The following is a 72,089-nucleotide window of genomic DNA, read 5'->3' on the forward strand; positions in this document are numbered from 1 at the left end:
GATGATGATGATCAATACGTGCCTGACCTGGATGGCAAAGGTGACAGCGATGATTATGTCACAGTAAATTGCAATGGAAATTCCAACAGAGATGACAGAGAAGAAGAAAGGCGAGAATGTCGGAAAAGCCCGAGGATGGGTAAGCCCTGTGGGTTCTCGTGTAGGAAGAGGTGTACCACGCAAATATCTGAAGATCGGCGTGAGCAAGTGTTTTCATCCTACAACAAAATGAGTAACACGGACAAACGTGCATTTGTTTTTTATCATGTGACACAACGCAACCCCAAAAGGCCGACGACATCAGGTCCTACTCGACGAGGCAAGTCCCTAAAGTACACCTTCACAGATGACTCTGGTGTGGAAGAAGAAGTGTGTAAAACCTTTTTTTAACCACCCTGGGTTATCACCCAAAAAACGACAGATTTATAACAACAGTAATTGGCAAAAGCACCTCCTCCATCCAGATACCCCCCAAAGACAAAAGAGGAAAACACGAGCCCCATAATAAATTAAATCTGGCCCCAATCCATGAGCACATAGAGTCCTTCAATCCCACCATCAGCCACTACCGGAGAGATCACGCCCCCCTCCGCCGGTATCTCCCAAGTGACGTCACCATCAAAACAATGTACAGTGCTTATCAAACAAGTCACTGCAGTGAAAAGTGCTCATATGACACTTACAGGAGGGAAGTGAAGCGAAAAAATATCAGTTTTACCAAACTGGGAGAGGAGCAATGTGAGCACTGCCTGCTCCATGATGCTCATGTAAAGGCAGAACATCTCTCCAACCAGGAAGGCCCTGCTGGCACAGAGTGTCTTCTCTGTGCCACGTGGAGGGAGCACAAGGAACGTGCAGACACAGCCAGGCAGCACTACAGAAGCGATGCAGCGAGGGAGCCAACGGAGGAAACAACGATCCGAAGTGTTGACCTTCAAAAGGTCATCATGCTCCCTCGCATGCCTGGGGTTAAGACAGCTGTCTTTACCAGACGGATCACTGTCTTTCACGAGACCTTCGCCACTGTTGGCAAGAAGTGTGCAGCAAAGAAAAAAAATATCTCTGTGATTTGGCATGAGGGAATAGGCAGCAGGAAAGCAGAGGAGGTGGCGTCGGCATATGTAGCTGCGCTGATGAAGGAGCGGGATGTCCCTCATGTAATTTATTGGATGGACAATTGCACAGCACAGAACAAGAATTGGTGCCTATTCACAACACTGACCTCTGTCATCAATGATGATGCAACTGCCATAAAAGATGTGACCCTGAAATATTTCGAGCCAGGGCACACTTTCATGAGCGCCGATAGTGTCCACCACGGGGTGGAGCAGCAAATGAAAAGGCAGCCAGAAGGTGTTGTCTATGACTTCCAGGATTTCAAGTCTGTTGTTTGCTCCTCCAACTCAGGAAAGGTGGATGTGGTGGAGATGAAAAACAAGGATATCCTGAGATGGCAAAGTGGACACAGTGTGGCCAAGCTAAAGTCAGCACCACACCTGGCCAGGATGGTGTAGTATATTATACTCCTTAATGTTCTTAGTTTTCATATCTTGCTATTACCATTATGTATACTTCTTTGTATGTGTGCCTTGTTTGGAACTGAAGGAATGTCTGGATAGATGCTCTACTTCATGGGTTCCATAAGGGGATAGGCATGGTCCAAGACGACTGAATGACCCGGTTGTCTTCTCTAATGGGATACAGGACATGGGGTTATTCGCTAGCCTAAAAGTTAAAGGGTCAGGTCAAAGGTCATTGGACATCTGGACGGGAGGTTTCTCTCTGTCCGGAGAAGGTGGAGTGTTGGAGATAAGCCAACATATAAAAAGGGAAGGCTTTTGGGTTGAGGGAGAGAGATCTCATTTTGGACAGAGATGCTCCAGGATTCGGCATTTTTGTACACTGATCTTCTTCTTGTTAATAAACTTCTTTTTTGAATACAAGCGAAGACGTGTCAGCGGTGATCCCTTCTTTTCATCAACACATCAATATACCACAATGGCACAAATCCAGTTCCGGAGGGGCTCGAGGGAAATGTGGGTGAAGATGAGCCATGACCAGGAAGAATTCATGTCACTGGATTTCCTGAAGAAAAAAATTTTCTTCAGGAAACATACATTCATACATTCATACAATAATATTTTCAATAAACATGTCCGAAATAAATAAATAAAATATATTATATAGTAGGACATTGTGCTATTCATATTACTGCATTGTTGTTACAGTTCACTTCACTATATTGCTTCTGCACCTTTTCCACATGAGTCCTGGTGATCAGTGATTATTTTGACTTTTTAATGCATACATCACCTTTCACTTATGTTGTGTGTACGTCCATGTTTCCTGTATACAGGGAGAGCAAATGCTGACCCTGACCACCCAGACTTTGCACCTTTGCCTTTTCTGGGCCCAGAAGTGTGCAGTGACCGAGCAGATCCACCAGGAAAGAGAGGAACTGAAAATGTGGAGAGATATAGCCGGGCCTGCAAGAGGAGATCATTGGACAGTGCTGCAGGACAAGAGTCAAGAGTCAGGACAGTCACAGCTTTCTCTGAGACTGAGAACAGTACAGAGCAGGACAGGAAGAAGAAGGCAAAACAATTCACCTTTTACACAGGACTGCCGAGCATAGCTGTTTTTTTCTGGATTTTAAATTTGGTGACCAAATTCATTACAGAGAGAAGAGTCATTACAAAGGCAGACCAGCTCTTTTTAACTCTAGTTAAACTACGTCAGGGACTGACCAACATAGATTTAGAGTACCGTTTTGGAGTATCTGCCACATGTGTCTCATGTGTTATAAATGAATTGATGCCAGTGCTTGCTTAACGTTTACGGTTTCTCATCTCCTGGCCATCCTCTCAATTGCTTGCTAAAAATAGGCCACTGAAATTTAAAAGAAGTTTTAAAAAAATGTGTTGTAATTATTGACTGTACTGAGTTCTTCATTGAGAGACCATTTAACCTAAGAGCAAGGGCACAGAGCTGGAGTAACTACAAGCACCACAACACGCTTTTTTATTTGATATCTGTATTGCTTGATTGTATCTCGTTCTGGGCTGTGGGCACCGATCAGTGAATGAGACCCGGGTGAAGTGCAAGAGAACCTGTTTCATGTTTAAATGTTTGTTAAACATTTATGTTTTTTTTGTGGTTCCCAAACTTTTTGGCCCGCACCCTTTTAAATTTCTGACTGAGCTGGCGCACCCCCAATGCCCAGCACATGGAAAAGAAGAAGAAAAAAAAGGGCAAAAGCCAGTCAGAGGCTGGCTGTATGTTGTATGTGGTGACGTCTTTCCACATATGATTATTGCACATGGTATGGAAGTATTAGCAGTGAAGAAAAGAGTTAAGTATTAGAAATGAAGAAAAAACACAAAATCAAACTTGTTTTTTTTTTGTTTAGTGGGTTTTGATTTGACATTTGAAATGGTAATCTATACATGTTGAGAATCAACCTAGTAATTTTCTGAACCTAGGGCTCTGGATTTACGAAAAAAACAAAAACAGACACAAAAAATAGAAAAATAGTCCAAAAGTGAACTCTAGGCAAAAAAGTACAAACCCAATCATGTGTATCAAGTGAAAAAGTGAAAAACCAAACTATACAAATGTAAAGTGTCAAGTCAAACAGAAAAACTATAACTTCATAACAACTACAATATAAATCTACAGTCCATTCTCAATATGGAACTCCCTGTAGCAGTTCCTGTCTGGTTGGAGACACAGCGCTACATTGCAAAGTCCACACATCCAGCTGGTGCACCTCTTGCAAACTTTGCATGTCCGCCGCCCCATGGTGGACCGCTGGGACGCTGGATTCCCGCTGCTTGTGGGGACAGGGCAGTGGTCGGGGGCTGGCGACGGAGGCCCATCGCAGACTTGGAGAGGCGTTCCGAGCAGGTGCGCGATCAGCTCTTCTCGGAATTGCTGCCGGGTCATGTGTGCATGCTGCCGGCTGGCGCACACCTCCTTGTGGATCACGTAGCTGTTGGCCACGCAGATGTCCACCAGGTGCTGGAACACCGTGATGGTCCACCTCTTTGTTCTGCGGTGGACTGCGTCAGCGCCAAGCGTTTGGCCGGACGTGTCGACTCCTCCCATGTACTTGTTGTACTCCGTCACCGCTGTGGGTCTGGGTACGGAGACCCTCCGGTGTTGCTCAGCCGTCTTTTGCCAGCGCTGCACCGTGTCCCCGCTGTAGACCGGGTGGACGCTTGAGCAGATGGAGACCGCCTGGACGTCATTCCATTTAATGTACAAAAGGTCACCATCTCTTATCCAGCGGATGCTGCCCCTTGGCGACCTTTGGTCCAGTGTCTCTTTGGTTTTTGGCACGCCGGTTCTCCCATCCCGGTATGTGCCACAAACACCAAATCCCTGCTGGATGAGGTGGCGGAAGAGCAGGGGGCTGGTGTAGAAGCTGTCTGTGTAGATGATGTAGCCAGTCCCCAAGTACTCTTTCTTCACCAGCTCCACAGCTACCTCAAAGGAAAGCCCCTTCCTTGAGCCAGATGAGGTGGCCTTTCCAGTGGAGAGGATGTAGTCCACCGTGTATCCATTCACATCGGCCAACACAAACAGCCTCACCCCCCGTTTAGTCGGCTTGGCCTTCGTGTATTGTCTAATGCCTGGTCTGGCCTTGGTGGCGACCATCCTGTCATCCACCGTCAAGTGTTGTTTGGGGTGGTAAAAAGCCAGGCAGCGGCTGCGGACCATGTCCAGGAGTGGTCTGACCCGATGAATGGGGTCATAATTTTGCGTCACTTTCTTGGCGTCATTCTCTGCATCAGCCTTCGGGTCACTCGCGTGGAGGTTACTAAGAATGAGCCGGAAGCGGTCGCAGGGCATGACAGTTGTAGGGAAATTCACGCGAAAAATCGTCGCTTGGCACCAATAGTCACTTACCTGTGGGAGTTGGACCACAGACATATACAACAGCACACCCATGAACTGTTTCAGCTCATCAGCGTCAACCGGCGTCCAACTAAATTTCTTCCCTTTCTCCAGGTTAGACGCTGCTTTTTGGTTGGTGGACTCGACCAGGAGTTGGAGAACCTCCGCATCGAAAAAGTGAGAGAAGATCTCAGCTGGTTGAGGGTTCCCCACGTTCAAAGGGGATTGGACACCGGGGGCCCGTTTTGGGGAAAATTTGGGGGGAGTAGGGGCCACCTCATCTGGGTCGTCCACTGATTTCCAACGCTGATGCGGGGGTGAGTGGTGAGCAGGATCTGCGCGACCGCGGCCCTTGCATCTCCCACTCTCACGCCGTGGGATGCCGCCAGCTTGGCTGCAGGGTGGCTGCTCATCACCAGAAAGAAGACTGAAAGTAATGGAAAAATTGAAAGAATTACAGATCAGTCCCACACTTGAACATACATAATCCAAAAACATTCAGGTGCATATGTGCAGTTTAAAGGGATACTTCACCCAAAATCGATAATTCACCAATTTTCTACTCACCGTTAGAGGTAAGATCGGGCCTAAAAAATCCAGACCGACCCGACCCAGGCCCGCGGGATTAAAGCCCGACCCGGCCCAAACCCGAGCAATTAACTTGATTTGCAGGCCCGAGCCCGAACCAAACCCGAAATTTCATATTTTATTTGTGAGGACTCAGAGTACGTCCTTAAGAATCTAGCGCGGCACTTTAAGAGAGAGAGAGAGAGAGAGAGCGCAGAGAGAGAGACGGGGAGAGGGAGAGAGAGAGAGCGCAGAGAGAGAGACGGGGAGAGGGAGAGAGAGAGAGCGCGCAGAGAGACAAAGAAGAGCAATGACGGGGTGGATAATAGATTGTCTGGAATAAAGGGGCAGATTATATAAGATTATTCTTTTTTCTGCTCCCTTTTGTTGAGATTTGGGAGGTTTTTGCCTGATTTATTGCCCGATGCCATGTATCTCGCTTTCTTTCCCCCTCCCTCCGCCCGTTGTCACTTTGTTGTCGCTCCACAGAGCGCACATGGCTAATTAATATGCACGTGCTGACCATATATGGTTGTGTAGGCATTCCGGGGACGGAGGTGTGTTCACGTGCGCAACTGCGCACCATTCTTGGATCCAGTTATCAAAGTTGAGGTGCAGAGTTGTGCACGCACAGTTTGATAGATCTGAAAAAGGTGTAAATATTTTGGGTGTCTTTTCACCGTAGGCCTAAGCAAAACATTTAGTAGCAGCAGTTTTACACTGCTAACTTACAGTTTTGATAAATGAGGCCCCAGGCCATAAGCCCAGAGCCCAGACGCTCACAGCTGCAGCTCCGCGGCTCATCCGCGGCGCTGTCCGTGGTGCTGAAGGTGACAGGTTAACTTGACAAACAAACTGCAGCATAGTTCTGTTTGTTTATCATATGTGTCAGTTTTGTTTGCGACTTGATAGTTGAGTTGTTGAGATTAAGAACATCACTCCCTCATCAAACCAGTGATAGGCATGCTGAAAAGAAAAGAAAAGAGAGAGAGAGACGCGCCTGGGTATCGCAGCTGTAAAAAAGAAAAAGAAAAAAAAGAATAGCGGTATCAAAAAGTGTCGGACTACCGGCATGTCTAGATAGAGGGATGTCGTAATAGCGGGATGTCTAAATAGTGACATGTCGGAGTAGCGGGATGTCTGAATAGCGGGCGGACCCCGGATAAATAGACAGACTTGGGTTTAAGATCTTACCTCTCTAAGACAGAGACAGGAAGGAGTTCTTTGAATTGTCATTGCAAGAGTTTAGTACAGTACGTGTTGTTGTGATGAGGCGACTTCTGTTTTTTTGTGGACCACGGTGTCTCGTGGCCAAACTACTCAGTCAGGTCCTCGAAACGCATCAAAGTCGGCGCACTGTGATGTTAGTGTAGCAACATCACAGTGAGTTGTGACAAGATTACTGATTTAATCTCGGTGTTTCCTACACATCATGGCCCACGCCACTAACTCGGCTCTGCCTCTGACACTAACAGGGCATTTTGCAGCACTCCACACATCGTTTATACATTTCTATAAACATATATTTAAAAAAAAAAAAAAAAAAAAAAAAGTCAGCGAGAGAGAAGCCCGGCCCGACCCGACCCGAACGTAATGATTGACATTTTATACCCGACCCGACCCGAAATTCGGGTCGGGTCGGGCTCGGGCTCGGGCTCGGGCTTAAGATCTTACCTCTACTCACCGTCACGCCAAGGAAGGGTTTTGAGAACTTTCAGAGTTATCAAAATGCTCTTGGAGTCAGTCCCTCCAGGATTTAGCAGGCTTTTTTTGTGATTGTTGCGGCCTAAAATGCCTGATTTTGCGGCCACATTTTGAAAAAATTGCGGTGCATGTTGCGATGTTTTAAGTGCTTTTGTTGCGATTAAATTGCGGGAGACAGCGAAAGTTGCAAAAAAAAAGTTGCGGTTTTGTTCTGAATAATTAAAAATCAAAGGAAAATTGAAAATTTTGAAATGTCACAAAATAATGTGAGGTCCTGTACCAGCAATTTTCCACTTGTTCAGAAAGGCACAGGAAAATAACATATAGTTGAAAGTTGTTTTACTTTTAACTCATTGAGTGCCGCGCTCATTTCCAAAGTTTTAGTCAAGTGTACCGGCAATTTAGACCATTTTTGACTTTTTGTGTAGAGCCATAGTGTATTCTATATTATTGCCACCAACACATACTGTAGCTCAATTGAAAGGTTTAACTTTATGCTTCAAATGACCACAAACCGTTTGTTTCTACGTGCCTCCGTTCCTGAGAAAAGTCAAGCTAAACATGGCTGGGTTTCACCAAAATCCCTCCTTTTTTTCTAGAAAAGGAGATAGAGCGTCTTTTATGAAAGGTGCTCTGTTTGTGCCTGTCGCTCTTCTGACACTCGCATTTCTGGATCAAAGGGCTCGTATAAGATAAATATATACAACAATTGTTGTTCTATTCACAAAACCACCATCGGGGGCGGGGGGGGCGCCACTAAACAACAATAACACAGACGCGCCGTGCCGTGTCACAGCCTCTAGCCGCGGAACGTGAGGGTCAGTCGGCCACCGCGGCTCGGGAAGACCGGTCCCGCCGGTGGTCGCGGTCCTTCTGTGGTACGGGTCGGTGGTGCCGGTCTGCTTTGGCCCAGAGACCATCAGATTTTACCGCGGGGGGACTTTGGGGAGGACACGGTGTTGCTCCAGATGAAGACCGGGCGGGACAGTCGGCTGAGAGCTTCCTGTTTCTGCTCCGAGCTGCTGCAGCCTCGCAGGTGAGAGCAGAGCAGCTGCGCTGCATCTGCATGCAGAACTCCGTTTGCAAAAGCCGAGTTATGATAAAAACTTCCAGATCATGAGCTGTCATGTGACTTTGATCGTCATCTATTTCAGTTCTCCTCGTCGTAGAGTCCCCAAATTTACATATAATGTGTATTAAAGTGTCTATTTTCATAATTTAAAAAAAAAGCAAAAAACGAAAAATCTCGTTTTTGGCACTCAACGCATGGGAACGAAAAACGAGAAATTACGTGGTTGGCACTCAATGAGTTAATTAAAATGTCTGTTTAAAAATCGTGGTAAAACAACTATTATAAAATGCCATTAAAACAGTCCAGTCTTTGAATAAAAAGGGGAGGGTGGCTACTCAAGTCCAGGGCCAGGGCCTCACAGGATGGGGGAAGGGGCACCTGGCCGCCGGCTGCTCCGCTCCGGCCCTGCAGTGGCGCACTCACTGGATTCCCCCTCGGCTGAGTGCTGCGGGGGAGACACAGGCTCGGGCGGTCAACCAGGAGGACAGCTCACACACTCAGCTCGCGTTCCTTTACTTATCACTTTGTGCACGTTGTATCAAGTTTCTTGCCGTCAGCCCAGCCACGCCGTTCCTCCGTGGACTCACTTTCAACCACCGCTCCGTCCAGACCCACACTCTCTGCTGTGTAACTCGCGGAAAGCACCGACGATTGGGCCAATTTGCGGAAAAGTTGCGGTGATTGTACAAAATTGCAAGATCGCAAAAATGTGCGGGGATTGGTTGAATTTGCGTTAATTGTTGCGATCGCAACATCGCGAATTCCTGGTGGGACTGTGGAGTTACAGGGGGGGTCCGGCTGGCAACGGATTTTCATATAATGGCGGCGGATAAAACACACGTCAAATTATTTTTTTCCAAACAACTTTTTCATGTCGCAGCTTCAGTACGGACGAGCAGTATCCAGTATGTTTCATAGTGTAGTTGGGACGATTCAAAAGTGAGCACTATCCACCACGATTATGAAAATCTGTTGCCAGCTGGACCCCCCCTGGAACTCCAAAAGTGTTTTGATAACTCTAAAAAGTTATCCAAACCCTTCCTTGGCATGACGGTGAGTAGAAAATTGGTGAATTATTGATTTTGGGTGAAGTATCCCTTTAAGTGTTTTTGAATTTCCCTCAGGGACAAATAAAGGTTTTTCAATTACAAATGCTGTCAATTTTCCACAGGAAAATCCACTATACAAAATAAATCATGTTACAAGGTACAGTGTCAATACTGTCACTGGAGGACTCTTCGTCAGAAGGGTGAAGAAGACTGAAAGAAATATGGATACAATATGTTTGTTGCCAAAATTATTGTTTGGTGCTAAAAATGGGAGAATTTCGTTAGTTCAAGTACTACAAATAATATGTGACATTATGACACACACACTATGATAAATAGGCGAATAATGATTTCATTTGTGCTGTTGACGTGTGTCTCATTCACATAATTTACCTCAGCTCAGAAGAAGCGTCCTCCATGTCACTCTCCTCTTCGCTGTGTCCTGCCGGCCGTGTTATGGCCCTTGTATCCGACATCACTGACAGACGGACAGACAGACAGATAGACTCACTCACTTACTCTGTATCTCACACGCTTAAGTTTGTTTTCTTTTTCAAAACACCGCGGGATCACACCATGTGCTCTTCTCTGTATCTTTCACTTTTCCACTCTACATCCATCCGTTTACCCTACTTCCACAGCGACTTCGCGGGCATTGCGGTAATATATGTAATACACATGATACAGACAGAAAGCACAGCCCCCCAGCTCTCCGTCAGCGTTGGGATTTTTCAGATTGGCCAAAAACTCGAGGAGCTACGGTACTGAGAAACCGTGCAGCGCTCTCGTGCGTTACTTCCGGTGTTTTGCTCCGCGGGGTTACGTCACATGCTCGAAATTACCGTAATGAACCGTATATCACTGGGAAGCGCAAATTCCTAGTTTGACTTGATGCCGTTTGAATTTTTCTGATTGGACTTTGACAGAGTTACGGTAATAATACTCCACAATCAGAAAAAGGACTTTGTTTAGTCTGAGGTATTTTCTCTGTAGCCTACTAAAGCTGTATAGGCCTACTCCTTTCCTTTGTCGCTTACTGTAATACTCCAGGGAGGGGTCAAAAAGGAATAAAATGAAATCATAGCTGGTCTGGCCCTGGCAATTTAACACCAATGTAGGCAATTCTGACAAAGACAAAGAGACAGAGACAAAATAGGAAGAGAACAAGAACAATGGTATAACATTGTCCTTTTTTTGATAGCTGACTTGAGCTGTCAAGACATCTGATAAAACATATTGCATCTTGACAGCATGGAAATGTTGGTCACTTGTTTTAAACAATAAGTGTTTTGTTCCATAATCTAATTACATTGACTGCAGATGTTGAGAGCAGAATTCAAAATATTTTCAAAAATTCCGTTTTTGAGATAAAATTCTGGTATTTGCCCAACTCCATATATGACTGTCAATTTTTGTTCAGGAAGATTGAAAATGTAATACATATCTATATGTTTACAGTCAAACATTTTCATGCACTGTAGGCTCAATTTTTCCAAGTATCAAAAAGCCGGGTGGTATTTTTTGTTGTAGTGATGCAGTGTAGCAAATTGTGAGAGGAGAAAGGTTTAATAGGTTTTACAGTTTTTGAAGAAAATAAATAAACAGCACTGGATTTAATTGTACAAAAGTCTCTTAAGTCTTGGGGCTAGAGCTACTTTGGTGAAAGTTGCAAAACTGTTGACTTTTTTTACATTTAGATTTAGTTTGGTGATTTTTCATGTATGGGAGGTAGAATTTCCAGAATCCCTGAGCAGCCTGCTGCTCCGCTCCGCCATTCTAAAAATAGCTACACCGATAATTAAAGGTAACGAACCTACTGCTATGACTATAGCGATTATGGCAATGGGCCAATTTGCTAAAATGTTGAACTACCCCTTTAAAATTTAAATCAGCATCAACATACTCCATTCTCTTGAGCTGCTGAGGATGTGAAGTGAAAACACTGATGGATGTAATGAGCCTGGAGTCAATCACACAGCGTCACATTTCAGATTTTTATTAGAAAAAAACAAACAGTTATTGACCCTCAAATTTTCTTCTCTCCAATAATATAATCACATCCCAAAATAACACAAGACCCCCCCCACCCCCCACCTCTCTCAAGTCAACACACTGCTTCCTGTCCACCTCCCTACAGCGGGGTCCTCAGGTCTGAGCGGTCCCCGCCGCATGTATTGCTTCCTGGATCATTATACGGCAGGTTGGCAGCAACAATCAAATGACACAGAGCAGTTTATGGCAGCAACAAAACGTCCTTCTGGAGGGGAATGACACAGCTGGGCTCATGTTTTCTCAAATCCTCTGCTAAGTTTTCCTTGAATCCCGATTCTTCCTCTCACCGTCTGTCTGACAGGGGAGGTAAACTAAGGCCTCGTCCTTTTATTGTGCAATTTGTGACAAACACGGATTCTACAAAGTCATTTACAGCTCGACTGAAGTCAGACGTCGGAGCTCTGCTGTGTTTGAGATGCAAAGAACTAAAAGCCTTACATTCTTCCCTAGCAAACATACACTTGATCTCATCTTCTCACAAACAGATATAATATAAACTTGTATATTTCTATTCTGCCCCCATTGTTTGGTTTGAGATTTTTAACCTGACACCACAGCATGTAAAAAGCCTGTTAAAAAATATCAGAGGAAAAGAAACAGACATGCTGAGGGTGGTGCTGATGAAATGAAACAACGCCTCCTGACCGTTAGTTCTCACAGTTCTGCATCCATTTGTAAATAGTTTAGAGTGCACCCAGGACTCCTGAGAGCAGGGAGGTTCCCGACATAGAAAGTCTAATAATTCTGTACAGCAACTTCCCACCTCTGAGTCGTTGAGAGTGCACTATTAAAACAAGATAGCTATTACTGATTTAGAGCACTGTACAATATTATATTATGTAAATGTAGTCAAGCAGGGCTGTGCCAGTGAGTGAACAACCTTCCATCTGATCGACATGGAACAAACAGTGATGAATGAAAGATGAAACCTACATGATGATGTCTTAGACAAAAAATTACTTTTACTACCTCATAATGTAAATCAAGAGCTTTGAAAAAAACAAACATACAAGACAATTAAATTACAAACAGACAGGATATCATAGGAAGAGTTTACACTGACATGAATCCGTTCACTAGAGTATTTTACTGCCAAAACACAGCAGAATAATAATAACATGGTGAGAATGACCAAGACTCAGCTTGTCATTCGAGACTGACGCCCTCCCCCGCCCCGTCCACCCCCTGAGCCCAACAGTCCTCCGTCGTCACGGGAACCTTGTGACGGCCAAGTGCAAAGGTCTACTGCTGGCCTTCCTTCTTCTCTCCCTCCGATGAGCCCGAGCTGCCGCTGCTGCTGCCACTGCTGCCGCTGCTGCCGCTGCTGCCTTCCCGCTCTGCCGCCATCTGCAGGACAGAAGGAGGAAGTCAACGGGTCAGTCATGTCTGCAGCCAGTCAAATGTTCTTTATACATGTCCAGGATTATTTTCTGACGCTCTTTTTGAGAAACAACTATGTTTTTACTATATATAAAAAAAGGTCAGTGTAGAACCTGTACATTCTATTCATTACACACAATTCCTCATGTAAGAATCAGTGGATTCATCGGTTGACAAAACAAATAAAATCCAACAGTTAAAAATAATTTCTCTCTCTATTTTTTTTTTGAACACATCCACTTGTTACAGTTTCCACATAAGGATTTAGTAAACTGAAAACAGTTTGGTCAGACAAAAGTTTTAGTGGGTTGAAGAAAACATGACATCACTATCCTGACCAAAAGATTAATCAACAATATCTATACACTATAATGCTGCCTACACAGTAAAACAAAGTAATTAAAAATAAGTTGTTTCTGATAACTTTCTTTTTTTTAAATCTAAATATTTTATAGTCTAAACTTGCAGTTAAAGGTTCAGTGTGTAATATTTGTCAAGGTTTATTGGCAAAATCTGTACATACTAGCAATGAATATATTTGTGTGTGTATAATCGCTATAAAATAAATCCATTTGGTTTTCATAGCCTTCTTTTATATCTATATATAGCAAGGGTCTTGCTTAGATAATTATTTAATAGATAAATAACAGAATCAGAATGCTAGATGTCACTGTTTGCCTCTCATTTTACACACTGGACCTTTAATTGGTGAAATTCATATAATCTTCATTGTTTTGGACACGTGGTAAAACATGACCAAGGTATTCTCAGTCTGTAATGGCCACACCCTTTCTTGCTGTACATCACTATAATAACTGAGTTTGTAGGAAACATCTCCACAGACTAAAGCCCTATTCACACGGGATTAGTATTACCTGGGGACCTCTGGTAATTTGTAATAATTGCAGAGGACGTCTGTGATCTTAATCCCATGCGAATGCGCCATGTCAGTAATTTGTTAAGTAAAAATTACCTACTATATTTCACCAAAGACCGATGTCCCGTGGTAAAACTAGTCCCGTGCGAATCTGCATCTCAGTAATTGAGGGGCATTTTTTGTTTTTGTTGTTTTTATTGTGCGCCTTTTCTACTTCTTCCTCGGTTGAAACCATACTGTACGGGTTGAACCATGGAGGCTGCGGTGGAAATTATGAGCTGCAATTTTGACACCATTTTAGGTGCAAATACAGTCTCGTCTCGGTGCTGGAGAACCATTTGAATAAACAGCTCAGATCCATAGAAAGAGCGTAATTTAGGAGGATATTGAGATGGATGACATGCGGCTTTCAACAGGCTTAATGCAAATGCCATGATCGCCCGTTATAGTGACAACAACTGTTGCGCAGTCACGTTGCTGCTTTGACATTTTATTTACATTTGCTTCGCACATGATGTGACAGCAGCTGATGTTACGACGTGCACAGCTCTGACGTCATATCGGAGCCTTAATGTCAGTAAATTCGAGTAGAAATACAGACTTCACTTACCCCGTGCGAATGCACCACAAGAAACACAGACGTGGGGGGGTAATTTACAAATTACCAGACGTCCCCAGGTAATACTAATCCCGTGTGAATAGGGCTCAAGGTATTCTCAGTCTGTACTGGCCACACCACTTTTTTTTTTTTTGCTGTACATCACTATAATAACTGTGAGTTTGTAGGAAACATTTCCACAGACTAAGAGTTGCAACATGAAGCGTAGTGAGGACGTGCTTCCTACCTTCTTGTAGGCCATCTCGAAGAGTTTGAGTGACGCCTGCTGCAGGTTGGTGGCTGCCTGCTTGATGTTCTCTCCTGTTTCTGAGTCCTTGTTGGCCAGAAGATTCCTGACCTTTGAGATCTCCTCCTTCAGCTTGGTGCACTGTGAGTGGACAGATCAGAGGACAGAAAAGGCGTGAGTGTGTGGACACGGGCAGTGCGCTTGTCCTTCTAACCCACAGTGCCTGGATCACTGGCCACCAAGGGTAAAAGCTTCTGTCCAGCTGAATGGGACAAACTCAATAACTCCTACATTACAATGCTTAAATTCCTGTTATGTCTCATGCTGTATACACTGGTTCAGACAAATCATGTTGAAGACAGTGTTGAACATCAATATTATAAGTTCCCGCCATGTCACATCAGCAGGCCCCTCCCTCCCTCATACTCTACCTCATCAGCAGGAAGCTGGTCCTTGAACTCCTCCATCTTGGATTCTGTGTCGTGGATGATTCCCTCAGCTGTGTTGACGGCCTCCACGCGGTCCTACACAATAAAACAGAGACGGCCGTTAGCGGTGCTGCAGCAGGAGCCTGAGCTGAGCTCAACCTCTCAGCTTTCATCAACCAAAGAACTGAGCTCAGATTCGAAGCTCTGTCGTCGTTACCTTCCTCCTCCTGTCCTCCTCTGCGTACTTCTCGGCGTTCTTGATCATGTTCTCGATGTCGTCTTTGCTGAGGCCTCCGGAGGACTGGATCACGACTGGGGGGGAGGGAGGGGGGGGGGAGAGGGGACAGCAGCAGTCAGACACGGTGACCACATGAAGAACCTACTATGCTGGCGCTCTGTGGCCGTCGGCCCTCACTCACTCTGCTGCTCGCGGCCTGTGCCCTTGTCCTTGGCGGAGACGTGGACGATGCCGTTGGCGTCGATGTCGAAGGTGACCTCGATCTGGGGGACGCCGCGCGGGGCCGGGGGGACGCCCACCAGGGTGAACTGACCCAGCACCTTGTTGTCGGCCGCCATCTCTCTCTCGCCCTGGCACACCTTGATCTCCACCTGCGTCTGGCCGTCGGCTGCTGTGGAGAACACCTGGGTGGGGGCAGAGGGGCAGAGGGGGGGCTTTTAGGTCGAGCTGTACGTTTATGGTGACGGCGTCGGGTGGGCGGCGGCGGTGTTTCTCCACCTACCTGGCTCTTCTTGGTGGGGATTGTGGTGTTCCTGTTGATGAGCTTGGTGAAGACTCCGCCCAGGGTCTCGATTCCCAGCGACAGAGGAGTCACGTCCAGCAGCAGCACGTCGGTCACGTCGCCGGCCAGCACGCCGCCCTGGATGGCCGCTCCTATGGCGACGGCCTCGTCGGGGTTGACGGACTTGCTGGGGGCCCGGCCGAACAGATCCTGAACCGTCTGCTGAACCTATGGGACAGGTACAAGTAGTATTCTTGAAACTTTTTCCACAGAAATAAAATCCATATTACTACTTATTTACAAATGTCTCCTCCTTTTTTAATTTATCTGTTTTTTTTTCTTCTTCTGCCAAGTTTAGTTTGGTGTGTTGTTTGTAGTTGCTGTTGCTTTATTAACACATGACCCATTTGGCTTGCTTGGTTCAGGATAATTGTCTTTGTTAAATATTTGAACATGTATGCAATTATGTGCATATTTATATGTATATGTGTATATCCAGATTTAGTATACAAACTTTTTAAATTTTTAATATTGTAACTGTGGAGCCCAGAAAGAATAGTCACTACTGAGGCAGTGACTAATGGGGATCTAGAATAAACTAACATCACACCAACGTCAGTGGAAATGAACAAGACTCTGAAGGCAAAACTAACATGTGTTACCACCACTGATCTGTGTTGTGTTGATTTGTATGCCCCTGCACTCACACCAAGGAAGTGCTTGGATTTGTTGTGTTATCCTTGACAGTTTTGTAGCCATGTGTGATTTAATGTCTCCTTTCTTATGGTGTTAAACAAAGTAGGATGGAAACTTTTTTAGAGCTTTTCTCCTCAGGAATGATATTTATATCTATTCTGTTCTATTCTTCTTTTATTTGGGTTGACTATTTATTTGGGATTATAACGGTTTCACTTTATGACTATAAAATGTTGTGAATGCTCCAACGTTACCTTGTTGTTTTATAACAATGACGATAAACTATTAAATAAATTTGAACTGAAAGAGTCATACATAATTTGATTATAATTTAGTTCCATAACATTGTTATTGAACACGATTCTTGTACTATATAAGCTGGATCAACACTAGTACTTGCTTTATCTTTCTATGTAGTTAGATTGTTGTTGTAGTGTTTACCTTGGGCATGCGGCTCATGCCTCCGACCAGCAGCACCTCTCCGATGTCTCCCTTGGACACCTCGGCGTCCTGCATGGCCTTCTGGCAGGGGGCCACGGTGCGGCGGATCAAGTCGGCCACGATGCCCTCGAACTGTGCGCGGGTCAGCTTCATGTTGAGATGTTTGGGTCCGGAGGCGTCCATGGTGAGGTAGGGCAGGTTGATGTCGGTCTGGGGGGGAGAGCAGACGTCATGTCACCGCTTCAAACTATCAATGTCACAGATGACGGTTAGAAATGTTCAATAGTTCAGTTTAGTTTCTGGTCTCAGCACGGCTGTACGTGTCTTGGGATGACATGTCCACATGAAGGTGTAGGACTAAAAAGCTCTTGGAGCTACCCATAATTCAGTGTTGATGCGTGATGATACATGAAAACAAACAGCATCATCATCATCTAGAGATTCAGTGGGTTTACTGGGTTGGGTTGTTGGAGACGTGATTATGAGGGAAACCAATTGATGTAGCAATGCACAAATTAATCCCTCCTCTAAAAAGAAGAAAAAACTATCTAGATGTCTGTGTGGCCCTGTCCTGCAGCAGCTCAGCAGCAGCATGCTCTAAACGCATGCTGTGACACACTCACACAGCACTGTAACACTGAGCCACACACAAAGACACAAAGTCCAGACAGCTGACTGAGAACTGGACAACAACACACAGCCTCATGGCTGACAAAACTTTTCACCGTTACATTCTAAACACAGCGTATTACAGCTCTCTGGACATTGAAAATCTTAAATACACCAAATTTACCAAAATTGTTAAAAAAAAGAAAGATGTTTTTTTTTTCCTTTTTGTTTATTAAAGGCCCCATGCTGTGCACTTTTCTCTGGGTTTATTTACCTGCTGATATCCCTAACAAGATGTATCATTTGTATTGAGTACCTGTGATCTGCTTAATATCGTTTCTACTGCCCCTTTCTGTTGCCTCTTTCTGGAGTTCTAGCAGGCACAGGTCATTTGGCCAATCAGAAGAGAGAATGAGAACCTCTCCTATGATTGGCTGACTGTTTTTGAGTGGCATGTGGTCGGGCCAATCACAGGCAAGTAACTGAAACCTAAGCTGCATTCATAAAAATTGGAAAAAAAACAACTGGTCACGGTGGGCGGAGTTACCATGTGTGTGACATCACAGAAAGGAGGAAGTGCTATCTGCTCGTCTTAAAGAGACAGTTCCTACAAATGGGCGGTGTGTGTTTCTCCGTTTATGACCAGTTTGATGCACGGGGCAGTATATACGTGGCCCAGAGACCTCCACAAGCACCAAAAAATAACCAAAATCACATTTTTCATGGCATGGGGCCTTTAAGGAAACACATTGCTTCAGTTTCCATAGTTGAGTCAATTGCTGCTGATGCCCAAACAAATTATACTTTGTAATCCAAGTCTGGTTGTTAAGTCCTTGATCTGTTATATGACCTTCTTTTTAATATCATGGAGGACCTTTGTGTGTTATGATAGCATGTGATGCTAGATGCTGTTATTCTTCAAAAATAGATTTTTCGCCTCGCAGCAGATTCTCACACTTTCATAACAGGAAAGAAATAAAAAAGCCCTTGATCCGAGTGAACCCAATTTCACCACTGGTCATGAAGGTGCATCCACCATGGTGTGCGTACGTACCTGCAGCGAGGAGGACAGCTCACACTTGGCCTTCTCCGCCGCCTCTCTGACCCTCTGGAGAGCCATGTTGTCTTTGGTCAGGTCCACGCCGGACTGGAACGACAAGAGGCAACAACCAGGCATGAAAAGAAGGAACCACAGACGGAGCTACAGATCACAGGCCGGTCTGCAGACGGACACTTGAACCGCACCTCTCTCTTGAACTCTTTGACGATGTGTTGGAGGAGGTGCTGGTCAAAGTCCTCTCCTCCCAGGAAGGTGTCACCGTTGGTCGACTTGACTTCAAAGACTCCTTTCTGGATCTCCAGGACCGAGATGTCGAACGTACCGCCGCCGAGATCGTACACGGCAATGCTGAAAACAGACATGAGGGGCTGTAAATACACAGGTGCAGCTAGATAGGATCATTACTTTGCCGTTTCATCATGTGCTTCCACACTTCAGTCAGAGCTGAGTGTCATGGAGCGTCATCTCCACTCACATCTTGTCCTGGGTCTTGTCCAGGCCGTAGGCCAGAGCGGCGGCGGTCGGCTCATTGATCACACGCAGGACGTTGAGTCCAGAGATCTGCCCTGCATCTTTAGTGGCCTGGGAATCAAACACAAACATCAGAAAACGGATACATGTTGCGGGGGGGGCTGGTTTTCTATCAACTCATCCACTCCAGAAAAAACTGTCACAGAACAAACTGCAGTTTTGATCAGATGTGACAGTCAACGAGACCTGACAAAATTAATTTTAATATTTGTTACACCATTGTAGAATTTATTGGATGTCTGATTTATACAATTATGATTTGGGATCATTTAAAGGGATGGTTCAACATTTTGGCAAATTGGCCCATTGCCATAATCCCTATAGTTTTAGGAGTAGGTTCGTTACCTTTAATTGTCGGGGCAAGCCATTTTTAGAATGGCGGAGCAGAGGCTATGGAATTTCTAGGTTTCCCTCATAAAACTCATCAAATACACAATCCAACAACTCCAAAACGCTCTCGTGGACAAGTTGTGACCTGCACATTCACCACGCTATGAGATAACAGAACGTTACCTGACAGAGTTGTTTTAGAGGTAAATGCAAATCTGTAAAGAGACTGCTTGCCGAAAAACTGCCCCCGATGGAAACGCGCATCACCGGTTTTGCATTGAATGCAATGCAATTAATATACCTCGAAAACAAACTCTGTCTTGTTACATTCCGTTATTTTCTCTGAGTATTTGATGAGGAGAATGATGGATAATCCACTGAACCAGCAATTCCAGTGTGTAAACTCAACAAGTAACACAACACTTACATTGTTTACTTGACTCTCAACTCTGATTCTTTCAACACTCTTTACAAATTGCTGGAAACTCTCCTCAGACTCTGGTGCAATGTTGACATGACCGCATCACATCGTTTCTACAGAATGATCCTTAAAGACTTGACCTTATTCTGTAAAGTCCCTTCAGAGAATTATGAGAGTGAAAAGATAATCTTTTTCACCTTTTTTAAGATCCCTAATTGTTTCCATCTGTACAACAGCTAAAAGTTTGTTTGAGTCAGTATTTGCTTGTTGTTGCAGTTCTCATTTCTGCGTGTGTGTGCGTACCTGTCTCTGAGAATCATTGAAGTATGCCGGTACAGTGACGACAGCGTTCTTCACTTTAGTTCCCAGGAAGTTCTCTGCAGCACGAAAAACAAAACTATCACCACAACTGACACTGATGTGTGGACGGTGCAGGTTTGAGAGAAACACTACTGATATTCATTCAGAGCAGTTTGAGACGTACCTGCAGTTTCCTTCATCTTCATGAGGACAAAAGCTCCGGCCTGGCTGGGGGAGTACATTTTCCCATGAGCCTCTACCCAGGCGTCGCCGTTAGACGCACGCACAATTTTGTAGGGCAAATTCTTCCTGTGAATGACAGGACAGTTTTCATTTAGACGGTGATCCTCTACACAGCTGATTGTATGTTGATGGTGTTAGTCTAACCAACATGGAAATGAGCTCAAGTCTTTCAACTGTACAATAATGATCAAACAAGACTTTATATGTGGAGCAACAAGGCCACATCAGAACTCACATGTCTTTCTGGACCTCGGCGTCGTCGAAGCGACGGCCGATCAGCCTCTTGGTGGCGTACAGAGTGTTCTGGGGGTTGGTGACGGCCTGGCGCTTGGCGGGCATGCCCACCAGTCGCTCCCCGTCGGCTGTGAAGGCGATGACTGATGGAGTGGTCCTGGCTCCCTCTGCGTTCTCCAACACCTACAAGACAAAGACAGGAACTTATTTTGGTTCAGAGCATCAGCAGTCTCCTTCTACTGCTCACTCATAACTGTCAAGCTACTGTCCTTCATCTACATAACACTTCTTCTTCATTTTGGTGACGAGTATTCAAAGTCAAAGTCAGCTTTATTGTCAATTCCACAGTATGTACGGGACATAAGAGAATCGAAATTGTGTTACTCTCAGACCCTCGGTGCAAACAGTAGACAGACAGACAATTAACATTTTAAAAAACAATAAAGCAATATGTGAATCTAAAATAAATATGAATAAAAAACTAAGCCAAACATTATATATTCACATCAATCATATGGTTTTTACAAATCAGCTTTGTTTTTATTCCATAGGATACCAACGTTTGATTGGACCTTATGGGATGGCACGAGTAGGGCTGGGCGATATGGCAAAAAAAACTTTATCACTATATATGTTTTCCATATTGACCGATTCTCAATGTATTTTTTGCTGATGCTGATGCAGTAATGAAGGTAGATGAATTAACAACTCAAAGTGTGTGTATATGAAAGAACCAAGGGAAGAAGACATTAAAGACAACTGTGAAGACAAGTTCAAGATCAACTGTCTTTATATCCAGTTGAAGAAATCAATGGATAGGAAAAGTATTAACAAACCACCTTAAGATAAACTGTAGTTTGCGTGGCCTCACAGTCAGGTGTCTCATTGTTAAAGCTGGTCCACCAGTCTTTTACTGTTTTGTCTTTATCATGCAAACTATGTGCCCGAGGAAAAACAGGGTATTCTTAATAAAACTCCCTCTTTGTTTAGTGACAAGTTTTTTTATTTAGTCAGTCAGAAATCCTTTGAAATTCTGGTCTAAGTGTGAGTTTGTTGTTGGTGTCCAGTCATGAGACTGGCAGATGTGCCAACATGAGCTGCTCTCCTTACTAGACCTTTTGGTCATCAACAGAAACTATTTTCAATCAAATATGCATTTGTTCCAGTACACACTACAAAATCTGAGTTGGAGACGTTAGACATGTCTACTCATCCTCACCTTGGCCTGTTTCCCCTCCATGACAGCGACACATGAGTTGGTGGTTCCCAGGTCAATGCCAATGACAGCTCCTTTGACGGCTTCTGACCTGCAACACAAAACATACCAACACTTAAATTACAAATATATCAAACAGGTTTGGAAGAGAAATCTAAACTTGTGTTTACTTGTCTTTCCCGCAAATTTTACTTCGTACCTAAATAAACCTAATCAATAACTAACGTGCTTCCCTTAAAACTATTCTACGAGTTACTACTACTCTACTAGTGTGGAGACAATTACTAGAACTAAGTAGAATATGTTTTAGAATTCCCCACTTTCATCTTATACAGTATAGTATTACAAATACATTTTACCCTCTGCTACTACTTCCCTGGTGGTATTTTCAAATTGACACTTGAAAGTAGCAAAAAAAAAAGAAAGAAAAGTTTATGCTGTTACTTACGCATAGTTTCTCCTGGACAGGGCTCTGAGAGCATCTGTTTGGAAGCCACTCCAACATGCCTACAAACACATCAGAGGACAAAACCAGCTGTTAATGAGGCTTTTAGTGTTATAATAACATGAACTCTATCATACATGAACATTTCCCATTGTAACACCACTAATAAATAATGTAACCTGTGGACAAAAAGCCTTTATCACAGCAGTATTAAAGTAAGTGTAGACATGTAGAAACCCTACTAACATAATATCTACCATCATCATGCATGTCCAAAAAAAAAAGCCAAAACACATTTAAACTCTACAGGCAGTAAAACGTTGTGGCCAAACTGTTATACGTCCATCGGATCACTCACAAGATACCACCATTCATTCAAGTTATTGAGATAGAAAACGGTAACTGCTGACAATCAAAGAGCTGTGAGTACTAAGACAATTTGGGGACATGTGAGAAACATTGCAGCATGCTGGGGGTGGGGAAACATCACTGAAGGTCACTGATCATCCAATCTGCTCCAGCCCCAACCTAATTAACGACCACCTCACTTCACATATAACTGAATTACATATTTAAAATGAATGGTACTCTTATATAAAATGCCTCATCATGACATAAATCAAGCATGTGAGCCAATAAAGTGACAGCTGAGCCGTCAAAACCAGGGATGACACAGGTTAGCTTAGCCGCTAGCACGTCACAGTCGTCCAGACAAAGCAAAGCAACGACGCACACACGCACATTGTGACATTATTTGACATAACACCACTCAATGACTATGTGCATCATGCCGGCTTAATAACAGACATGTAGAGAGTCACGGTTAGGTAAGCCGGCCTCACGCTAACTCTGTTAGCATGCTAAGCTAGCCGGACTTCGACACAAAACCGTATTTATCAGTCTTTACGACAACACACGACTTTGGAAGAGTGTTTAAATGTGAACACGAGTGTGTTTGAACTCACCTTCTTGACCAGAGAGGACACACCTCTGGTGCAGGTGCTTGTCGGGAGAGTCCTTGAGACGTTTCTGGCGACACTCAACATTTTGACTATTCGGCTCTCGGTAAGTCAAGTGAATAGAAGAAAAAAACGTCCGCAGCGTTTAATGTCAGCGCAGAGTCTGGACCTGGCGAGGAGGAGCGAGGAAGCTGTGAGCTCTGCGGGTGTCTTCAGACGTCCAGGGGGGAGGACAGTGTCCAGCTGAGGTCCGGTGGAGCCGCTTGTCTTTGGAGTTGAACAGCGAAGAGACTACGAAGCTTCTTCTGGAATTATCCAACACATGTTGCACCATGCAACGCCGGAGGACCCCAAAATCGGGCTGTCTCTGTCCTGCCTGAATTAAATTAAAACTGAAAACAAATATGATACGTTGTTTTAGAATTTTATTGAACGTGTTTTACTCTCAGTATGACATTAAAGTGATACCACTAGTCGCCTATATAAAATGATCGCTACATTTCCTATGTTTCATTATAATTTATTCGCGTTCTGATCAGGCAGAGAAGCGGGCAGCTATACGTAGTGGGCATGTGAAGGTCATGATGTAACAAGGGGTACGCAGGAGTTTCACGTGTGTTACGTCGTACGGTTACATCAGGAATGTTGAATGATCATACCGGCTATACTATGAAGTTTTACTGTAGAAACTATAAGCAAAACATGCAGTGATATGTGTAAAATATAATAATTACACATGCGTGTCTGTGATCACTGCTGATGCATGCGCCTAACCAGTTCTCCTGGATGAGGAAGTGGGGATCATTTTTATACTCCCAACACATGAGAAATTATGTGTAACAGACTTATATACAACAGAGCTGATGGAAACGTTATTTTAAAGTGGAAGAAATTCTTCCTATATAGGTCTTTACAGAGAGCTCTGTAGGCAAATCTTCAATATCCTTTATTTAACCAGGTAAAACTCATTGAGATTTAAAACCTCTTTTCCAAGAGTGACCTGGCCAAGACGGCAGCACTAGCACAAGTTACACAACACACAAATAAAATACAATCACACATCTTAGCAAACCACTATTCTGTTAAATAATTGTAAAAGAGGTACAGAGAATGCATTGATGATGAGTCTGTAGGTCAGACTCATGTTTCAGTATATCCTATAGCATTATTTTTAAAGGCCATCATCAGTGATGGCAGAGTATGGATGCAACAAATATCGTTTTGTTACCAATTTATTCACATTAATTTGTAATATTGTATTATGATGATGAGAATTTTCCTCCACAGCTCAAAATGTTTCTTCCTTTTTTTCATCTTCTTTTTATTTGAGGGCTACAGTAGCCTACACGGTGGTTACACTGTCACTTCAAGGATCAGTCCCTGTGGGACATTCTCTCCCTGTCTACATGGGTTGGTCGACTGGAGACTCTAAATTGCCCGTAGGTGTTTCTGAGTGTGTGGAGCGTATTGGTCTCCTGATGTCAGCCCCTGATAGACTGCTGTCCTGTAGGATATAGCTACCACCTCCTCGCCATAGCTGGGACTGGCTCCAACCCTCCCATGACCATCATAAGCAATATAGACAATGGATGTTTTATCTAACCAAAAATATGTATAAAACAATATGAAGTGTTTTTAATTGAATAATTAATTACTCACATGCTCAACTGTTTATCACAATATCTGTGGGTGACTTGTTGATCTCTGTATAAGTTTCACTTCAGTTGTCAGCACCTCCTTGCTTTGGAGATGATATAGAGTTAAAATCAGTGAACAAGTCAACACTAATATCATCATAACTACTGATACACTACAGCAGTACTGATGAATAGGACTACATTTCACTCAGCAGTCCAGTTCTCAAACATCCCCAGAAAAGCAAATGATGTGAGTTTCAAATTGTCCACTGGGTGGCAGTAATGAGTGATTATAGAAGTCAATGTGCAACATCTGTTTACATCATCCATGACAAAACCTGGACCAAGACACCTACTCACCTAATTCTTTTGTTTATATAGTGACTTTCAAAAAAAGGTTATATGTGCTTTTCATATCTTTTTTGATAAATTATTTGTGTGTGTGTTTATCCAGTGTTTGTCTATTGTTTCTAATCAGTTCATTGTGAAATGTCATTTCATATTTCCACACCTGTGATTCAAGCTGTGATTGAAACAAGAGAGAGAACACAATGTGACATTTACTAGATGTACAGACATGAATCTATGGAGCCTTGTGTCCTATCAGTGTCTTCTTCCATTTAAAGCAGTAAGTTGTTTCATACTGTAAGTGTTAATGGATATAAACAGATTAAAGTAGTAATAAACGTGTCCAGCAAAGCCCAGGACACATTGGTTGTGGGTTTAAAAACTGGCTGGCAAACAGGAAGTCTGTCATTCAACAACAACCTCCTCTTCAGCTGTGACAACAAACCCAAACACAGTGGACTGACTCTTTCATTTGTCTTTAGTGACATTTGTTTCTGTCAGACTCAGTAACACATTGTGATGGAAATCTTGTGAGCTGGTTACCTTTCTTCAGGAGAACCAGGCGTCTTCAGCAGGAGCCTTCACTGTAACTCAGTGTGCTGAGGATGAGTAATACAAGATGACACCAGTTGTAAGGCCACCCAACTCTAAAGGTCAGCATCCCAGCAGGACCTATTTAACCAGGATATTCTACATTGACCTAAACTACTGAGCCTGTGTTAAGATTGTATTGTGTATAAACGTACATATAGCCTGGGCTGTTAACATAAAACAGATTGGATCCATTGATTACAAGACACTATAGGCAAAAATACAGTTTTTTCATGCACTGATCAATTTTGAGATTTTGGACTATTTTCATTCCTTAAAGGCCCCATGCTGTGCACTTTTCTCTGGGTTTATTTACCTGCTGATATCCCTAACAAGATGTATCATTGGTTTTGAGTACCTGTGATCTGCTTAATATCGTTCATACTGCCCCTTTCTGTTGCCTCTTTCTGGAGCTCTAGCAGGCACAGGTCATTTGGCCAATCAGAAGAGAGAATGAGAACCTCTCCTCTGATTGGCTGACTGTTTTTGAGTGGCGTGTGGTCGGGCCAATCACAGGCAAGTAACTGAAACCTAAGCTGCATTCATAAAAATTGAAAAAAAAAAAAAACTGGTCACGGTGGGCGGAGTTACCTTGTGTGTGACATCACAGAAAGGAGGAAGTGCTATCTGCTCGTCTTAAAGAGAATGTTCCTACAAATGGGTGGTGTGTGTTTCTCTGTTTATGAGCAGTTTGATGCATGGGGCAGTATATACGTGGCCCAGAGACCTCCCCAAGCATGAAAAAATAACCAAAATCACATTTTTCATGCCATGGGGCCTTTAACATGTATTATTTCAGGAAAGTTGAAAGAAATGGTAAGGTGGTTATTTTACGTCACTTTCTCCTAAATTCACCAAAAGTTAACATGCTACTCTGACCCGTCAGGTTTCATTGTAAAGCTCTCTCTCCTGAACAATTATGTAGGCTTGAAAAATTGTCATTTCCTCTGTATCTGCAACCAATCACAAAAGTATGATTTGCATTAACAATCTATGGAATTTTACAGTACAATTCTTGAAAGGCCTTTTCCTCAGACTCTGAGCCCCAAATCTCCACTTCAGCAGCACTTACATACACCAGACCTTCCAGTTTTATTCCTGTCTATATTCTGAAGGTTTGTACAGAGGGGGTTGTTGATATATAATTTAAAGCCTGATTTATAAAACATTTTATGCCTAAAAACATGGCAAAATTTGATTTTTTTTAAAGGGCCGGTGACAGTATTTTCTCATTTACAAAGTGATAAAAAGAGATATCCAAAATCCCCTCTGTAAAAACTTCTGACTCTAATATGTCAACAAAATAAAACAAACAATTTTGAAAGGGACTTTATCCATTTTTCAGATTTCGGTTCTGGAAATATGCAAATTAGTGCATATTTCATTAGATATTGCCTTCTTTACATATTTAAACATAGAATTTGGCAAAACTTGTAATACAAAAAATATTTGTCTTAATGTAAGTGATAAACTTGAGAAGTATCATGGTGATATCTGTTAGTTTAAACTTTTACCCTATTCACCTGTAGTGTCCACCGTTAAAGACAAAAGAGAAGGTGGTAGTGATAGTGTTCAAGCATTAATCAACAACTGAAGCAGCCCCAACAGTGCAGGCTCTACCACAACCCAGGGGGGTTTCATCATATTTGATTATTCTAAAGAAAATACTTCTTATCATTTTATATGAATGCATACAATGTCACTTGGGTTGTGGAGGAGCATGCTTCTCCCTGCAGTACTGATAAAGGTGAGGTCTTTTTTTGTGTGTATGATATAGTCCCAAAGGTAGGCTGTGAAGTAAAAATGCTCATTCGTAGTGTAAATGCTCACCTTCAGTGTATTGAGGGTAAAAAAAAGAAAAGAAAGTGGCTGTGATTATGTGAACTATTAAGCTGTCATACAAGTTTTGACTGGTTCTGACACCTGGTGCTCAATCACAAGTTTCTGTGTTACAGTTCTATTACATCTATGAATCTGTGAATGACTCAAAGCCCCTGACAATCATGAGAAAAACAGAGCTGAGGGAGTCTAATCACAGTCATTTACACTACACAGAGCAACAGGTCAAAAACCTTGATATTATCATCAACCTGAAACAATTTTTTTTTTTTGCCTGACTCAGACTTTTATGTCTGTGGCTGATAGTACAATGTGAATAGATACTGTTAGACTGCACTGTTAACACTCTGTCTTGTGTGTATTTAGCTGCACAATAATTTAGATTTTATGCTAATCTGATGAAAAGATGTTAATACGACGAGTGCAGGCCAGCATGCGCATGATGATATAAAATATTATAGCAAAGATTAGAGCAACATGGTGTTGAAGCTCATCAAAGCTGTTGGTCATCTCACTTCTCTTTTTTTCTTTGCCTATTACATTTCAGCATATAGTAAAAATTAAATGTGTGCTCGTTAGCTATTAGCAGTAAAGTGTGTATCTGTGGGTCAATGGTTCACTTTGATCCTTAAAAACTTCAAAATGTAATGATTCTCAATGAGCTTCTGAAGCATCTTTTTTTTCTATGATGAACAGATATGTGGACATTTATACATCAGACATGATATTTGAGTTAAGACTGTTCATGAGGATTTAACTGTGTTATGTTTGACTTTGGACAGAAACGCTGTGTTGTTTCCATCTCTCTCTCTCTCTCTTTTCTCCTCCACATCTTTTTTTTTTTTTTTTTAACTTGACTAAAATGTCACCCAGGCCAGTACAAATAGCTGAATTGCACGATGGCTTATTTCCCCCACGCCCCCCTGTAATGTTAATGTTAATCCCATCTGAATTGGGTGTAAAAAAAGAAAAGAAAGGGTTTAAACTATTGGTCAGTGACAGCTTGTACAAAGAGTCAAGCTCTGAGCGGGGAAAAATACAGAGTGCACATCCCTCAAGTTTTAAAAATCTCTGCTTAATTACCTGTCACAGAATTAATTTCATTGTCTTTTAATGGAATGAATGGCTCTGCCTGGTCCTATCTGTCTGATGTGGTTAAGAGCCTGTTCTGTCCCTTAGATCCTGGAGCTCCAGCCTATTGATTGTGGCTGAAGTCAGGAGGCATGGAGGCAGCTTTTGTTTGTTATGTCCATAAACACTGGGACAGAGGCGCCCGAGGGGTTCAAGGACTCTTGATACTTTTAAATGATTTTTTTTTAAACAGGGTTTTTAACCTCACTGTTATTTAATCTTGTCTCATCAGTTCTACTCTATCCTACTTTGTCTTATATTAAATCTTACAATGTTTTCCTTTCATCCATATTCTTGTTTTCTGTTTCTTTTCGGATTTTCCTCTTCCTTTTGATTTTTATTCGCCCTACTGTTCTTCCTCCTTTTGTTTTTCATCTTCTCATTTTTCTTCTTCCTCTAGCTCTAATTCTTATTTACCCTCTTCTATTCTAATGCTTGTTGTTATTATGGTGTAGATAATAGAGGATGGTAATGTAGCGTTGACAGGTATTAACGGCAGCCTGGTGAGGTCCAAGGGAGCAGTGCTTGACTTTCCGGTCAGATCCTGCTCAGTTATCTCTGCTCTCAGAGTTTGCATGCAGGGGATGTGAACAGATACCGAAGGCGAAGAAAAACCACCTCAAATCTGGTAACACGGCTCCTTTTGTGGCTCAAACACTGATAACACTCAGAAAGCTCTGTGTCTGCAGTTTGTCAGTTCGCTCAGCATTCATGAATACACTTGAGCACAGTGTATGTTGTTGTCTGCATCTTCAATTAACACAGAATTATACTGTTAAATGTACCAACACTGCCTGCCCATTAAAATATGTTACTGCATTAGGATTTAGGTGTTTGTTTGTGTTAACTGAAACAATTAGACAGCTCACAGTTAAAGCCAGGGGGAGATGGAGCAGCAGAGAAGAGGCTCATGAACGCAGGAGGATGCTGGGAGAATTACCACCTCCACCTGAAATCTTTACCACACTGCCATACTGGGTAGTTCATCCACGTGACAGCACAGAGCAGTGCAGTCTGGGTGTGGATCTGCAGGGGGCAGTAGAGCTCCATGGAACACGGTGACGTTTTTCAACGTAGATAAGATAAGATGGTCTGTAATGGTCCCAGCGAGAGAGAGAAGAAACTGGACCATTTAAAAGAGGGAAAGATAAGTGAAGTTAGGAGCGTTAGAGGGATTACAGGGAGGAGAGGTGTGGGTGTGAGGCTGCTCTTTGTGCATGTGCCAGAAAAAAAGTGTTAGAGCACATGAAGTGGCACAAATGAGAAGACAATAATGTTTCTATGATTGGGTCCACAGATCTGCCGGATGAGTAAAAGACGATCATGATTTGCTGTGAAGCAGTTTCGCCCTCTTCCACTTTCTCTTCTCTGGATCGTCCTCTTTTACCAGATAGTCCATTAGAGCACTGGCAAATTAAAAAAAGAAAAGAAAAGAAAAGGCTAATAGATAAAAACTGTGGTTTTACCGTCAGATCAAACAGAAAAAAAGTCTCACAATATGATGAGAAAAAAAAAATCCCTTTGTATCTAGGAGGACGTTGAAACAGTAAGTGGATCAGGAGCCAAGTCCAAAATTCACGACAGGACACAGTTGTGAGCACGGAGAATAGAAAGATGTGAAGGGCTCCACAAATAAAGGCGAGCTGACAGTGGAGGCAGAGCACAGAGAGATAACACACAGCAGAAATGCCAATACTGTGAGAGTCTGCTGGGGAGCAGCACGACACCACCGTCATCTGGTCTGTGGTCGCCATGTTTAATGAGCCTGATCGTGTTCCCGTTAAGTTGTCTTCACGGAGGGACTCCCATTTAATTCAATTGTTTGATTAAAATACACTGTGTCTATGTGTGTGTTTGTGTGGAGTATGACCCAAACCAGTCATCGCCTAAGTGACTAAGCCTAACTTTAAACTAAACCTGAGTTTAACCTAAACCTGACCTTGCCCTGTAGTGTATTCTCTGAAACTGAATGGATTTCTACTGGGGACCTGCTTTTTTTGTGCCCACACAGTGTGAGTGTGTGAACAGATTTAGGTCCTACTGTAACAACATGAGTAATACCCAGACCCACCCCCAAATACACACACACACACACACCCACAGCCATCGTTGAAATAATACAGTGTTGTACCTGACAGCTCTTTACTAATAAAGAAGGATGAAATAGTCTCTTCTCTTTTTTTTTTGCTCTGACACTTTATAAGGTGGTTTTACATTATTAAATAACTGGTACAAAACATTATTGGATCAGTAGGCTACTCACGTATAGTATTTATTTTTATTTTTAAGTAGCCTACAATCAATGATTAAAGCTGCATTCACATGGAGTCCGGCAGACGGCACACCAGATGTTATTTTAGTGGACAAGAGAACGATGAAAAAACTTGGGGAAGGCCAGCAAATGCAGCAATGCCATCCAAAGTTAAAATATTTTAACTTTTGCCGCCTACCGCTACGGAATTATGCCATCACCATAGAAACATATTGTCATGTGTGCCATTCTGCCGGACCATTTGTTTGTTTTTCGCGTTCCGTTCCGTGGCCGTAGTCTGTTTGCTGTCCTCCGTCTGCCGGACTCCATGTGAACGCAGCATAATAATAAAAATGAAACTGTACCAACCATATTTGAACCTTTTTTTTTTTTTTTTACCACCTGTGAAACCCCCCCCCCCCAAAAAAAAAAAAAAAAATTAGGGTACAGTATGACTCTCAGTAGCCTATTATTTATTTCTACCCTCCAATCTTCACTGCCGGCACTGACAAATGTGTGAGGGTGTGTGTTGTAGCACAAGGTTAAATGTGCTCAGAAACTTGCCAGGATATCCAGACAGTCCAACCCTCAGCCTCTCTGCATGGAGCTCACCCACCAACCAGGCCTCAAACTGAGAGGGTCAGTCTGATTTTCATAATGTCAGAATTCATCTGTTGGCAATGAGCAGGTTATAAAGCAGGACTGTGCTGTGCTAAACAGTATAATATGTCAAAGACATGAATTGTTTCCCCATTTTTGCATTTTTTTCTTAAAGTATATTTTTTGGGTTTTTTGCCTTTAATCGATAGTCTAGTAATAGAGACAGACAGGAAATGGGGAGGCAGAGACAAGGGCCAGCCTCTGCACATAGAATAAAATACTTTATTAATCCCTAAGAGGGAAATTCAGATCGACCAGCAGCTTACATAACAATGATATGATGTAAATGATGAATAAAAATGAATACAATTATATAGAAAGTAAAGGTGTATAACCTAACAAAAGGCTCTGTTCTCCCACCTTCATGATATACTGTGTCTTGTTTTGTGCAGGGGTGGTTCTGGACACTCTAGAGGCCCCAGGTAAGAGGCACCTTGGAGCCCCCCCCCCACCCACACACACACTGTCAGCTGTCCTCCCCTTCTTGCCCTGTTGCAACGCCCCTGGTCTTGTGACACCTTTTTGCATATCTGATCCATCCAAAGAAATCTTCTGCAGATCAGTCCAGACACCCACCAGCACTGCACTGTGCCATGAGGGACACCTGGTCATGTGGCTGGCTGGCCATCATGGACTTGCCCCCTCAAGGAGCTGTGTCCCGTGGGGCTGAGGGACGGAGAGGGACCCGGTACAGGCTGTAAACCAGTCTGTGACTGGGACAGGACGCTGACAATTAACAAACCATCTGGATTCAGCCTGGACGCCCACCTTTCATTTACCTGGAACACGTCTGTCAGAGTTCATCAGGGAATGAACAAACACACTCCCAGGCAGGGCTTGACAGGTCATTTTGTTTGTTTCTTTTCTTTTTTAAATGCGGATAGAGCTGGAAAAAAAAACAAAAAAAGAACACATCCAAAGTCTAACCCACAGTGATTTGCTGGATTTTGACAATACATTTTTAAATCCACAAAGTTTGTGGTGATGGTTGAGTCTGAGTTAGAAAACAGTTTATGATCTTTGAAAGACGGATTGTTTCTCTCAAAGCAATAAAAACTGATCCACAGTTGAAATCAAACTGACTGTGTGAAGACCTCTGAAAAAAAAACCCCAGCTGAAATGTGAGTTGGCAACTGTAAAGAAACATAATACATGAAACATTTATTCTATACAATATTCTAAAGTTATGCAAACAGACAGCTGAAGAGGATGTAATAGCAAAGCAGAACATAAAGTTCTGGACTGACAGGGGTCACTGACACAGCGCCGCGCGACATGAAAGCAGTGGAACACAGAGGCACAGGTGAAGCAAAGAAAGTTGGTGGAAGAATCTCTAACAGTTGATGTTTGGCCTTTTTCCAACAATGATGCTCTGACATTAGCATACAGGACACAGGAAGTCAGCGTGAGGCCGCAGGACTGAAAACAACAAGACAACAGCTTTATTGAAAAACTGGATCACACCGGGAGGCTTTTCCATCAAAGCCGACCGCAGCTTCAGGCAGCGAACACATTCATCTCCCCATTTCATTTTAAGTGGATCAAATTATTACCTTTTATACGCAATATTAATGATGAAGAAAGCATATTTTTTTTAGATTTTTCATTTCAACTTCTATCAAAAATCAAAAATCAAACAGTGAAATCTCTCATACTGAAGAAAAAAAAAGGTCCAGGTGGTCGGAGCCACAAAGTTAACAGTTTATCTTACTCCCACTCACATATCCATGGCTTCCATCAGATTGGATGGGGGCGTCGATGAGCAGCTGTCTCCACAGGTCTCTTCACAGATATTCTAGGTCTTGGCTTTGGCTGGTGAAGCCATCCCAGCTTCTTCTTTAATGTGTGCTGTGGGTCATTGTCAGGTTGAAAAATGAATTTTTTTTCCCGCAGGTGTTCTTCATGCACGGCTCTATATTTGGCTGCATTCATGCTTCCCATGTTCTGACCAGTCTCCATGTCTCTGCTGCGGGTAGTAAGGTGCTGCTACCAACCTGTGTCACTCATATTATTATATTTATTTTGCACATGATGGCCTCCATCTAGCAGGTTCTCCTTCTCTGCAGAGAGGACCTCTCTGGAGCTCTGTTACAGTGTCTTGGGGGGCTTTCAGACTTTTCTGTTTCATCCGAACCAAATTTACAGGTATGAAAGCTCTCCTGGACAATGGTCCGGAACAAAGACATGACATTTGGTCCAACCAAAAGAGGTGGATTTGGTCTGGACCAGACTAAACGAAGACTTTTGCAGAGTGAAAGCTTTTTCTGAAATGTCTAGTAAATCTACAAAAAAAGTTTTTTAAACAAATTACTATTCTTTTTAAAATTATGATTAAAAACACCACACACAATCTTAAACAACTGTATCTATACTTTCACTTTCTCAAAGATAAACTGAGTTCAAATAAAATGCAAAATATAAAAATATCTGAGCTGGCACATCTTGATTGACGGCCGGAGGTCGCCGGACATTTGTCATGTCAAAATGGGGTCACGAACCAAAAAAGGTTGCGAACCACTGATATAGGGCATGGCAATGATGCTGCTAGTAGAAATACCATAATAGTTTATGTTGCCACTTCATTCATTTTCCTAGATCGCTACTTTGCTAACTAGCTAATTTGAGGAGAGCTTTGTAGGCATGACTACACATGCCTGTTTACAAACCAATCAATGTCAAGTGTAGGGAGACAGGACGCAAGTATGTCAAACAAGTTTCCTTGCAAAGGACAAATAAAGCTGAATCTAAAAAGTTCTTTGGTGCACTGATATTAATGCAGAGCATTACCACCAACCTTGGTTTGGACTTGCAGGTGTGAACCAGTCTTGGTCTTCTTGGTCACCTCCCTGACCAAAGCTTCTACACAGGTAACTCAGTTCAGCCAAACTGACAACTCTATGAAAAAAACCTGGTTCTAAACTTTTTCCATTTCAGCTATTGTTTTTATTTTGTTTTATTTTTTTTATCACAGAGATCTAAAGAGAGTTCCTCGGACTTGATTTTGTCCTGACCTGCAGTGTGAATTGTGAGCCCTCATACACACAGGTGTGTGATATTCTAAACTATGTCCGACTCCAATTCCATTCAATTTGCCACAGGTGGACTCCAATCACATTCTAGACACACGTCTAAAATAATTAAAGCAAACAGGACGCAGCTGAACACAATCTAAAGTGGCCCAGACAGGAGTCTGAACACCTTTGTCAATGAGACAGTTCACTTTTTGGATTTAACACATGTTTTCACTTTGTCATTTTTGAATCGTTGAGTGTATGATGTGCTTTTTTTATTAAATTTTTTTAATTTAATTTAATCTAAAGTGCGTAAAAGGAAAGCTCTGAAAATAATGTTAAAGAATGTCATATTCTCTTACATTAAATTCAGCATCAAATATGAACTATATTAAGTTAACCAAGATAGTAGACGAATGATGTAATAAATGTGGTTTATTATAAGTAAGTACTGAGATAAATAAAATGAATACAGTACATGTGCAGGCAGAGATACAAAAAAATAATTTAATAATGAACAAAAAGCAGCTTTTGAGAAAAAAGAGCTTTTCCTTTGGTTATGTTAGTTTCAGAATAAATGTGGAGATTTCTTGACATTGTGAACAGAACATCTTCAGGTTTGAATCGTTCATCAGCCATAACAAGACATCTGAGGACATCACACTGGATCTGAAATATTACACCCAAAATTAACAAACAATAAAAATCATCAGATTAATCATCAATCATGAAAATGAACATTAGCAGCCGCCCTATAAAGGCACCATGAATTATTGCACGCTTGACATTTTAGTTTTTCTGTGGAAACAGGGCCGCCTGCTTTATGACACTGTAAAACTCCTTACACGTCTAATAAGATGCAAAAAAAATCTCATGTTTGAATGAACTCTGCAGCTCCGCAGTTCTTCATTTTCTCCGCGGGCCGGGCAGCCAAAATGAACGGATGAAGTGGAAAATAAACACTGGAAGTCGTGATTTAAAAAAAAGAAATAAATTCCGAGCTCAGCGGAAGAACGCACACGACAACGAGCATATAGAAGAGGCGAAGCAGCGACACGGAGCGACGCATAGACAGATGGTTGGAGATGTGGAAAGATAGATGGACTCAATGAAAGTGGAGGGTTGGAGGGTGGGGGGGTACGGATGCTTCACTGGCTCTTGGCCCGTCTCCCTCGCTGAGTTGTTAACCTCTTTGCTCCATTGCTGATATGGCCAAAAAAGCTAGTATGTACACACGGTGCCAAGATGCTAATAATCCGGTTTCATGCTTGACAGTCTCAAAGTGTCCAGACTTAGCATGCTCCGGCGCTCCTATCATTGGCTCTTGCGAGGCATGCTCAGACAAGAGAGATGGCTCCTGAGCTGGGGGTGGGGAGGGGGTGAAAGGAAGCACAGATGGCCAATCTTTGCTTTCTGCTCTGTCCAAGTGAAGCGGCCGCCCGAAGCCGATCCTGTGCCCCCTGGCTGTTTGAAGTTCTGATACGAACAAGTTTAAAGAGCTGAAGAAAAAGCCTCACACATGGCCACATGTAGGAGGAGGGTAGGGGTCGGCGGAAGCCTCGCACAAACACACACACACACATACACTTTTGCTATGATGTTACAACAAGGAAAGATACCATTGCAACTTCACTGATGTTTTTTTTTCTTCTTCTTCCTGTTTTATGATGGAACACACCAGAGTACCTTTAATACAAATTCATTAAATTTAATGATGCTGGGGCCTCTGGATAAAAAAGTCAGGGGTTCAGCAAAGCCTGCCTCCTCTGGGGAAAACTGAAAGACCAATCCATCTAATAGTTAGAGATATTTTAGTCTGCAGACCAACATCAGCTATCTCCTGAGCCCTGCAGCAAGGATAAAAAGGTTTAACAAAGGAAATATGAATACAAAACACACAAAATCACACTTATTTTGGTTCTTTTTACCTTTAACCCTATGCAACTCCATCCTACCTTTTTTATTTTGGAAACCAGGATACTGGGAGGGTGAAAAGCATGAAAGGTCTCTGGCAGGACATGAACCAGGGGTTGTTGCGGCCATGCACCCGGACCTCCGGCCAGAACAGAGCCCTTTCAGCCCGCCTCCTGTGGATGCTTCCTCTCTTTTTTTTTTAAAGCTCATATTCATCATCACACGTTGGTAAAGCCTGTGTATTTTAAAGACCATGCTGCAGCTCCTGTTGGTATGGTAACCATGGATGTACAGACAATAATAATGCGGATCATGGTGACTGACCCTCATAGCAATGTGTCATTTGGTAGAACAACCCACTACACTAATGAAAAAGAAAAAAAAGGGGGGGGGGGGGGATCCTGGAAATGCTTCATGATTCTACAAATCACTGCAATAGGAAAGAGTTTAATGATCCTCTGTGCAGGCGAACAGATAGGTGACACATTACAGGAAACAACAACAACAACATCAAGTGTCTCACTAACGTGTTGTTGCAAGAACAGCTCCAGGCTCCTTGACATTGATTCTCTGAAGTGTGTGAAGAACTCTGTGGTGGAGGGTTGGGGGGTTGGGGGGTTGGGGTGGGTGGTTCCTCCACAAGATCTTCCCACATGGGTGTTTTGATGACAGTGGAGGAGACGCTGTTTAACATGACATGTCTGACATCTCCAACAGAAGTTCAACTGACTCGCAACATTTTCATTCTCATTAGCCGGTGACTGACCCCTCCTGATCCCTGGATGGAGGTAATATCACTATTTATCTGGATGTTTACTTGAGGTTTTTTCCTGTTACTGTCACCAGTCGGTATAGATGTTATTTTAGTGAGAAACCTACAGGATTAGGTAACAACGAAGAACAGATAACATTAGCCTTATCCTTTATATAAGAAGTTAACAACACATTTTTGGCAAATTGGCCCATTTCCATAATCCATAGTCATCACAGTAGGTTTGTTACCTTTAATTGTCGGTGCAAGCTATTTTTAGAACGGTGGAGCAGAGCCGCATGTTTTCAAGGTAAATTCATGCAAAACAGTTGATGCGCATTCCCATCAAGGGCAGTTTTTTGGCAAGCAGTGTCTGTATTTGCCTTGAAAACAACTCTGTCTTGTAATGTTCCATTATTATCTCATAGCGTGGTGAATGTGCAGGTCACAACTTGTTCACCAGAGCGTTTTGGAGTTGTTGGATATTTTGATGCATATTTGATGAGTTTGATGAGGGAAACCAAGAAATCCCACTAGCCTCTGTAGCGTAGCTCTGAGCAGCTCACGGCTCTGCTCCACCGTTCTAAAAACAGCTTGCACCGACAATTAAAGATAATGAACCTACTGCAATTTGCCAAAAATGTTGAACTATCCCTTTAACATAGACACCTGCTATTAAACAGTAACATTGACCTTTTCATTGCAACCTGCAGAATAGGCCGCTGTAGCCAACACGCTTCAAACACGCAACCTTTCCTTTTTTTCAATTTTCACTGTACAAGTTTGGATAAAAAGTGGACACTTTTTTTGGGAACCCCATAAAAACTGGATTTTTCATCATACAACGTGAACAACGCAGATGAATGCACGGACCACACATGAAACACTTTCTGGTGATCTTCAGACACGTTTAATTTTCACCCCCCCATATCCCTTTACGGGCTCTTTTTGGGGCTTTTTATTGCCTTAAATTGATAGCACAGTGGAGAGAGAGACAAGAAATGGGGAGCCAGAGAGGGGGAATGACATGCAGCCCCATTTTTAATGATATTTTGGGGGGCTTTGAATGCCTATATTATGATAGGAAAGTATGAGATATGACAAGAATTTAGGGCGGAGACAGGCAAAGATGACATACAGCAAAGGGCTGCATTACATTGGAGCTACTGTGGTAAGGACTATGTCTCTACAGGGTGAGTCACCAGAGCAGCCTGATCATGTGTCTTTTAACAACTGTTTATAGGTCATGGTTGGTCTATAAAGCAGGGATCCTGTAATCCTGATCCTGTTGATGTCTTTGGGCCGCTGGGGAGGAGAGAGAAATATCCTCCACAACGTCTTCACTGAAACCAGCAACAGCAGAGAGAAAGAGAAAAAAGAAGCTTTCTAAAGAGCTTCCTACAGACAACTTCTTTACAAGTTTGTTACACTGCTGTGGTTCTCCTTCCACTACAGCAGTTTTAGAAGAGACAACAAGAGAGACAACACTTTCACCCTCTACCTAACAAAAAAAAAAAAAAAAAAACACAGTACAGCAAATGTTTTTTTTATGTCGGCCTTCCTTTGCTGCTCCTCCTGCTGTTTACAGAATACATCTCTGTTGTGAGTGGGGGCAGCAGGGAAACAGAGCAGGTGAGATTGGACGCAGCAACAGTTGCAGGTGTAATAGCAGGGAGGGGAGCTTCACTGTGCTTCTCTTCACTGTCTGCTGCTGAGTGGCAAGGCTTCCCTATTAGAAGAGAGGAAGGCCATGAACACACACACACACACACAACATGCCAGGTGTGACCAACACGAGCTCAGTAGCCAGTGTTAACTACAAGGCTCTGCTGTGATGTGTTGCAGCTCAGTGCAATGTGGAAAATCATCAGACACAATACACTGTATGAACTATAGAGGACAAGTTTGATAAATAAATAAAGAATATAATAAATAAATAAATAAATAAAGAATATTAATTAATATATTACATTTCTTCAAAAATCATTATATTGAAATGAAATTAAAAATGGCATAACACATAAGTTAAGAAAGATAAGACAAGATGAGATGAGAAGAGGGACATTTTTCAGTGTTGCAGCAGCTGACAACAGTCAAAGGAATATAGAACACAGCTAATAAATATAGCAATAATAAAAGAAAGGATTATTTGTAAGAAAAAATATAAGAAGAAGATTAAATAATAAAATAATATACACATTCCAGCAGTAGTGTCTGACAATTTAAACAAGAAATGGTTAAAGCAGAAGTAAGCGGAATGTTTGTGTTAATATAAGTCTTAAATAGTTATATCTTCCGACAGCAATCACTTACATAGAGTGTTTGGTCCGAAACACGGGTCTGTCAGTCACTCTGCTCTGCTGTAAGCCGAGGAGAAAACTTTCCTTGTATCCTACAACCTTTATCCAATGAGGAGAGAGAACGGCATAAAGGGGCGGTCCTCTCTGTGTGTGCAGCCAACGGATGTGCGTGAATGTGGTGACGTAGGGACGAGGGCGGGGACTGCTAACTCCATCGGCTGACAGGAAGTTAGCCAAAACCACCGGATCGCTTACTTCTGCTTTAAATCTGTACAGATAAACTAATGGTAATTGTCTATTTGTATATGGATATATGTATTTGGAAAAGTGTACAATCCAGTTACATACTGTATACAGAGTGAAACATTCTGTAGAGAATAATATAGTAGTAATAACTACATTGTACTTTACTGTACCAATTGCCAGAGAAGATAAAGATAGGATTTGACCATACAGGTGGTAACAGACACTTATTTACAAAACCTTTAGAATGGAGCACTTTGTTACAGGAGGACGGGTGTGAATATGTTTTACGACACAGATGCACTGTGCTGATGTTAGTGGTGATTATATAGGAGGCTGAAAGCAAGAAATCAGGGTTACAATGTTCAGACATTGTAGCTACAGTTAGATTATGTGCAAACCAATTTAAACCTGTGTACATTTTTTTGGCCAAATATATATTTTTTTATCCAACAGACATGGAGCTGAATTCACTCTACCCTTTGCACAGAGAATGTTTACTCCTCTCTGGAGAGAGGTTTTTAGTTCCAAGGTGTAAAACCAAGTTTTTTAAAAATAGCTTTGTTCCAGCTGCTATCACACTAATTATGAGAAAATAAACACTGCACAACTCTCCAAGACTTTTAATGTACATTTATTGGTGGCCTAATTGCTCTTGAAATGCTTTTTATTCTTTATTGGTATTATTTATTTTTTTAGCATTCAGCATTTTTAAATGAATTTATTTTCATTTTAATTAAAGCAGAAGTGAGTGATCCGGTCGTTTTCGCTAATGCTGCGTTCCAGGCAGGCTTTTGAAATCGTAAATTACAGCTTCAAGTCACAACTTACGACTTTGTAGCGTTCCAGGCAACCCACTCGTGTTTTTCCGACCTGTTTTACCGGTGAAAGTCACTGTAACTGCCACTCGTAACTTCCGACCGGTGAACTCGTACCAGATCGAACTGGTACGACTTCACGGTCGGAAAAATACGAGTTTCATTGAACGCACCATAACAGTCCTCGTCCCTACGTCACCACATTCACGGCGTCCCTTGGCTGCACACACAGCCCTGCATGCCGTTCTCTCTCCTCATTGGATAAAAACTGTAGGATACGATAAATGTTTTCTCCTCGGCTCAGAGCAGAGCAGAGTGACTGACAGACCCGTGATTCAGACCAAACACTCTATGTTAGTGATTGCTGTCGGAAGATATAACAATTTAAGACTTATATTAACACAAATATATCACTCACTTCTGCTTTAAGCTGTCATCCAGTGATGTAACTAAGTTTTGAATTTGCATAATACCACCCCTACCTGGGAGAAGGGGTGAGGCTGCAGTGGTTCATTTGCATTTAAAGGGACAGGCACTGAAACCAGCCATTCTGAACAGGGCTGTTTTGAGAGGATGTCTTTAAGACACCTGGGAACTATTTTAATTTGTGGAAATGGGGCAGAATATGTCTCCTTTAACTTTATTTAAATTGTTTAAATCAAATTATTTTTTTACCCTATTACTGTATGTTGTCTGTTTTAGGTTGTGTGTGGACGCTTCACAACTGCAGAAAAAGTTTACGTACTAGTGCAATAAACTTAACCTGAACCTGAACTCCTTGTATTTGAGTCCAGCTGATGAGCATCTGGCTCTTCAGCTGCTAAATGCTCCACTATGTTGACCACTCTGTCTGCTGTTGGAGCAGAGTGTGTGAAGTATTCATCAAAGTGTTCTCTGGTGCGCTGAAAGAGGCTAAAATACTAAACGCTGGTCAGTTAGTGGAGGTACGATAAGGATCCTCCTGTGTTATCACAGCTTCAAGTGCTAACAGACCTTGTTGAAAGGCATTCAAAAATGTTAGGCACTGTAATTTTCTTGATGGAGTTCAGACTACCTCATTTACAATCGTTTACCTCTCACAATGCCGCCCCGTCCTTTTGTTACCATGGGAACAAGTAGACAAGACCATCCAAACTCCGTCCAACCCTGAAAAACGCATTCTCTTTAAAATTCAGATTGTGGGCTCTGTGCAGATAGCAATTAATGACAGTCGTGTGACAGGCATAACATATCAGGGAAAAAATGAAGATGCTGTTGGTGAAAGGAGCAAACTGAGAGACAAGAGGGAAAGAAGAATAAAGTAGTGGCACTGGGAGACACTTATGTCCTCCTGAGCTTCACTGTAGTGGTGATTGTGGTTGAAACTTGTTGAATGCCTGAATTGACAGTGACTAGTGTGTGTGTGTGTGTGACTTTGAACAGTTCCTGTATGTGTTGCTGTAGTGGTGGAAATCAAATCACTAAGCAACATTTAACTCTAACAGCAGCTATACTTCACCACTTGAAGAAACAAGGTCACTGCCACAATGTGCCTCTTCAAATGACCAGTCTGCTGTAGACCAGATGAGGAGGTTGCTACTTCAGCACCACGGACAGCGCCACGGTTTCATCAACACACAGGGCAGTGAGGCTGGAGAGGAGGATCCTTGTTCCCCGTGAAATTTAAAGGAGAGATATTCTGCTCCTTTTCCACAAATTAAAATAGTTCCCAGGTGTCTTAAAGACATAGTGACATGCTTTGGTCAAAATACCCCAAGGATGAAACATCACAGCTCTTTTCATCCTCTCAAAACAGCCCTGTTCAGAACGGCTGGTTTCAGGTAGGGATGGGGTTATGCAAATTAGAAAACTAGTTACATCCCTGGAAGACAACTGAGGGAACAGCTTGTAAAACCACATAGATTTCAACCTAGGGAGCCTGAACAATACAGATATTTTTTTGTCAATTCACACATTTTGGGGGTCGGAATTAAGACAAACACCCAAATATATGTTAAAGACACTTCAAACCGTGATCTTTCCATAATATGTCCCCTTTGAGATGGAGGAACTTTACAGGAGTGTCCTCTCACTCAGACCCCACCTGCTGGACTCTTGAGGCGACAGCCATTTGAATTGTTTCCTAATCATGCAGTCTCTGTCAACTTATCATATTTAGGGTCCGGGCAGCTAAGCTGCCGGGACACTATTGTATTCCTAGGAATTCTTCTTCTTCTTCTTCTTCTTCTTCTTCTTCTTTCTTTCTTCTTCCAAGGAAGTCATACTTCCCATGGGCGAAAACTCACCAAACTTTGCGCAAAGGTCCAGTCCCATGCCAGATTCACTCAACTCCAAGGACATGTGCCCCCCCCTCCTAGGGGGGGCACAATAAGCGTTTAAATTTAAAAACTTTAAAAATTCCTACCAAACCAACGGTAGATGCTAAAGATTTGAAACTTCACCACAATGTAGCCTCAATACTGCTGAAACTTTTGTCCACTTAAACTTATTACAAATTATGAAGTCCATCACTCTGTTTTTTTCAATAACTGTAAAACTTTTAAAATGTATCTCCTCCCACAATTTTTGCTCAATTGACACCAAACTTGCTACAGAGCATCTCCACACTGTCCTCCTTGTTTCTCGGATTTTTGATTAAGCAAACATTGAGCCTACAGTGCATGAAAACGTTTGACTGTAAACACTACTGTAAACATATACCATCAAATTCTTGATAAATACATTTTCAATCTTCCTGAAAAAAATTGAGAATATTTTGGAGTCATGGTTGATGAAGTTTGGCAAATATCAGAATTTTATCTCAAAAAATGAATTTTTTAGAACATTTTGAATTCTGCTCTCATGGGAACAACTGCAGTCAATGTGAGAGTGGAATTTATAAACATCATATTTTCTCTTATGAAGCAAAACACTTATTATTAAAAACAAATCACCAACATTTCCATGCTGTCAAGATGCAATTTATGTATTATCAGATTTTTGTTTAGATGACTGAATTTCTGAAATTTTGACCATTTCATCACAACAGCTGCCACTGGCTCACCTGAGTGGATAAATCAAGCTACACAGCAGGTCTCACTACCAGCTAATTAGCTCAGCGAGTTAGGAGCTGGTTCTTGGTGTCAGAGGCTGTGGGTTCGAGACCCAGCAAGGGTGATGATGATGATGATGATGATGATGATGATGATGATGACAGATCAAAATGTCAGGTGTCCTCAACACGAAAAGACAATTGTCCTAATGGTGGCATCACAGCAAGCCTCTAAATTTAAAAATTCAAATATTGGACTGGACCATGTGCAAAGGCTCCTAACATCTTAGACTCATAGTAGATGTTTGACAAATACATATCATTATTTTACCTCAAAAACTGATTTTTCTTTTTACTGTGGTTTCAAATCTGCCTGTACGACAGTGAATGGCTTACTCAATTTGTGAAGCAACTGTTGAATGCCGCTTGTCAATTAGCTCAGTGCAAAAGACAACGGTCTTTGGTTCCAGAGGTTGTAGGTTCAATCCTCAACTGATGCAAATTGAACATTATAAGGTCAACTGTCTTGTCTTCCTATTCTCCTGTTTGTTGCTCAGAATTGCCTAAATTTGCACAAAAGTAGCCCGGACCCGACCCATCGCTGCGCAGCAGCTATAATCTTCTTTGTTGTTGTTGCTTTGTCCCACAGTGTAGACGCTTTCCACTAAATGTTTCTCTTCTGTTCAGTTTTAAAATTGATGCACACTTTGGTGCTTTCTCTTGGCATCACATACTGCTCTGAGTATGCCCAATCAGCACCGAGTAAACCTGCACTGAATGCCTACCCCAAAGCAGGGACTCATTTAGACCCCCTAAAAGTTCCAGTGCATGGTCCTCAAAAAAAGGTCCTTAAAATTACCACAAAGTCCCTGCGATGGAAACGGCACTAGGCTACTTGATGGAGGATACATTATGCTCTATCTTTAGGCCAAACAAACTCTCAAAAACACATGTACAAATGGATTAACAGCGGCAGCAGCATGCAGCGAGAGGTTAAACATTAATGTCTGAAAAGGCCAGGGCATGTTTTTAGTCTCATAGTCTGACATTTGTATCTCAATTGACATCACACAAGAAGGTAAAAGATCATTTTCTTCTGGACAAAGCTGGGATAAAATAAACATTTATAAATCCATATTCAAAACTGTTATAAATCCACCATGTGTCTGACTGTGATGATAAGTGATGGTCAAAGCTTTATTCCACAGGAAACTGACTCCTTATGCTCCAGTGAGTTTGACTAAATCAATCTTTGTGAGGTTTGCACTATGACTTAGGGTGACACATCTCCATCAACAACACAACCAGTTTCCGTCAGTGTGTGGCAAATCTCAGAGCACTTGATCAAGACGCTAAATACTGTGAACACACTGTTTACTACTTCAGTATCGACGCGACCTGCCGCTACTTGGCTACTCGCTGTGATCGGCTCATGGTGGATAAGAGTTAGGAAGCTGCAAATAGATTTCAGTTTACACCTGCTTTTAAAATGCAGCTCCACAAGTCTCCAGGGACCACTTGTGATTGGATCTCACTTCCCTGGTCTATATGCAAATAAACACATATGTGTTGTTATTTTTAGCCGATTCGACAGACGGGCCTGTTGTGTGTGTGTGTGTGTGTGTATGAGAGAGAGAGAGAGAGAGAGAGAGAGAGGAGGACATGTAGGGGTTGAGTGAATCACTGCTGTGTGTGCAGCTCTACAATAAAATCAGGTTTTAACAACTTGAAACTGTTAAATATTTTGGGTTGATGATAAAACAGTTTAATCAGACTGTGGCAGAGGACATCAGCTGAGTTGGCAGTGTGTGAGTTTGTTTGGTAGAAACTCTAAAGCACTGTATAAATGTGTGAACTAACGGGTAAATGTGGCTTTTAGTGTGAAGAGCTTTCAGTGGTCAATAAGACCAGAGAAGAAAAGCTATGTAAGTGCAGTGAACATCAGAGAGAAATGGACACGCACACACACACACACACACACATGCGCACACACACACGCAGGCGCGCACGACTGAGTGAGCAGTTCACCAAGTAAAGGAAGGTCAGCAACCGTGTTATAGCTGGAGAGCTGAGTCCTGAAGTCCTGAAGAACAGACCAATCAGCACCAAGCGGCATTATCATCCACTGTGCACAACAGTTTCATCCACACCTGTGTCTCCATTAAGATGCTGATGGTGGCTAAAGGGATAGTTCAGCATTTTGGCAAATTCGCCAATTGCCATACAGTCATAGGAGTAGGTTAATTACCTTTAATTGTCGGTGCAAGCTGTTTTTAGATTGGCGGGGCAGAGACGCAGCGGGGGGCAACCGCCATTCTGACATCCCACCAGTCCGACGTAGGCCTCTAATTGTCTAAATGGCAACACTTAATTTTCTATCAAATGTCCCATCATTCCAACATTTCTTGCCTCCTATGGTCAGATTGACAGTATTTTTTTCTTTTTTTTTTTTTAGACATCCTGCCTTTCCGACAATTCCTTTAATAGTGTATTTTTTCCCCAAAAGATTTTGCACTGGTTGGGTTTAGGCAATGAAGAAAGGAGTTGGTTAAGTTTAGTAAAAAGACCAGGTAGAGGCTAGACAGGCCAGATAGATAGAGAGAGTCCAGAAGTAGGATAACACACATTTCCTTATTGAAAGCCTCGGAATGGTGGGATGATGGCATGTCGAGATAGTGGTATGTCGGAATGGTCGTATGTCTAAATGGTCGTATATTGGAGTGGTGGGATGTCAGAATGGTGGGATGTCGGAGTGACTTCAAAAGCGCAAGTAGTTCTGAGTATTTGCTTCATGTGTCGTTATGTTACATAATAATAGATTATTATTTCATTGCGTGTCGAATGTGCAGGTCACAACATGTCCACGAGAGTGTTTTGCAGTTGTTGGATTGTATATTTAGTTTGATGCAGCTCGCATCTCTGCTCCGCCGATCTAAAAACAGCTTGCACCGACAGTTAAAGTTGTACTGAACCTACTCCTAAGACTATAGGTATTATGGGAATAGGCAAAGATGTGATGCAGCAGCAGGTTGGGATGATAAATGAAGGAGACAAGACGTAAAGCTCAGTAACTAATGAGAGATGAGCCATCACAGTGTGGATTTATGTAGGCTCACTATTTGGCAAGCAACATGTCATTGATGCCCTTTTTATTTAATGTGCCATAAAACCCATATAAAGGATTTAAAGTAATTATTGAACTAGCTGTAAAACACTCATAAATCCTTCATAAAGATAGTCTCACTGTGAAGTGGAACCACATTTTCTGTGCATTTTGGCAGATTAAACAGAGACGTCTGTTTCTCTGTAGGCGCCCATTACCAGCGGTCGGCGCGGCTCAATGTGTGCGAAGACGCCGGTGTGATGTTCGCTCTGTTCTCCACATTGCGCTGGAGAACGGTGAACTGTTTTTCCCGCTGTTGTTGAAATGTCGGTGCCTCTCAGGCAGCTGTGCCTCTGTCAAGTGTATAATTAAAACTCTGCTGTGCAATCTTTGGTGTCGTAAACAGCAAAAAAAAAAAAAAATCCAAATGCGTTTGGCTTCAGTGGCCGGCGGTTCAGGAAAAAGAAAAAACGCAGTTTAATTCATTGGTCATAATTCAGCGGTCGGAGCAATTTCTCTGCAGCGATGTGTGCTCACAGATGTCACAGTCCCTTTCTCTGTTTGATTATTTTTCATTACTTGAGTCAAATGCTCATCTCTCATGCACACTGGTGCCCTAGTTTAAACCACTGTTCACTGTGTTCGCTGTTTCTCCACAGCACTGAGTGAAGGGAGGTATGTGACTGTCTTCACCCCGTAGGATATGGACCATCAGGAAATAACATTCTTTTTTTTAAAAAGATATTTTTGGGGCATGTTTTGCTTTTAATTGACAGGATACTGGAGGTAGACGGGAGAGTCGGGGATTGATCCGGCAATCATTGCATTGGGACCCTGAAGAATAGCCATTGCAACCATTGCTCATATAATGAAGTAATGGCTAATGGGGATCTTAATAAATAAACTCAAATAAACTCAATGTATTGGGCATTGCCAACAAGGGTGGTACACCCAGGGCTGTTGTATAGGAGAGAAAGGTGATGATAATTCCAGGGGCCCAGCGCCCAGTAGGGCCCACAAAAACCCCAGTAGTCTAATCTTTATGATTTATGAATTATTCTGCATAAGACCCTGACTAATACTCATAGTAAAGCTGCATTAGCATCAAAACAAAGTTAATAAAACATGATAATACATATGTAGTCTTGGAAAAAAGTGGAAAAGTCAGGGGGCAGGGGCCCACTTTAGTATTCCTTCAGGGGGCCCAGAATTCATAGCAACGGCCCTGGGTACACCCCAGCCAACAGGGTCATAAAGTGTTAAGTTAATTGAAAGCTTCTGGTGACATCAGTGTTTTTTTTCTAAAGATTTCAGATGCCAGTATTTGCAGATACAGATGATCAATACCTATTTTTGGTGCCAATTTTATCAAATAAATTTGACCAATAAGCCATCTGAGCATGTTTCTGTAAATAAACAGCCAATCAACAACAATGGGCTTTATACACAGCTCCACTACTTCCTGAACCTCCTTACATTATTGGACAAACTGATAAATCCAGGTGTGTCTGACCATTGTGACTACTCAGACACACCTGGATTAATCAGTTTGTCCAATAATGTAAGACAGGAAATAAAGGAGCAGCATTAAGTTCAGGAAGTAGTGGAGCTGTGCAAAGAGCCCATTATTAGGCCTTGGTCTGAGCCTGCTGCATGCTGATTGGTTAACTGACAAGATTCACTAGTTTAGTTTTTCTCATGTACTCAAATACATATACGGTAGTATTGATTGGCATTGTCAGGGTTTCCAAGAGCACTGGACCCAAATGCAGACTGAGACACCGAAACCAGTATGAAGAAACAAGAACAATTTTATTCACGCCCAGAAAAAGAAGAATCAATTCACACTGAGCACAGACAATCCAACAAAGAGCAACGGGAAATCACTGAGGAAACGAGACACAGGTGGGACAATCAGACACAGGTGAGACACGCAAAGGTAATCAGAGGGAGAGCACAGGAAGATGAGAAATGGAACTTCAAAATAAAACAGGAAGTAGAGACAAACCACAACAGTTTTAGAAAAACCTTCAGACTGCATCACCAGCTGCTTCACCTGCTGATCCACCCTGACTGAAAGAGAGATGACACTTATACAGTAGAGTATAAGTTGTACTATGCTTTTGACCTTTGTCAGGATGGAAATGATAAAAAATAAAGATTATTTACACTTGATAGACTTACTTAAAGCAGAAGTAAGCGATATTTTTGTGTTAATATAAGTCTTAAATAGTTATATCTTCCGACAGCAATCACTTACATAGAGTGTTTGGACCGAAACACGGGTCTCTCAGTCCCTCTGCTCTGCTCTGAGCCGAGCAGAAAACTTTTCTCGTATCCTACAAATTTTATCCAATGAGGAGAGAGAACGGCATGAAGGGCTGTGTGTGCAGCCAAGGGATGCACGTGAATGTGGTGACGCAGGGACGAGGACTGTTATGGTGCGTTCAAGGCAACCCGTAACTCGTGTTTTTCCGACCTGTGAAGTCGTACCAGTTCGATCTGGTACGAGTTCACGGGTTGGAAGTTACGAGTGGCCGTTATAGTGACTTTCACAGGTAAAACAGGTCGGAAAAACACGAGTTACGGGTTGCCTGGAACGCTACAAAGTCGTAAGTTGTGACTTGAGGCTGTAATTTACGGTTTCAAAAGCCTGCCTGGAACGCAGCATTAGCCAAAACGACCGGATCGCTTACTTCTGCTTTAAGTAGCAATAATACATTGCAAAACATAATAAAATCAAAATCATAAGAAATACCCAACAAATAATTAAAAAAGAAATCCTGACTTTTAAAAAGTGACTAATGAGCATTCAAAAACAATGAAATTCCATTACATAGTTTTGAGGTTTCCCTTTTCAACACTTTTTTTATTTAGTTTTCCAAAAGTACTGCTGAAGAAACATCTGTCACAATTACACAAACACTCAAACATTTCGACACAGCTGAGAATTACCATGATATTCCACAGGATTGTGTATGTGTCTGTGTGATTAAGTGGGCATAAATATGTCAAACAATTGTCTTTTCATTTGAACCCCACACTGAGTTCATTCACACTGTTGTCATGGAGAGGATCTCACCTCCAAAATGGTGACTGTATTTCTCCGGCTCAGTCTGACACCTGTCTCCCTGTGGTAACACTCAGCCACTCAGAACACACTGAAGGAAACTAACTCCTAACTAACTAACTTGTGTGTTGATGTGAAGGAACATCAGCATCACACCTCTGGTCCTTGCTTTCAATGAACCTGGACGAAGACGTGTTACATGCCTGATCCGACTCAGCAGTGAGAACACAGTGAGTGGCTACACGCTCTGCAGCAAATGACTGATTGTTGTAATTCACAGTGCCGAGGACAGCATCAATAACTACTTTGTTGCTAGGTGATGTAACGTTTTGTCAGCGTTTTGTCGGCTGCAGCTGCTACGGACTTGATGCCGTTCGTACATCTCCATGTTTTCTGCTGCTTTATTCTGTTGATACAATGAGAAGAAGCAGCTGTTTGATTTATGAAGCTTCATATGGCTTCATAGGATCTAAGGTCACCTGCTGAGGTGGTGCCACTATGCAGCAGGTTCCTTCAGTGCAATGTGGTGAGATCTGTATAACAAGCAGAGGGAATTAAACTACCAGTTAATTCAGCAAACATTCTTCAAACTCATCATTGACAGGCCCACGCACGAGGACCATTAATCAGAACTTGATTTTTGAACTGGAAGCCCCCATCCCTCTCTGGCTATCTTTACACTTGATACCCAATCCTGATTTGTTGCCTATTATCCCATTTGTCTTGACTGTCTGTTTACATGTTATTTTAGAAGTGAGCCACATCTGATATGTGTATTAAACCCAAGGCAGTGGATCAGATTACGCGTAGACGTAACTCACAGGTGGCCATATTGGGTCGGTCGACTCTGGCTGCAGTAGATGGGTGATCCAGTCGTCTGCACTAAAAAATACTATTCATAACTCTGTGAAATTTTGTCCGTATATAGCTATAATGTTAGTATACCGTTACTGTCATAGAAAAGTACATGATTAAAATGATTTGTGATTTTAAAGGGATAGTTCAACATTTTGGCAAATTGGCCCATTGCCTAATCCCTATAGTTTTAGGAGTAGTTAACCTTTAATTGTCGGTGCAAGCTATTTTTAGAACGGCGGAGCAGAGCCATGAGCTGCTCAGAGCTATGCTACGGAGGCTAATGGGATTTCTTGGTTTCCCTCATGCAACTCAAATACACAATCCAACAACTCCAAAACGCTCTGGTGGACAAGTTGTGAGCTGCACATTCACCACACTATGAGATAATAACGGAATGTTACGAGACAGAGTTGTTGGACAATATATGTCAATTATTTTCCAAAGCATTTTAGGTGGTGGGGGGAGGCAGAGGACAAAGAAGAGAGCCGTTATTAAGGCCTAGGTGTGTGCAGCAGTGATCGCTGCTACATGGGTTATCAATGCTATCGTCAAAATGCGCTATCGTCGCATTATTGATGACGTACGACTCGCAATGCCAGGAAATATCCGATCTGTCTGTTCAGATCACAGATGTATTGGCAGACATCCGATTCCTATCCCATTTATTTGCACATCTGAAGGAGGCCTGAATTTCCCCACGTTTCTTCTTTTTTTCCGTTTATACATTCATGTTACAGATCCGATCCGTGCCACCCGAGAGGAAAGAAATCAGAATTGGGTCACTTGAACCATGTGGTGTAAAGACGCCGGCCTCTCTCCCAGAAGTCTCTCTCGCTCTCTGAACTCCAAGAGTCCCCTCGCATTCTCCTTTTAGTCAGAGAAGAAAAAATGGCATTGGCTCCAGTAGGAAGCTGCTGGTGACAATGATTCAAGAGCGGCCGCTGTGTTAAGCTTCCATGAAATGCATCCTGTATTATATGGAGGTCACCTGAGATGCATTATGCCTCAGGTCTGTATAGATTAGATTAGATTAGATTGACTTTATTTTGCACCTTTGTCTCTGGCTTCTCCAATACTGAAAATGATTCATATAAATCCTGAAGAGAAGAGACGAGTTGGACCTGTTTGAAATAAAATTATTTTGTCTGGGTTTTTTTTTTTGGAGCAAATGTTTTATTCTCTGTTTTTTCCGCTGAGCATCAGTAGGCTATGTGTGTGTGTGTGTGTGTGTGTGTGTGTGTGTGTCCCAGTTTGGACTTAAATTTCTGACTGATTTTGTTAACATTGCCTTTTTGTACAATTTTAGAAGCAAGTGGCAAGTGACAGCCTTTCTCATATTTGAATTTCTAATTTGTTTTAATAATTAATTATCCAAAAATATTTTTAAACTATTTGTTCCTCCCTCCCCTTCTCTCTCTCTCTGTCTGTCCCCGTTTCTCCTTCTCCTCTCTTCTCCTGTTAGATGATGGTGGTTTGTTTATCTCTCATTCTGAGGGGAGAGGTTGATGCTGTAAATGCATGCTGCCTACAATGTCTTGTCTACCTCAGTGAGAAGGCTGAAAGCTCCATAAAGGAATATTTGTGAAGTTGCAACACACAGTGTGAACAGTATGCCCACCCACAATGCACCATTATTTTGACCTTTTATATACCGCACTTTTCTATTAATGTCAACCACTCAGATGCTTCACACAGTACTTTCCTCTATACATTACGCACTTTCACTCTCACACACGCACACTCACATTCTCTCTCTTACTTCTCAATTCAGACAATTACCTGTACTAAATGGGACATTTTATAAAGTCAGTGTCCCTTGTTGGTTAAAATAGCACAAATAGCAGTATATAGTCTATGCAGTATATTAGCCTTTCCAATTTTTGACCAAGGTCTAGTGAGAACTGTTATTACTTAGGCCTATTACTGACATTATACAGTAATTGCATACTGTGCCGATTCCACCCTGTTACAGTAATGTTGCAAGCACAAATCTTTAAATTAGTGCTTTACAGTCTGGATTAGTCATCTATCCAAGTCATTAAAAGCTATTTTGAAGATAATATTCGAGCATCACTTGAACAAACAAGAGTTTCCAGTTCATAAACATGAAGACTTTCTGTAGTGTTTTCTGTTTTCATGATGCAGTTTAAACCCGAGCCGATCCCAGGAGTTGAGATACGCACTGGGATTTCTTCAAAAAGCATTAATGGAGTTGGATGCTGTGGGTTTTCCACCAAGGTGCAGAGCAGATGAGTAATCTTACCTGTAGTAAGAGACACTGCAGCTTGGATTAGCTTCAGTCAGCTTCGGCTTTTTACCTTCAGGTACCTGGCTGAAGTAATTGACTAGTTTTGATAACACACCACAAACATATTGCTGTGAAGTGAGCAGCTTTGGGGTTTTGGACTGTTGTTGGCTGAACAAAAAGCGCAGTGGAGATAATCACTGAAGTCATCTCAACCAGAAATGTAAAACACTGGCTGTTTCCTTTTTTTTTTTTTTTTTTTTGCTGCTCAGTTGTGAGTGTTTTTGTTTTCTCTGTTGTTTTATCTCTGTAAACTGAGCAGCTTTGGGCTTTTTGGCTGTTGGACCTGAAAGCAGAACAGTGATCAACACTTCTGAAGTCATCGGTTAATGAAAAAAGCCAGTTTTTTCTGTGTGTCTCAGTTTTGAGATTATTGGTTGTTCAAAAATAAACCATCTGGAGACATCACATCACTTAAACCTTTTTATCCAGTAAATACTAACTCAGTTTTGGTTGTTTGTCTTTGTTTAGTGAATTTAGAACATAATTAGGTTTCTTATGTTCGACTCAAAGTAAATTCAATAAACATCTTAGATAAAGTCATGGGTTAATTTACAGTAGCAACATAGTCAACAAAAAACAATTTATCTCTATAATGCATCATCACATTCATTATCTTTTTATTCCTTTTTTGAAGGTTAATCGTGGTTAACTTCCACAGTTTGGAAGAGATTGATCAATAAAGTTTTGAGAAGATATGCACTTTATCAAGAATAAATCAAATTGACACAACCATTTCATGAGAAGAGGTTTAAAAAATATATATTTTATTCCAACTTTGTGGATAACAGTGTAGTAATACAGGTTATTAAATAGCATTTAGTTAAAGTATTTCATCCAGAGCAGAATGAAACTTCTGATCCAAAATAATTGGATCCTTGGCCTGATCCTGGTCCGCATACAACTACATTTTGGTAGAGTCCGGTTGTGAACCTCCAGTTTCGACTGACAGGTGGAAGATTTTCTGTGTCTGTGGAAACTAGAATACTAGAATACTCCTGATGTGGCAGTAGCATCTTACAATTGTCATCGTATGTTATTTGGCTCATTGAACTGCAACCATATTGGCCCAGAGGAAAACAAGCAGAGGGCCAATGTATGGTCTGTATTTATTTTACTGTCTCCCCTCTACTAAAACTAGTTTGAAATCATTGAAACAATTGTCCCCCATGAAAACACTTGTAGTGAGTGATATGTGTAAATATAGTATGGTCCTGGTTTCGCGGATTGCAGGATCAGTCTGAACTGTTGACATCATCCACCCACCAGCTTTCCACCAGCCATTCCTCCCTCCAAACTAATATTACACCTACGTTTTATTTTGCTATCTTTCCCCAGCAGGTGAAATAGTCATTTGTTTTTAGCCATTAGCTCCCAGGCCATGACTCAGGCTGTATCATTTTATTTGTGGTACTGTATTGCATTATCTGTTATTTCAGCTGGGTGTGGTGAACCAGTGACAGGTTATTTTCCAAAATGAATTTAAAGGGTCACTCTTTGGAGAGGAAATTGAATTTTTTTTTTTTTTTTTTTGGGGGGGAGGGGGAGAGATCTGGATTAATAAGAGAAAGTAGTTTGTTGCTTGCAAACAAAACCTGCTCTTCACTGATGTATATTCTAAGAATGTGTCCCTCTCAGTCGGTAGAATAAGAAACTACTCTGTGAGTAATGCCTTCTCTGGCATCGATCAGCTGACATCGCTTGAGTTTAATAGTTGTGCTTGCATACAATGTGTGAGAATATATGGTTTTGTCTGTTTGTTTTATACTGAACATCCATCCAATCAGAGGAGAGTAAATGTTTGCTGCAATGTGCAACACGGTAGAGAATGGGTAGAGATGAGAAAGCTCTGCTTCCTCCATCCCTGTGTATTGTTATTGTGTTGTCATGGTATCATTTTTTGTTCTTGTTGGTTGTATTGTTGTGTCTTGTTTTTGTTTTTTGTTGTTTTACCTGTTTGTTTGTTGTTTGTGAGTATGTTGTATTGTAAGCAGTGGCAGCTGGCCAATAGAGGGCGCTAGGGTGCCGCCCCACCACTCCCCAGTACCTTGAATAATAGCCTACTTAAAAAAATTATATAAAAATACTTTGAAAAGTATATATTTTTAGATGGGTGAGATTAAAGTGAGTTAAATGTATCACCTGCAATAAAAATGTAGATTAAACATGTACGTTGTCTAAAGTTACAGATTGTGCAGTAGTTCCTCTTCAATACAACAGAGCGGATGGTTCATTGATGGTGTGTAAGTCGGAATTTGTAACATCTAACCTATACAAGTATATAAACTTATTTTTTGAAAATCTGGTGGTGATGATTTGCTCAGCCTGACTGGATATGAAGACTGGAGGTGAAGGGCAGAGGAGGATCACAGCAAATAGAGTGAAATATCAATAAGGAAAAGAACATGCATCTCCCTCCTGTGAAAGGGACAATGTGATTGGCTGGTTGAGACTGTGGTGATATCTGATTGGTGGACACGTGGAGTCAGGAAATGCTCCCTGCATGTGAAGTTGACAGCGCAGTATGTTCAGATGTTAACTTAAATAAATAAAAGGTGCTCAGTACCCTATGAACCACATAATAATGATCCACTGTATACAACATCAAACCCTTGATCAACCAAATTAAATTTCAATAGAGTTTTTTTTTAATTTTTTAAAAAAAAGATTTTATTCTGGTTGTGTAAAGTGTCCACAGAGGCAGCAACACATAATAGCTTAAGTCTTTCTGATTAAACTTATGCTGAGCTTCATTATCACTGGGGGACACTCAGTGCTGACTGGTTTGATCATGTGGTGAGTGAGCGCTGTGCTATCATCTTTAATTAATGATGTGAGGAACTGTTTGTGGAGCAGCAGCAGGTGGTGGAGATTGTTGCTTGACAAGAGCCTCAGTCTGTCAGGGTTTCAAAACGACACAGCAAGCCAGGGCTAGCTGTTAGCATGCTAACTTCAGAAGAGGAAAAGTGATAGAGACTCAGTTAGGCCTACTTGTCAGTACAAAAATACAGTGTAATGCAGAATCCTTAAAGGTCCAGTGTGGAATATTTGGCAAGGTTTATTGGCAAAATCTGAATATAGGCTACTACCCATGAATATTTGTAGTGTATTATCGCTATAAAATTAAATTAGTTTGGTTTTTGTAGCCTTATAATTATTATTTTATAGCAAGGGTCTTGCATAAGGAGACATATTATGCCCCCTTTTCACAAATTAAAATAGTTCCCAGGCAGTGGCGTAGCCAGAAAAAAGACATTGGGTGTGCACCTGCAAAGACTGGGTGTGCCAAATTTATTTTCAACAAACTGAGCGTTACACCTCCATAAATATTCAAAAGAATTCCAACATTATACTGTATGTTGTGTGCGTTCTCATCAGTAATAACAAACCATGTGTTATTCGCTCTCAATAAGCCATAGGCCTTTAACAAGCATCAGACACAGACTGCACATAATAACTTGGGTTTAACAGTGGTATAGTAATCTATATGCAACGCTGAGTAAAAAAAAACTGCTTAGTAACTGCTCTTATAGTCAACAGTACAACAGGTCTAAACATTCACACATATGACGTGCTCAAATAAATCAATAACAAAGTCATAAAAAAACACACTTTTGCGTGTCTGGTTAGCGCACGCACAATAGGTGATCTACTAAGAGTAACACACTAAATGACAACACGTGCAAACCGCAGTATTTAAATGAGGGTTTTGCGCGTAACCGTTTCCGCCATGGAGAGTATGGACAGAGCTGGATGGATACAAACGCAGAATAAAAATTTGATCCGACGCATTAATAGAGAGAGGGACAAATAAACATATTGTGGGGCTGCAGCATAATAAACGTGGGAGATTATCTATGAGAAAGTAAAAATGTGGTTGGTAGAACAAGAAGAGAAGAGATGAAGTGAAGAGAAGATGGGGAGATATAGGTATGCGGCAAAGAACAAAAGAAGATTTTAGTTTATAATAAAACCTCAGCAAACGAGGGAGAGCTGCTCTGATCAGTGTTGAGCAGCAGCTGAGCAGGTAACTGGGAGACCTGCTGTCATTCACTGAGCTGGAGCTGCGCGCTATGGCACAGAGCTCAGGTGGGACACTCAGGCCACTCGGGTCTAAACGCCCCGACCAGAGGGATCACGGACGGAGTGAAGGCAGCGGTGACGTCTCTCAGCCCCGGTCCCAGAGCTGAGCAGCCAGGTACTGGAGAGGGAGGAGAGGAGAGGAGGAGCGCACTGGACGAGAGAGGTGCGGCGTGCGTAACGGCGCTTAAGTTACTTTGATCGCATGATCAACATCTGAACACAACTACTGGGCTCATCATTCATCACATATGATTATGTAACAGCCTGGCCTGATGGTTTTATATCGCAAAGCAGAAGAGGACAACAATATCGCTGTTTACCTGTGCGCACTGTGCAGCTCTCAATTTAAAGGGCAAGATGGCGTGGCTTGGCCTTGAACTCGTTAATTATTCCACTAGTCCAGTTTCTCCGCGAGCCGGTGCAGGTGTCGCAACGCATCACCTGACGGCAATTTTTACAAATGTATTGACTGATCGATAACATGTTAGTAGCTATAGACTATAACAAAAAATGCATCAAATTTTTGGGTTCCTCTGTGGGTGGCACTGGCACACCCTGGCACACCCGTGGCTACGCCAGTGTTCCCAGGTGTCTTAAAAACATGACTGTGACATGCTTCGGTCAAAAAACCCCAAGGATCAAACATCACAGCTCTTTTCATCCTCTCAAAACAGCACCACCCCTCCTACTGGTCCCAGATAGGGGTGGTATAATACGAAACCTAGTTACATCACTGGAAGACAACAGAGGGAACAGCTCATAAAACCACATGGATTTCAACCTAGGGAGCCTGAAAGTTACATAGCCTACTTTTTATTTTATTTTATCAGTTCTCACATTTTGGGGGCCGGAAGGCAAGACAAACACCTAAATATATGTTAAAGAGCCTTCAAAAAGTGATATTTGCATAATATGTCTCCTTTAAAGAGTGTTTCCATCTTGCACCGCCATGTTTGTACCACATAAAAGTTACTGAATATGGCTTGCCGCATTGAAGGGTTAAAAATTCACAAGCCTCAAAACGGTTCGTGGTTGAAATCTAAGGTAGACACACCACATGCTTTGCACTGCGAGCACAAACAACTTGAATCCCCACTTGTGGTTGGTTTGTCCCTCATGTACCGTTTCATGCCAGTATGTCCTTCGCACGGCGCCATATGTTCATCCACGGAAAGACTTGTGCTGGGATGATAAAATGCCCCACAGGCATTCTCAATCATGTACATGCACAGGCTCCTCTGAAGAGAACAACCTGAGGAGGTCCAGAGGAGCGTGGCACAGCAGGCTGCCTCCCTCACAGCAGCAGCAGCAGCATCTTCTCACTCTGTCCTCCATGACCGTGTTTGCTGACTGAGCTGACACTGTTATTTCCTGTGCAGGTGCGATGTTCTCCACATCTCTGTAAAGAATGATGTGAAAAGATATGAACTATTGTCCTTTCACCACATGTTTAACAATTTTTAGAAAGCAAAATCTCAGGTGCTAATAATATATTTAGGTTACAGAGAAATGCTGATAGTGTGTGATATGATACAATTTTTCAACTGCTTTTGTTTCTTCTGCTTCTTCATGACAGAGGTTTTAATGTGTTGAAGGTGATGTGCTGTGCCTGTGCAGAATAGATGGAGGTAAAATAGTTCACCTTCCTCCTCAGTGAGGTCAAGTCAAAGCTCAGGACATGCAAAACACAGCCTGTCTTAGCACCAGTTCTTTGCTTTTTGACCACCTAAGCACCAACTCCTTGCTGGTCTAGAGCCAATAACTGAATACGCCAGGGGCTGGGGGCAGGGTTACCTGACCAACAGGACCAGCACAAAGATTGATGTCATGTTTTTACGTTTGTTAAAGGAGACATATTATGCCCCTTTTCCACAAATTAATAGGTGTCTTGAAGACATGTCTGTGACATGGTTCGGTGAAAATACTCTAAGGATTAAACATCACAGCTCTTTTCATTCGTACAAAAACAGTCCTGTTCATAGCGGCTAGTTACAGTACCTGTCCCTTTAAATGCAAATAAGCCACAGCTCACTCTGCCCCCTCCCCCCTCTACCGGTGCTGGTAGGCTACTCACAGGTAGGGGTGGTATTATGCAAAGTTACTAGTTACTGTACATCACTGGAAGACAACTTAGGGAACAGATCGTAAAACCACATGGATTTCAACCTCGGGAGCCTGCACATTACAGACTTTTTTTTGTCAATTCTCACATTTTTTCACGGAAGGCAAGACAAACACCCAAATATGTTAAAGAGCCTTCAAAAAGTTATATTTCCGTAATATGTCCCCTTTAACCTCTTCAACTCCCGGGGAACGCCGGCGTCCCCAAGCCCCTCCCCTTCTGCAGTCTCAGCTTGCCCAGGCTTACTACAACACTAAACATGGCATTTTTGGTATATGTGACTTCATTATGTTTTTATTTGTTTGTTTTTTCAAATTTAGCATTGTCTTTATTTCATTTCTCATTTATTTTGTGCAAGAATACACAAAATATCAGTCCAAAAGTATAACCGTCATTATAAATCTTTTTCTTTTTTTTTTTCCTCGTTTCAACCGCTGTTCAACCGAGGGAGGCGGTCTCACGATTTATTTATGGATAAAGTCACAAAGGCTGTTTTTAATTTTTTTTTTTTATAATTTATTAATTTTTAGGCAGACAAAAAATCTTAATTTTTTTTGCACACTTACTAGACCACTGCTCTGCAGTAATAGGCTACATGAAGTGTTTCTGACACTTTCACAAGAAACTCTACAATGTCCCCTTCCTGGCAAGCCCTCATTTATGGATATAGTCAAAGTGGTTCAGAAGCTACAGATAGTGGAAGCTAAGTAGCCGAGCTACAGGCTGTGGTTAACAATAATGCTTCTAAAAAGCAAAACGTCTCGCCATTAAAACATAGTCGCTGTTTGCTGTCATTACGCTGGAGATGGGTAGCCAGTAATAGCGCTATTTTCTCGCTCTGAATAGCAGTGTAGGCTTGAAAAGACAGGAGAAGCCGGTGTATGGGGACTGTTGGTTCCTTGCTAGTGGAAAAGCAAACTGGTTCTTTGGGGGTACGTGAGTTGATCCTGCTAAGCACTGGCACTAGCACTAACCAAACTAGCCCAAGTTATTTTTGGTGGACTCTGGTTCTAGATCCCATACACCTTACAGCTCATCAGTGGATCTCCTGCCTGCTTGGTTCCAGTATCAAGTGGTGGAGTGGGGGGGGGGGGTGTGGAGCTGAGGAGACTTTGTGGAATCTTCAGTTTTTATTATTTCATGCATGTCCTGCTTTACTTTAAAATCATATATTTCTCTGGTGTGTGTGTCACCGCTGTGACTGCATCGTGCCCTAGTGTTTTGCACTTGTTCCTCATTGTTTCTCCTCTCCTGGTGTGTTTGGACTGTGTCTTGCCTTCTCTTTGTGCCAGTATGTCCTTGTTCCTTTTGAGTTGCCGTCATCTCAGTGTTAGATTTCCCAGTGTGTGACTTGAGCTCAGTTCATTGACCTTGTCTGAGCCGACTCCTTTGGATTTGTCTGTCTGTGTTTACTTGCTTTCTCATGTACCGACCCGCTCTACCCAGCGAAGAGACTTTGATTCCTGGAACCTATTTTTGTGTTGAGTGCCTGCCTCGTGTTTATCTCTGTCACCAAGCGCTGACACACTCTTAATCTTGACCTTTTGGGAACCAATGGAGTCTGGGGCCACTGTGCATGTAACCACTCTGCCTGGTTGCTAATCCTGGCTCTGTATTCATGGAAAAAAGCACATCCTGTGATAGAATATGATACTAGTGTCCATTCAATGAGAATAAGCATGAGTGTGCAGGGAACAGTGAACAAAGAGGTTATTTTTCTTTGTAGGAGGCTTTAACCTTTTTTTTCTTAGATTTTCATGTTTACATTGCTGCTTTCCTCTTTTTTGTTTAGTATTACTGAAGAAGCACTTCAAAAATTGGTTAAATTGTGTGACAAAAATAGTCACAATAGGGAATAAATGAAATAGACATAACAAAGAGACAGACATACAGTATAAACAGACAATGACATGATGATGTAATTGTTGAATAACGTCAATTCAGGAGTCCAACCTGAATTAATCCTAACCCTAACCCTTATTACAACATAACATGACATAATGCTGTATGATATACCTTAGTATATTAGTGCGTAATAATATAAAAATCAACACAGTGTACCATTATATAGTATAGAGTAATCTAAAACAATATAATATAATATAATATAATATAAATTGTATAGCACTTTTCATACAGTAATTGTAACTCAAAGTGCTATACAGAGACATTCCACCCCCCAGCCACCCATCATCCCATCATCCCATCATCCCATCATCCCACAGTCCTTTTGTGACAGGGAGCTGTTAAAACCAGAGCAAACCGAGGAAGCACTATCATGACTCTGTAATGAAGAAACACAGGAGGAAATAAAAAAACAAAAATAAAAGTTAAGGAATAAAAAATAATCTCTAAAATTAAGTAAAATAGATAAAAGTATAAAAAGTGTTAAAAATCAACAATAAACAACAAGAGTATAAATATTTAAATATGTATAAATACAGCTACAAATAAAAGTAAAGTAAAATCGCAAATAAAATATTGCGATTAATTATTACAATATAATATAATATAAAATATAATAAAATATAATAAGATATAATATAATATAATATAATATAATATAATATAATACAATACAATATAATATATCACAATCATTACCAGTGATAATGACCATTATAGTGACTAAATTCTTATATTAATGGGGGGCGAGGCCTCCTGGGAAAGAAGCATGAGGTTCCCACCCCCGGCCACCAGCAGTACAGCTGGAGGTAGGCTGAAACACCTTCATTCATATTGTCTACACATTTAAGAGGAACTTGATGTCTGAATAATACTCAGATCCATTCTGTCAACAGTCCTCCAACATGTCTGCTGCCTGAGGTCCGCTCCCTGACTGCTGGGACAGCAGCACTGCAACTTTAACCAGCTGTGCTGCTGCCGACTAATTATGAGGCTTGATCAACACGTTTTAACTTCAAGGAGCACAGAAACACTGAGTCATAGGTGCAGCCCATTCACCGGCTCATTAGGCACGTTTAGCTTTAGTCAAGCTCATCATCAGGAGAAAGCAGCACCAACACCGGCATGAAGCCCAGGGAGAGTCACGTAGCAAATTAACCACACATGCACATGCTGCTTTGACTTTATTTATTCCTTTTTTTGAACATAGAAACACTAATAAAGGCTAATTGACCAGAAAATTGTGATCTCTTCTACACTCTTTTCGTAGGTGCTTTCAGACACTGAGCAGTCACCACTGTCTTGCCAACATCAGGGGCCACCACACCACAGGGGCCCACTAACCTCTATTCACTTAATGAAGCTAATACAGCAAGCTGAAAACTCAGGCCTGTAAACTCCAGAAATGGACTCCTCTTACCACAGCCTTGTGTCTTTCCTTTTAATGAATCACATTCAGAATTGGTTCTGTTTGTACTGAAATGCCACTGTAAATATTCCATTGCTTGTTTAATGCTTAGGGTGTTACAATTGAGACTGTCGAGTATTGTAAGTAATTACTGCTAAGTAAACTTTGTAAACCCTTGAGGGCCCCCTAAAAGCCCGGGGCCCCAAGCATTTGCCTGCCTGTCCTGTTCACATCCTGCATCTCCGGTGTTAAATCCAGAGATGATCGACAAGGTTCAAAAGTTTGTGAGCCGTATTACAGCCTCATGTGCTCATTGTTTAAGTGGCAGCCCTGTACATCATTGACACACCTGTTTCATGTTTCAGCACAATGGAAATGATAAGGACAATAATATTTTTGAAATAGAGTCCATTAAAGTTACAGTGTTGTGACATCTTGTTCATGTTTAGATGGATTCCTTCAGCCTACTGTATGCCCTCCCATGTAATTAAGAGACCACTTTAAAATGATCAGTTTCTCTGGTTTGAGTATTTATAGGAATGAGTTTGAGTGAAAGGAGCACTTTTGTTTTATTCTTTAAACTACTGACAACATTTCTGCCAAATTTGAAATAAAACTATTGTCATTGAGGTCATTTATAGATAATGACAACTGGTCAAAATAATAAAACAGTTCAAGTGTTTTAATTTAGACCTTGAATAATGCAAAGAAAACAAGTTCACAGTCATTTTAAAAAAACACAACACTAATGTTTTTAGTTATCTCAACAGTGGTTTTTATTATCTTCAATAAATATGATTTGGCTCAGGTGATCAGTGCCTGGTTAAGTAGAATAAGATGTCCTTGTGTTGAAATTCAATAGACAGTGGAATCAAACGACTGACACATGTAGAGAAGCTGATTCATTAAGAACATTTTGGACTTGGTCTCTTAATTTTTTCCAGAGCTATATATATATATATATATAGGCTACTGTATATTGCCCTCATTTCCTACACCTACACCCACCTATTACCACTCTCTTTCTCTCTTATTCCCTGAACACCCCAGGGTTTTACTCTCTGCCCCTGTGTCTTTTGTAGATGTAACAAACTAAATACGTTAAAAAGATGAAAGTTCATAGTTCATGTACTTTGAGGTTTTGAGTAATTATAGTTACATCAGTGTGCCGTTCTGAGAGCATCCCTTACTTAGAGAGACGTAGTTACCGGGCAGATTTACGAGTCTCTCAGGCCTCCGGTCCTTTTCATAGTGACCCTGAGTTAACCAGGAAAACGTTTACATGACTTCAGGACAGTTTCTACCCCACAGCTGTGTCTTGTACATATGAACCGTCTCACTCTCATGGACTTGATGGATAATGGGTGCGGGACTTTTTGAACTTATGGGCGGCTGCAGCAGCTCTTTCATCTGTGCATTACAGCTGCACTTTGTTCACTTTAATTGTACAGACAGCTCTTATTTCTTCAGCCGGGCTTTGGACTTTACTCATTCAGACTGAAAACTGTGAGGTATTATTTTTATATTTTGTTTTCTCAAAGTGGACATTTCTTCTGTAACTTACACTTGTTTCTTAGGTGTCATGTTGCTCTGGAGCTTATTACTGAAAATGTTTCCCTGTGGTAGAAAATGTACTATGTATAACAAGTACATAAAAAGTGTCTATCTTTGTGAAGGGCAGATTTTTAATCTTTACACAGAGTGCAAACCTCACAGATGTGTTACATATCGTTATGCATTCAGACTCTTCCTGAATGATGTCTAGATTGACTTTCCCTAAACAAGACACCACATATGTAAAGGAAATGACAATTGCTTGTTCATCGATTTAAGGGACAGTTGTCATTAATTAACATTCACTTGCCTCTATCATGTAAATGTTGCCAGATTTAGCTATTCAGACATTTTTTCTGCAGCTCATTATAAGAAACAGTAAAAGATTAAATGCAGATACACATAGTAAACTAACTTGTAATCACACATTAAATGCCATAGAAGCTTATTATTTGTCTACCAGGGCTGCTTGTTAACTGAGGATCTGTTGACAAAATGTTGACAACTTACTGTTATACTGTATATATAACAGGTAATGAAAACATAGGAAGTCACACACAGGGTTTTCACATTGCCCACAATGATACGTATAAGCCTATATGCCTGGTGTTACTGTTTGTGTGTTTTGACTGAGTGAGGCCATGAAGCTGTGGAAGATAACTGAAAGTACAGAAAGAAACACCTGCCTTTAGTGGTGCATGAAGCCATAACATTGTTCACAATCCACTGCTCCCCTTCTTTAATAGTCATGTTATGCTAAACAAAACTCACCAAAGAGAACCTACAGGAAACTTTTTGTATACAGTCTGTGGTTGCAGCCAATAGCTGGCTAACGCTAATTAACACAGTGACAACCTGCTGCCACTGCTAATACTAATGTGACGTTCACTTACACAGGGCAGCTTCAGCTACAATAACAGCACGTTCACATGCAGCTCTCAAGTTTACCTCTCATTATCAAAGATAATTTTGTTAGCGCCTTGGTGGTGTGTCAGGTTGTTGCTTTAGGTGGACTGTGCGTGTCCGTCCAATCAGCATCAGTCCTCGTCCGTAGCTGGAAACTCCAGGAACCTGCCTCCCTGCTTTAAGTTAGTTGTGTTTTATAATTTATGGTTGTGGTGTGGTGTTTTGTATTTACAATTCTCTATGTACGGCAAGCAAGCAAGAAGGACTGTATAGCGCCGCATTATGTAATAATGTAATACATTTTCACCTCATGATGTTAATGCAGCATTTTGTAATAATCTGCGACATTTTGTAATTCGTGAACGCAATTATGTAATAAGTTGTTACATAATGCACCGAAATATTACTTTTTTTTCATTAAAAAGTAACACTCGCATTTTGTAATAATTCGGTGCATTATGTAACAGCTTATTACAAAATGTGGCAAAGTTTATTACATAGGCCTATTGCATTCATGAATTTTATTACAAAATGTGGCAGATTATTGCAAAATGAGGTGAAAATGTATTACATTATTACATTATGCAGTATTATTAAAGCAGATATCAGCTTCACGGCCGTTTCGGCTAATGCTGCGTTCAAGGCAGGCTTTTGAAACCGTAAGTTACAGCTTCAAGTCACAACTACGACTTGGTAGCGTTCCAGGTAACCCGTAGCTAGTGTTTTTACCATCCTGTTGTCTGTGAAAGTTCCCTATAACGGCCACTCGTAACTTCCGACCCGTGAACTCGTACCAGATCGAACTGGTATGACTTCACAGGAAGGAAAAACACAAAGTACGAGTTTCTTTGAACGCACCATGAGTTAGCAGCCCCCGCCCTTGTCAGGCATCAATTGGTCCTCGTGCTACGTCACCACATTCACGCGCATCCCTTGGCTGCACACACAGCCCTTCATGCCGTTCTCTCTCCTCATTGGATAACACTTGTATCCCACAAGGAAAATTTTCTCCTCGGGTTACAGCAGAGCAGAGTGACGGAGAGACTCGTGTTTAGGCTGAAATACTTCATGTAAGTGATTGCTGACGGAAAATAGGACTATTTAGGACTTATATTAACAAAAACATTCCACTGATATCTGCTTTAAATAATGTGGCGCTACAAGGACCAAGTCCAGGGAGGTGATCAACAGTCAGTCAGAGATGGGACACATCCAGACCATAATAGCAGGACTCCCATCAGTCAGGGCTTTTTGGTAGAGTGAGCACTGTTTAAAACACCTTTGATTGTGGTCGGAGTGATCGCATCTCAAGAGCATCATGGATCTGATCAGCCAAGACACATGTTAATACCAGGTGTGAAGACCTAAGCCAGATCAGGCCCTGCTCATCACAGGGCTAATACCACCACTACAGTCAAGTATGATGGTGCTGAACTGAGGGAGGGATGACAGCAGCCTGCACACTCACTGGTTCACTTCCAGCACAACAAAGACCCAAAGCACATAGCAAAGAAAACAGTGAAGTGGCTCAGGGACAGGTCTGTGAGGATGACAGTGCACAGACTCCAGTCCATCCAGAAGGATAAACTGCCCACATCCAGGTGTGTAGAGACTTACACTAGAAGACTCAAACCCTAACTGCTGCCAAAGAACTGAACTAAAAGGTCTGAACACTTTGTCATTATGAGTTAGTGAATGTAGATTGATGGCTAAAATGCCAATTTTTTATCCATTTAAAATTAAATTTGCAAAACAATAAAGTGTGCAAGAAGTGATGGGGTCTGGCTCCAGGAGAGACACGGGTATTTCCTCAGGCAAATCACCCCCATTTATCTGTCTCTCTACCTACCTTCAACTCTCTCTTCAATTCTAAATCTCCTCCACCCTCATTTTTTGGGGACTAGAAGTTGTCACCTCATAATGTGCTGCCTAATGTTGCAGTTAATTAGTGGAGTCTGTCTCTGGCTAGAAAGTAAAGGGCTGCAGAGCCAGGCGAGGCACAGGGAGAAGCACACTGACACTGTCTTCGACACTTTAATATATGCTAAAAGAAAATACATTTATCTGCATAGTTTTACATAAGAAAGGGACCATCTGTCTGGGGTTTTTAATAATTCTCTCTAAAAAATGTCAGAGAAAGTCATAACTTAGCTGTTACACAGAATAACATTTGCACTCTTATCTTCAGTGGCTGTGATCTATTTAAAAAAATGATTAATTAAAGAGTAAGAAAAAAAGAGGAGGCTGGGAGATGGGGTGAGTACAGATTAGTATAATTTTATGCAGAATAATTTCATGCTGCCAGTGAAAAGTTAGAGGGTTATTCATTATAGGTGCTACATATACTGATATACTGATGTCAGACTAACACTTAATGTCATTTGAACTATTTATAATAATTATATCATGGTGTTACGGTATCTTATTTCTGTGCACAAATAAAGATGATGGTGGACAGTTTATCTATCCATCTGTCTGTCCGTCCGTCCGTCCGTCCGTCCATCCATCCATCCATCCATCCATCCATCCATCCATCCAATTAATAATTAAAGATGTTAGCTACAAGTTTAATTCCTCCCGGCCAGTAGGTGTCACACTCACACTCGCCCGCTCTCGCTTCAACCTTCAATTGAACTGGTTGCCAGGTACGCCTATAGGGAGCAGCTAGTAGCTAAACCTAAGCTAACGCTAATCGTATTTAATAAGCAGCAGCTCCAGTGTTGACAGCGGACTGGAAACACGTCTGAATCGTTTCACACTACAGACCCGCAGCATCATGCCTGCACCGGAAACGTTACCAGCTGACCATTGATTAGCATTAGCATTAGCATGCCATTTTCTCCACAGAGCTATCACTATCTGGCCCGTGAGCTCCGCCTCACGTGACATCAACGTACTAACGCTGTTGGCGCAGAGATCATTTCATGCTAATGTTGCCAATGTAACCAGATGTAAATATTTATGTATTTTGGACCCGTCAAAATTTATGAAACAACCTATTTATAAACTATGAAAAAAATTCTATAAAATGTATTATTTTATTCGGCACCCTTCTAGACATTCTGTGGATGTATTATTTTTATTTATTATTTTTAAATTTATCATTTTGATGAAAAAGTTGTAGGCTAACCTTTATTCCCTGGATACTAGTTGAATAATTTTCCCAGAATGCTCTGGGGTTGTTTAACTTGTGACCCCAACATTAAAATAGCTTGTGTAAAACAAAGTTAAGGCTTCTGCTTGTTGACTCACTGGATATTAGACCATGGGTGTAGGTCCTCCACTTTCACTGCCAATGGAAATCAACTTTGTAATCCCACAGTCAACATGCTGTATATCTTTTTTGTCTTTTTCTATTTTTATTTTGGCATGTTATTTTCCATTAATGGCAGGGTGCCCACACCACTTCCTTAAACGATGATTAGTGATTAGTTTAGATAAATGCAAACGAGCCAGAACATGTTCCCCTATAGCACAATGCTAATGGGTCCAACCACACCATGTTTAAGTCATCTTGAATATTTATTCCCTTTCCATAATAACCATTTGGGGTAAATTGTGATTTTGTTGAATATATGGCACTAATTGGTGTTGCAAACCATGTGAGGGGCATATTACTGAATTTATTATAGCTGCTACATTCTGTCTAGTATTTGCTGTATGTTGCAGTCTGCTTATTAGCTCTGTATAATGTTTGTGTCAAAAAATGTGTTTACAAGCATGTGTATTTTTACCTGCCATGACAGCAAGCCTGCTACTGTTTTCACCCTGTCTGTGTGAGTGAGAGCTACCTACTATTACAGCAGGAACTACCACTGAGGTGATTTTCACTACTTTGGCAGGTGTTTGTCTGTGGACAGATTGTGCCACTGTGACAGTGTCACAACTCTGTAAGTCAGCTACACAATCATAGGTCAGGTGTTGATATCAAAATAAAGGTGTTATTCTGTTTTTCTATGTTAAACCCAACACTGATATTGACACAGAATTTTACTAAATAACCAGTATAGACAATAAATTAAATTCTGAGATACAAAATATAGATATGAGGAGCTATTTTCAAGTTTTCCTAAAGCTACATAGTCAACAGTAGCATTAAAGCAGAAGTAAGCGGAATGTTTGTGTTAATATAAGTCTTAAATAGTTATATCTTTCGACGGCAATCACTTACATGGAGTGTTTGGTCTGAAACACGGGTCTGTCAGTCACTCTGCTCTGCTGTAGGCCGAGGAGAAAACTTTCCTTGTATCCTACAACCTTTATCCAATGAGGAGAGAGAACAGCATAAAGGGGCAGTCCTCTCTGTGTGTGCAGCCAAGGGATGCGCGTGAATGTGGTGACGTAGGGACGAGGGCGGGGACTGCTAACTCCATCGGCTGACAGGAAGTTAGCCAAAACGACCAAATCGCTTACTTCTGCTTTAACAGCTGTTTATTAATAATTCTTGAAGTAACATTATGAGTTCAGCATCAAATTACATCCCTTAACTCAACAGATGGCTGTCTGAAACAAGAGCAACTACACAAGTAGGTTTTCTCAATCACTATTTCGCTATTGAAGTGAGCATGCTAATCAGTTGTATAGGTATAGGTACATGTGAGGCCTATGGGCATGCACGTTTATATGTATGTGCATGTACAAAATGTGCAATATTCCACTGATGTCAGTGAAGATGTGTTGCTGCCTTTTCTCTTTTTTTTCATTGAATTTTATTTTCTCCTGTTCTGTTTGTACCCCCCCTCTCTTTTCTTTTTCTTTGGGAAATATGGGGAGGGGAGGGATGTGGGTTCAAAAAACAAAACAAAAAACTGTACAAGTCACTCCATCACTGATACTGTATCAGGATGGATATTTTTGTTGTTGTCTTTGTGTGCTAATTCTAATTGCTAATGGAAAAGAATAAAAAAAACAAACAAATATATAATTGAGAAAAAAACAGGGGTGCCCAAACTTTTGCATATTTTCAGTCTTGGAAATGCAACAATAGCTGAAGTCAGCAGCACCAGATGCAGAGAAAATGTACACATTGTCCATTTAAAAAAATGAAAAATAAAATACATTTTCCATTTCAATTTTCATGTATTACATCCTATGGTGATCTTGTGTTGTTATAATCCTGAGTACAGCCAACCTTTTCCCTGTAGTCAATAGAGCAGGGAGGTGGGTGGCAGCGGGCGGATGGAGCTGGATGACCTGATTAACAGGCTGGGATTCTTTGACACGTCCGGTGTGAAGGTGGCTGACTAACACCCACAGCTACAGCATGGACCAGACATCACACACTACTATGATGTCTGGCTCTCTGCTAAATGTATTATCATAATCAATCAAGTATAATTATTGATGGATTTAAATTTAGCACAGTTCATCGACTAATGAAGTGTAAGGAATCTGTGAGGAGAATGTGTATGAGAAAGAACAGAAGTGAGGCGAGGATAAAGAACTCATTTTACTGGTCACCAGCTTCAGTGGGACAGAGACTCTGGCCAAATGGATGCTCCTAATGAACCACATCCATAATGTCCACGAGCATGAAGAGCTGTTCCAGTCCTGCCTGCATGGACCTTCAGGGGGCCTCGTGGCCAGGTTTGCACTGAATGGCAGTTCACTTCTGGAGTTTAATATTAAACACATGCTTTTATTTAAAAATATCTGTTTTCTTGTTTTTCTTCATTTTTTCCCCACTTTGTTTTTACAAAAATCTGAAGCTACCAAACTTGGAAATGCGTCTTCTCAAAGACATTTGAAAAAACGTATTTATGCATGTTTTCCTACATTGGGTAGAAAAGACGTTAACGGTTATAAAGTCCAATAAACTGTGTCTGCTACTCCGAGTGTTGACAATATGCATCTTAGGCATTCGTTAATGCCTGATGATTTGATATGATTTTGTCCCCTGCTGGGGAGAAGGATGATTAAGTCCTGAATTACACAATGAATACAGATGAGTAATGTTACACTGATTAGTGGAGAGAGTGGTATTTATGATCTGAATAATCAGTATAATGTTTGATTCTCTCATTACTGGCTTAACCTAGTGATCCTACTTTGAGGAACACAGCTCCGGCGCTCTGAGAACTCACAACTGAAAACTCCAACTCATTTGGCAGATTTCCAGAGGCTTTAACACCACCAAGCCTTCTGATCTTTTCAAAGTCGTCATTACAGTTCTTATAGTGAGGCACGATTCAGGAGCAGTTGCTGTTTCTGTTCAGTGGATGGTGTTTAACATGGTTCACATTGGAAACAGTAGTTTACACCTGCTTAGAAGAGTTCCCATCATTTGCAGAAATGCTTTGCTCTTTCTTGTGTTTGTTGTCTTTAATGTAGTAGATATCTTAAGATGCTAATGTGACAGGTGGTGGTCCTGTCACTATGCCTCCAATTGATGATGTGCCCTGGCTACTTGGCCAAGGGGATGTCCCTTTGGGTGACTGGCAAGCGCGCATGACTCTTACCCGCGAGGTGTGGGTTCAATCCCTGCCCGGGCCCTCTTCACCTTGCCACACTAACAATTAAAAATGTAAATGTATTACCTTAATTAAACAGCTTTTGAGTAATTCTGATGGTTAAATAACTTGTTCCAGGGAGAATGGAGGCTCTCTGCCTTCCACCTAGCGTCTCTTGGCCAAAAACCAACCTTACAAGTCGGTGTCCCAGCTCTGGTCTTGCCAGAAACATGGACTGCTCTACATCACTACGGATAAAAAAAACCCCATAATCTCTTGTTCATGACAGACAAGAATACACAAATATGCACATAACGTTACGCACCTCGGTAGACACTAGTATAAAATATGATAATTTACCCACCCAGATAACTTTGGTGTCATTACAGTACAAGTTGTTCCGACGAAATTAGATCCAGCCGAGAGCCGCGTATATCTGTATAATGCAAGTACACGGGGCAGCGCAATGCAGCCTCTAAATAACACATTATCTGCTGCGAAACTTGTTAATTTCAGCAATATTTTGTTATGATATGCTAGTGCTGTTCCCCTCTGAGTCCGGGGTTAGCTGTTATTAACATCCGTGGTCTGTAGGTTGACCTACTAACCTCTGATCTGGATGATGTCATCTCCGACCAGTGCCTGGCTCATTCTGATAATAATGATTCCGCTTCGGCATTCGGGTCCATTTTTAGCGCAACTA

General features: G+C 41.7%; 1 protein-coding gene across 2 annotated transcripts; it reads right to left on the reverse strand.

Annotated features, from left to right (window-relative positions):
• Positions 1-11,391: 11,391 nt before the first annotated feature.
• hspa9 (heat shock protein 9) lies at positions 11,392-23,394 on the reverse strand. Of its 2 annotated transcripts, none has more exons than XM_083980897.1 (16): positions 23,105-23,394; positions 22,143-22,201; positions 21,698-21,785; positions 20,480-20,661; positions 20,186-20,310; positions 20,005-20,078; positions 18,895-19,001; positions 18,605-18,767; positions 18,414-18,506; positions 16,751-16,960; positions 15,614-15,841; positions 15,293-15,515; positions 15,091-15,185; positions 14,877-14,969; positions 14,446-14,586; positions 11,392-12,690 (listed from the first exon to the last, which is right to left on the reverse strand). In XM_083980897.1, the coding sequence occupies exons 1-16, from the start codon at positions 23,183-23,185 to the stop codon at positions 12,586-12,588; spliced, it is 2,067 nt and encodes a 688-aa protein (XP_083837023.1). In that variant the 5' UTR covers positions 23,186-23,394; the 3' UTR covers positions 11,392-12,585. The 2 variants fall into 2 exon arrangements, with proteins under 2 accessions (XP_083837023.1, XP_083837024.1); XM_083980898.1 differs by having other exon boundaries at positions 11,392-12,658; positions 14,435-14,586.
• Between the last annotated feature and the right edge of the window lie 48,695 nt (positions 23,395-72,089).

Source organism: Trachurus trachurus (genome assembly GCF_905171665.1).
Source record: "Trachurus trachurus genome assembly, chromosome: 10".
In the NCBI taxonomy this organism is placed as follows: domain Eukaryota; kingdom Metazoa; phylum Chordata; class Actinopteri; order Carangiformes; family Carangidae; genus Trachurus; species Trachurus trachurus.

Excerpts from the sequence above, each read along its gene's own strand:
- hspa9 (XM_083980897.1), bottom strand. The coding sequence starts at position 23,185 with ATGTTGAGTGTCGCCAGAAACGTCTCAAGGACTCTCCCGACAAGCACC. Across the intron at positions 18,507-18,604 it reads TCAAAGAGTTCAAGAGAGAG|TCCGGCGTGGACCTGACCAA; the intron begins GTGCGGTTCAAG and ends TTGTCGTTCCAG. Across the intron at positions 15,516-15,613 it reads TCCCCACCAAGAAGAGCCAG|GTGTTCTCCACAGCAGCCGA; the intron begins GTAGGTGGAGAA and ends GCCCCCACCCAG.